The sequence below is a fragment of the Oncorhynchus nerka genome, linkage group LG24 (genome assembly GCF_034236695.1).
Source record: "Oncorhynchus nerka isolate Pitt River linkage group LG24, Oner_Uvic_2.0, whole genome shotgun sequence".
NCBI lineage: Eukaryota > Metazoa > Chordata > Actinopteri > Salmoniformes > Salmonidae > Oncorhynchus > Oncorhynchus nerka.
The window spans coordinates 19,244,575-19,316,663 of record NC_088419.1 but is presented as its reverse complement, the minus strand read 5'-3'; the positions used below and the strand labels follow the sequence as shown (position 1 = coordinate 19,316,663).

Genomic DNA, 72,089 nt, shown 5'->3' with positions numbered 1-72,089 from the left:
TTATCTGGTAACAAAAAAAACTATAGATGAGAGTAGGTAATGGAGAACATTTATGTGGGGGAAAACTATCCTGTCGGATCAATGAGTCAGATTATTGATTGATTAGCCAAAAGTTACTGTAAATGAATAGGCTGCAAAACAGCTTGTACTGTATACAATCATTTAATATAACCATTTAAAGTGTATCAATAATAACAACAATATAACAACAGTATTATTATTATCATCATCACTTGTTGTGCCTTTGCATAATGAATTTAAACTTGCCTAACACATCTGAAATCAAGACACATCTGGAAATGTGCTCTCATTTGATTTGGAGAGGTAAAACATGTTCATGTAATTGCTTGTAATAGGATTAACTGTACATAGCCTATGCTTGATCTATTTCACTTATAAATGCCCACACAAAGCCCGTAGACGTGCTTTTTTGATAAGGTATAAAATCTTTGAAATACATTTACCTTTTCGAAAAGGACGGTTTTCACTCTCTGGAGATGAAAAATGTGTGTGTTAATTCTTATCTTCCAAGACGTTCGAACGCTTGAACTGTGACATCACGATGGTCGGGTGTGAGTGTTTAGATTTGGATCCAAACTCCCTATTTTGGCATGAGTGCAAAGCCTGAATATTTTGCCAACTATACTACTTTCCTTTCCTAACTTTCTTCATGTAGCCAGATAGCAAGCAACCAGTTCGTCAGTATCCTATTATCGCACTGTAATATGCCGCGTTCATGTACTAGTCGGAACTAGGACACTCGGAAATGTCCGACTTCCTAACTGGTTGAACGCGAACGTGTATATCGACAAGTCGTAAATGTCCGTGTTTACTACTTCCGACTTGTGTGAAACGCGGCATTAACCCTCCCGTCCCCACTGATTCGGTAACAACACAACACAGGGCTTTCTGGGACTGGAAGTTCTAGTCTTCGTTCCGCGCGCCATCAGTTGATGGTGCGGCTGGACAAAAATAACGACATTACCCACTAGGCTTTGGGTGTGTGACGCTCTTGAATTATAGGCTAATTTCTCAGCTATTTATCCCGTTATTCTCAAAACTCTATGATGGCTGTAGTATCTGCGACCTCTAACGGCCCAGATGAAAACCTCGTTGAGATAAAAGAGGACAAAAAAGGATGGTTATCCAAGCGCACTCATTTTACGCACCGGTGGAAACGCGCATGGTTTCAGTTGAAAGAAACTCTACTGTTTTATGGTGAAAATGAAGAGGTAAGAAGACAACAGTTAATTTTCAAAGGAACTTGTCACGCAAGCTAGGACTAAATTGTTATTTAGGAGACAGCATTTTCGCCCCTATGTTTATGACAAAGCAGCAAATAATGTAGCTATGCGACCAAGCGTTACATACATTGTAACTTTCAGCGGTGTCAGTGCAACATGTTCCCTTACTTCCTACAGTGTTGTCCTGTTACCATAGCAGCGGGCCGTTTACTGACGTCTACAGCTGCAAGGTGGCAAGGTCTCACTTAGCTAGGTGTTTTGAACACTGTTAAAGGAATACAAAGTCAATTAAAAGTATGCTATTGTTATTTAGTTTACATGTTTGCTTGAAATGTCGAGACAGTAGGCTATATTGCATTTACTTTGGGATTTTATTACAAGGCAGCAAACTATGCCTAGGTCATTGATATGTTCCAAATTGCACCCTATTCCCTTTGTAGTGTACTACTTTTGACCAGGACCCATAGGATGTACACTATATTTTTATTACATTTTTATTTAACCTTTATTTAGCCAGGGAATCATGCTGAGATTGTGGTCTTTTTTGCAGTTGAGCCCTGCATGAACAAATCAATTACACAATACATATCTATATGCACATCAATTATACAATACATATCTATATACACATCAATTACACAATACATATGTATATACACATCAATTACACTATACATATCTATATACACATCAATTACACAATACATATGTATATACACATCAATTACACTATACATATCTATATACACATCAATTACACAATACATATGTATATACACATCAATTACACTATGCATATTTATATACACATCAATTACACTATGCATATCTATATACACATCAATTACACTATACATATCTATATACACATCAATTACACAATACATATGTATATACACATCAATTACACTATGCATATTTATATACACATCAATTACACTATGCATATTTATATACACATCAATTACACTATACATATCTATATACACATCAATTACACAATACATATGTATATACACATCAATTACACTATGCATATTTATATACACATCAATTACACTATGCATATTTATATACACATCAATTACACTATACATATCTATATACACATCAATTACACTATACATATGTATACACACATCAATTACACTATACATATCTACACTACCAGTCAACAGTTTTAGAACACCTACTCATTCAAGGGTTTTTCTTTATTTTTACTATTTTTTACATTTTCTACACAATAATAGTGAAGACATCAAACCTATGAAATAACACACATGGAATCATGTGGTAACCAAAAAAGTGTTAAATAAATCAAAATATATTTATTATTTGAGATTCTTCAAATAGCCACCTTTTGCCTTGATGACAGCTTTGCACACTCTTGGCCAGTTTCTCAACCAGTTTCATTCTCCTGGAACGCATTTAAATTAACAGGTGTGATTTTCTCTCCTTCTTAATGCGTTTGAGCCAAACATTTGTGTTGTGACAAGATAGGGGGGTATACATAAGTTAGCCCTATTTGATAAAAGACCAAGTCCATATTTTGCGAAGAACAGCACAAATAAGGAAAGAGAAATGGCAGTCCATTATTACTTTAAGACATGAAAGCCAGTCAATACGGAAAATTTCAAGAACTTTGAACTCTGAATACAACAGGGGTAGACCTTACAGTGAAATGCTTACTTACGGGCCCCTAACCAACAGTGCAGTTTCAAAAAATCTGGATAATAATAAGAGATAAAAGTAACAAATAATTAAAGAGCAGCAGTAAAAAATAACAATATATACAGGGGGGTGCCGGTACAGAGTCAATGTGCAGGGGCACCGGTTAGTTGAGGTAGTATGTACATGGAGGTAGAGTTGATTAAAGTGACTATGCATAGATGACAACAGAGTTGCAGTGGTGTGGAGAGGGAAGGGGGGGGGGGTGCAATGCAAATAGTCTGGGTAGCCATTTGACTAGATGTTCAGGAGTCTTATGTCTTGGGGGTAGAAGCTGTTTAGAAGCTTCTTGGACCTAGACCTGGCGCTCCGGTACCGCTTGCCGTGTGGTAGCAGAGAGAACAGTCTATGACTAGGGTGGCTGGAGTCTTTGACAATTTTTAGGGCCTTCCTCTGACACCGCCTGGTATAGAGCTCCTGAATGGCAGGAAGCTTGGCCCCAGTGATGCACTGGGCTGTTCACACTACCCACTGTAGTGCCTTGCGGTCGGAGGCCGAGCAGTTGTTATACCAGGCAGTGATGCAACCAATGCCCTCGATGGTGCAGCTGTAGAACCTTTTGAGGATCTGGGGATCCATGCCAAATCTTTTCAGTCTCCTGATTATGTTTTGTTGTGCCCTCTTCACGACTGTCGGTGTGCTTGGACAATGTTAGTTTGTTGGTGATGTGGACACCAAGGAACTTTAAGCTCTCAACCTGCTCCACTGCAGCCCCATCGATGAGAATGGGGGCGTGCTCGGCCCTCTTTTTCCTCTAGTCCACAATCACCTCAGGCCTTCATGGTCGAATTGCTGCAAAGAATTGCTGCAAAGAAGAAACCACTACTAAAGGACACCAATAATAAGAAGAGACTTTCTTCGGCGAAGAAATACGAGCAATGGACATTAGACTTGTGGAAATTTGTCCTTTGGTCTGGAGTCCAAATTTGAGATTTTTGGTTACAATCTCTGTGTCATTGTGAGACGCGTTGTGGGTGAACAGATTATCTCTGCATGTGTATTTCCCAGTGTAAAGCATGGAGGAGAAGGTGTTATGGGGTGGGGGTGCTTTGCTGTGATGTATTTATGACACTGTGATTTATTTAGAATTCAAGACACACTTAACCAGCATGGCTACCACAGCATTCTGCAACGATACGCCATCCCATCTGGTTTGGGTTTAGTGGGACTATCATTTGTTTTTCAACAGGACAATGACCCAACACACCTCCAGACTGTGTAAGGGCTATTTTACAAAGAAGGATAGTGATGGAGTGCTGCAACAGATGACCTGGCCTCCACAATCCCCTGACCACAATCCACCGTTTGGGATGAGTCAGACTGCAGAGTGGGAACTCCTTCAAGACACCTGGAAAAGCATTTCAGGTGAATCTGGTTGAGAGAATGCCAAGAGTGTGCAAAGCTGTCATCAAGGCAAAGGATGGCTACTTGAAGAATCTCAAATCGCAAATATATTTTGATTTGTTAAACACTTTTTTGGTTACTACATGATTCCATATATGTTATTTCATAATTCATTATTCTACAAAGTAGAAAAGAGTAAAAAAAAAACTTTTGACTGGTAGTGTATATTCACATCAATTACACTACATATGTATATACACATCAATTACACTATACATATGTATATACACATCAATTACACTATACATATCTATATACACATCAATTACACTATACATATGTATATACACATCAATTACACTATACATATCTAAATACACATCAATTACACGATACATATGTATATACACATCAATTACACAATACATGAAAAGCAAACAAAACATGAAAATCAAGACACAATCATACACATTCTTCAGTAAAAAGGCCCTCTAACATCCGCCTGAATTACCCGAGAGGCACCAACTCCATCAACTTTAAGAACTTTTGGAGATCATTCAACATGAGAGGCCAAAAAAACAAAAAGCAGATGTACCTACTCAGTGGTGATTGAAGGGATCTCCAGGGTTAGTCATCCCTGAGTCCAGGTCTGGTCATTTATATGTCTGAAGGTTAACAATTTATTAATTTTATTTCACCTTTATTTAACAATGACAACACCTTTTATTTAACAATGAGGTAAGGTATGGCAGAAGTTTATGCACGAGGGCTTTGTAGACAAAAAGAGTACAATGCATCGATCTATGAGACTTCAAGGAGGGCCAGCCTACTTTCTGATACAAAATGCAAGGATGTGTACAGAACTTATCCCCCGTAATAAAGCGCAATGCGCTATGATAAACTGCATCCAATGGCTTCAATACAGTGGCGGCTGCATTCATATAAACAATATTGCCATCGTCAATAACCAGAATGAATGTTGACTGAATTAGTTGTTTTCTGCTATTTAACTAAAGACAGGACCTGTTCCTATAGAAGAAGACTATTTTCATTCTTAATTTGTTACCTAACTCATTAACATGCTTTTGGAAAGATAGCTTTTCGACAATCCAGATGCCCAGATATTTATAAGCGGGGACACGGTCAATGAGGGGACCATCCAAAGTATGCATGCATAAATCTTCAGATACATTTTTACGTGATTTGGAAAATAACATACACTTAGTTTTACTTCCATGAAGTACCAATTTCAGTTCAACAAAGGCTTTCTGCAGCCAATATAGGGAACAGGGTGCCAATAGGAACGCACAATATATAGGGAATAGGGTGCCAATTGGGAAGCACAGCATATCTGCCATCTAAAACAACATCACTTCTCCTTCATCCAGAAGCTTCTGAAGCCCATCAACCTGGTTGGGGCAGTGGTAGAGGTTGTTGAAGGAGGCGATGGATCATTCGAATGGACTATTACTCCTAAGGACAGGAAGCGGACGTTCTTCCTAAAGGCTGGCACCATAGCAGAACAGCAGGGATGGATGGAGGCTATATGTGAAGCACAGCTGAGCTCCAGGGACCATGCTACTAATGCATGTGTGGTGCAATAGATGATCACTTATTGGATTTTACATACCGTTAAGAACACACAAGAATATAAAAGCAACATGTAAAGTGTTTCATGAGCTGAAATAAAAGATCCCAGAAATGTTCCATACGCACAAAAAGCTTATTTCTCTAAAATGTTGTGCATACATTTGTTTACATCCCTGTTAGTGAGCATTTCTCCTTTGCCAAGATAATCCATCCACCTGACAGGTGTGGCATATCAAGAAGCTGATGAAACAGCATGATCATTGCACAGGTGCACCTTGTGCTGGGGAATAAAAGGCCACTCTAAAATGTGCAGTTTTGTCACACAACACAATGCCACAGATGTTTCATGTATTGAGGGAGCGTGCAATTGGCATGCTGGCTGCAGGAATGTCCACCAGAGTTGTTGCCAGAGAATTTTATGTTAATTTCTCAACCGTAAGCTGCCACCAACGTAGTTTTAGAGTATTTGACAGTACGTCCAACAGGCCTCACAACTGAAGATCACTTGTAACCATGTCAGCCCAGGACCTCCATATCCAGCTTCTTCACCTGCGGGATCTTCTGAGACCAGCCACCCGGACAGCTGATGAAACTGTGGGTTTGGACAACCAAAGAATTTCTGCACAAACTGTCAGAAACCGTCTCAGGGAAGCTCATCTGCATGGTCATCGTACTCACTAGAGTCTTGACCTGACTGCAGTTTGGCATCATAACCGACTTCAGTGGGCAAATGCTCACCTTCAATGGCTACTGGCCTGCTGGAGAAGTGTGTTCTTAACGGATGAATACCGGTTTCAACTGTACCGGGCAGATGTCAGACAACGTGTATGGAGTCGTGTGGGCGAAGGGTTTGCTGAGGTCAGCGTTGTGAACAGAGTGCCCCATGGTGGCGGTGGGGTTATGATATGGGCAGACATAAGCTGCTGACAATTAACACAATTGTATATTATCGATGGCAATTTGAATGCACAGAGATACCATGGCGAAAGCCTGAGGCCCATTGTCGTGCCATTCATCCACCGCCATCACCTCATGTTTCAGCATGATAATGCTCTGCCCCATGTCACAAGGATCTGTACACAGTTCCCGAATGCTGAAAATGTCCCACTTCTTCCATGGCCTGCATATCCACCAGACATGTCACTCATTGAGCATGTTTGGGATGCTCTGCATCGACATGTTTGACAGTGTGTTCCAGTTGCCGCTAATAACCAGAAACTGCCATTGAAGAGGAGTGGGACAACATTCCACAGGCCAGAATCAACAGCCTGATCAACTCAATGCGACGGAGATGTGTCGCACTGCATGAGGCAAATGGTGTTTTTCCGATCCACTCCTCTACCTTTTCTTAAACTATCTGTCACCAACAAATGCATATCTATATTCCCACTCATGTGAAATCCATAGATTAGGGCTTAATTCAGTTATTTAAATTGACTGATTTCCTTATAAGAACTGTTATTCAGTAAAATCTTTGAAATTGTTGCATGTTGTGTTTATACACTACATGACCAAATTCATGTGTATACCTGCTCGTCGAACATCTCATTCCAAAATCATGGGCATTAATATGGAGTTGCTACCCCCTTTGCTGCTATAACACCCTCTACTGTTCTGGGAAGACTTTCCACTAGATGTTGGAACATTGCTGCAGGGACTTGCTTCCATTCAGCCACAAGAGCATTAGTGAGGTCGGCACTGATGTTGGGCGATTAGGCCTGACTCGCAGTCGGCATTCCAATTCATCCCAAAGGTGTTCGATGGGGTTAAGGTCAGGGCTCTGTGCAGGCCAGTCAAGTTCATCCACACCGATCTTGACAAACCGTTTCTTTATAGACCTCGCTTGGTGCACGAGGGCATTGTCATGCTGAAACAGGAAAGGGCCTTCCTCAAACTGTTGCCACAAAGTTTGAAGCACAGAATCGTCTAGAATGTAATTGTATGCTGTAGCATTAAGATTTCCCTTCACTGGAATTAAGGGGCCTAGCCCGAACCATGAAAAACAGCCTCAGACCATTATTCCTCCTCCACCACACTTTACAGTTGGCACTATGCATTGGGGCAGGTAGCGTTTTCCTTGCATCCACCAAACCCTGATTCTTTCGTTGGACGAAGTGAAGTGTGATTGCTCGGCCGTGGAAACCCATTTCATGAAGCTCCCGACCAACAGTTTTTGTGCTGACGTTGCTTCCAGAGGCAGTTTGGAACTTGGTAGTGAGCACTGTAACTGAAGACAGATGATTTTTAAGCGCTACACGCTTCAGCACTTGCCAGTCCCGTTCTGTGAGCTTGTGTGGCCTATCACTTCGCAGCTGAGCCGTTGTTGCTCCTAGATGGCAGCTCTAGCAGGGCAGAAATTTGACAAACTAACTTTTGGAAAGTTGGCATCCTATGATGGTGCCACGTTGAAAGTAACTGAGCTCTTCAGTAAGGCCAGTCTACTGCCAATGTTTGTCTATGGAGATTGCATGGCTTTTTGCTCGATTTTATACACCGGTCAGTAACGGGTGTGGCTGAAATAGCCGAATCCACTCATTTGAAGGGGTGTCCACATACTTTTGTATATATAGTGTATTTTTGTTCAGTATAGATTGTTTTATACTTTTATACTCATGTAGGCCTACTGGACTGTGGCAATGTCGGATTTTTATGTGTTAATGTGGCAATAGGAGGCATGGCATTAATGTGTTGTTGTTTTTTTAACTTTACATGACCTTAGTCTTGCATATAATCAGTGCTGCTAAAATAACCTGAATAGTTTTTTTTCACTATTTCACTATTTCACTTTTTGTATTTTCTTTCAGTTTAATGCTATTCTTTAGAGAGCAATACTCTTCTACTAGACATTGGTAGGAAATCGACTTTTGCAGGACCTATGCTTTTCATGCTACAAGAAAAAAAACATTGGCCTAGGTAAATATTTGTGGTTCGACTCCAGTAGAACCGTTTCCTGTGCTACGTGTATAATACATCATTGTTCTGACCTCCACCTCCTCTATCTTCATCTACATACAGCAGAGCCACTGGACCTGGCCACAATGTATTGTAAATATTGGCAGTTAGTTGCCATGGTATAATTCCCTTTTACAGTAATCCTGATCCTAAAAGATTGGCCTAATAGGTGAGTGTGAGTGTGCGTGTTCGCGTGCATGAGTTTTATGGAGTAGAAATGGAAAGACCTTTTAACAGGAAACACAGTAGTTAGAGGTTAAAGATTAAATGAAGGAAAGAGACGACTGACAAGTAGGTGGTACAACATAATGAAACTGGATCTGACAGCATGTAGAAAGAAAAATACAGATTGGCGCCAAACCTCAGGTTCACTTGGAAAATGAAGGAAGGTCATATCTACATGGATGTTCCTCTTATAGTCCAGTTGTCCTACACCTTGGTGCCAGACCCAGACCACCCTCTGAGAGGCATTTTTTGCATCCCCACATGGAACCCTATTTCCTGTTAGTGGTCAAAAGTAGTGCACTATATAGAGAATAGGGTGCCATTTGGGATGTAACATTGATTACCCAGGTTATGCACACTCATCCAAACATGCTGACAAAGAGGGAGAGGGAGAAATAGTGTTTTAGACCTAAGTTACATCGTCAGCAGAAAAATAAGTTGACTGTCAAGACTAATTAATGTTATGTTTAACAGCAAGTCTTGATATGCCAGCGTTTTCTAGTATGAGTCATTCACACATTTCTAAAGCAAAACACAGAGCTCTGTATCAGACATCCAGTTCAACAAAGTATGTTGAAACTTCGGCTCCAGACTCAGTGTGAGAGGCTGCTTACCAAATGGCACCCTATTCCCTATATAGTGCATTACTTTTGACCAGGGCCAATAAGGATCTGGTCAAAAGTAGTGCACTTTGCCGGGGAATAGAGTGCCATTTGGGATGCACACAGTGTCTCAGCCAGGTTATGTACAGTAACAAGCCTTAAAGCCAGACTCCCAAATAAAATACAACTTTTTTTCTGGTTTTACGTATCTCAAAATGTATATATGAAAGAGGATGTTGCCATTTGGATCACTTCAAAATGATTCAAATTAAGGTTTTACAAGTTATAAGTACAGTCTTTATGTAGTGTTGTGGTATCTCGTCGTGATGTGTGTTTTGACCTATATTTTTATTTGTAATCCCAGGCCTCGTCCCCACAGGAGGCAATTTTGCATTTTGTTAGTGTCACGTTCTGACCTTAATTTTTTTTTAATGTCTTTGTTTTAGTATGGTCAGGGCGTGAGTTGGGTGGGTTGTCTATGTTCTTTTTTCTATAATTTGGGATTTTCTGTGTTTGGCCTGGTATGGTTCCCAATCAGAGGCAGCTGTCAATCGTTGTCCCTGATTGAGAATCATACTTAGGTAGCCTGGTTTCACTTTTGAGTTGTGGGTGTTTATTTTCCGTGTTAGTGCCACACGGGACTGTTTCGGTTTGATTACTTCACGTTTATTGTTTTTTACTTCAGTGTTCAGTTTTGTTTCATTAAAATTAAAAAAACATGAACACTTACCATGCTGCGCTTTGGTCCTCACCTCATTCCAACGACGATCGTGACAGGTAGGCCGTCATTGTAAATAAGAATTTGTTCTTAACTGACTTGTCTAGTTAAATAAAGGTTAAATTAAACAAAAATAAAAGCAGCTTTGTTTAGAAATTGCAGGTGGGATTTCTCCAGGTAATTACGCTTATTGATCATTTATCTCACACACGTTCTATCTGTCCCTCTGATCATTCCAAGAGTACAGCAACACATCAACAGTACTTATACTACATGATGAAAAGTATGTGGACACCTGCTTGTCGAACATCTCATTCCAAAATTATGGGCATTAATATGGATTTGCTCCACCCTTTGCTGCAATAACAGCCTCCACTCCTCTGGGAGGTAAAGCTCCACCTTATCTCAGCTCACTGGTCACCATAGCAAGACCCATCCGTAGCATGCACTCCAGCAGGTATATTCACTGGTCATCCCCAAAGCCAATACCTCCTTTGGCTGCCTTTCCTTCTAGTTCTCTGCTGCCAATGACTGGAACAAATTGCAAAAATCACTGAAGTTGGAGACATATCTCCCTCACTAACTGTAAGCATCAGCTGTCGGAGCAGCTTACTGATTGCTGCAGCTGTACACAGCCCATCTGTAAACAGCCCATCCAACTAAATACCTACCCCATCCCTATATTTGTGTTTTGTTTTTCTGCTCTTTTGCACACTCGTATTTCTACCTGCACATCCTCATCTGCACATATATCACTCGTGTAAATTGCTAAATTGTAATTACTTTGCCATTATTGGCCTATTTATTGCCTTACCTTCTTACTTCCTTTGCACACACTGTATGCAGATTGTTCTATTGTGTTATTGACTGTACGATTGTTTATTCCATGTGTAAGTCTGTGTTGTTTTTGTAGCACTGCTTTGCTTTATCTTGGCCAGGTCGCAGTTGTAAATAAAAACTTGTTCTCAACTGGCCTACCTGGTTAAATAAAGGTCAAATAAAAAGGCTTTCCACTAGATGTTGGAACATTGCTGCGGGGACTTGCTTCCATTCAGCCACAAGAGCATTAGTGAGGTCGGACACTGATGTTGGGCGATTAGGCCTGGCTTGCAGTCGACGTTCCAATTCATCCCAAAGGTGTTCAATTGGGTTGAGCTCAGGGCTCTGTGCAAGCCAGTCAAGTTTTTCCACACCGATCTTGACAAACCATTTCTGTATGGACCTCATTTTATGCACAGGGGCATTGGAATGATAAAACAGGAAAGAGCCTTCCCCAAACTGTTGCCACAAAGTTGGAAGCACAGAATTGTCTAGAATGTCATTATATACTGGAGTGGTAAAATTTCCCTTCATTGGAACTAAGGGGCCTAACCACGAACCACGAAAAACAGCCCCAGACCATTATTCATCCTCCACCAAACTTTACAGTTGGCACTATGCATTGGGGCAGGTAGCGTTCTCCTGGCATCCGCCAAACCCTGATTTGTCTGTCTGACTGCCAGATGGTGAAGCATGATTCATCACTCCAGAGAACGCATTTCCATTGCTCCAGAGTTCATTGGTGGCAAGCTTTACACCACTCCAGCCGATGCCTGGCATTGTGCATGGTGATCTTAGGTTTGTGTGCTTGGCATTTCACATTGTGATCTTAGGCTTGTGTGTGGCTACTCAGCCATAGAAACACATTTCATGAAGCTCCCGACCAACAGTTTTTGTGCTGATGATGTTTCCAGACGCAGTTTGGAACTTGGTAGTAGAGTGTTACAACTGCGGACAGACGTGTTACGTGCTTCAGCACTCGGCAGTCCCATTCTGTGAGCTTGTGTGGCTGAGCCGTTGTTGCTCTTAGACATTTCCAATTCACAATAACATCACTTATAGTTGACCAGGTAAGCTCTAGCAGGGCAGAAATTTGACAAAGTGACTTGTTGGAAAGGTGGCTTCCTATGATGGTGCCATGTTGAAAGGATGATGGTGCCATGCTGTGTGCTCGATTTTATACACCTATCAGCAATGGGTGTGGCTGAAATAGCCAAATCCACTCATTTGAATGGGTGTCCACATACCTTTGGACATGTAGTGTATCTAGCTATATCCCTCTCAATACAAACGAGACACATAAATGAGAGTTGAGTGATACAGAATAAATGTGTAATTTAGCTGACAAATGCATGTCGTATTGGCTCCTGGCTGTCAGTCCGTCTGATTTGAAAACACTGCTGGGTCTGTCATTACAAAGTTGCTTTGATGTTGCTAGCGGGAGCTATGAATGAAAATTGGAATTGTGGGCGATTTTCATTCAGCAAACGATTGAGAATATTTTCCAAATGCAGTACTTGCTAGTTTGACCATATTTCTTAATTCTCAGCACCACCAGTGCCAGCAACATGCTGAAAACTATGGATGAAAACTATGGATAATAATCACAAAAGCCAGCTCTGTCTACTGGTGAGTGAAGCAAGCTAGCGAGCAAACTTTGCTGGAGTTTCTAGCTGGCTAATTGTTTTCCTCTTGGATGTGGAGTTTACTATGGCAACCTTTTGATGGCGAATTTATTCAACCCTATAGTTGCTAAGGGTCTACTTTTCCTGGCATGTTTGCACTGTAAGAGATCAAGCGGATAACAGCTCTACCGTTGCACCGCATTAGACTGCCTATATTGTTGAACATTTTTATACAGTAAAGTAACCTACAGTACAAGATAGTTGTAGGCTACAATCAAATGAGAACACCAGCTGTCAGATACTGACTGATGCTGGCTGCCTGGTCTTAGAGCATTTCATATTATTCTGAATGTAGCTCCGAGACACTTAGTTTAGTATAATATGTTACGTTTTGTATGGTATGTATTAATTTGTGGATGTCCATCATCCATTTCTTATAATATGTTACAAATTACAATTTGTATGATATGTTACGAATTAGCAAAATGTATGATATGTTCCCGAATTGTAATTTGTTGTGGCCAACGTTAGCTAGCTGGTTAACATTAGCTAGGCTAGATGTTAAGGTTAGGTTTACGAGTTAGGTTAAAGGGTTAATGTTAGGGGAAGGATGAGATAAAAGGGTTAAGGTTAGGGGTAGGCTTAGCTAACATGGTAAGTAGTTGCAAAGTAGCTAAAAAGTAGTATGTAGTTTAAAAGTTGCTAATTAGCTCAAGTTGTCCCTGATGAGATTTGAACACACAACCTTTGGGTTGCTATACATTTGCATTATTCACCCACCCATCCACACCAACCAACTGCTCTCCTTTCATTTTTGCCCTAAGTAATCTTCTGTATTATGTAAACGTAACATAGCATACTAATTTGAGTGTGTCGGATTTACATTTACTATGTTACGTCTAGTCTATGAGACCAGGCTGGATCGAAGGGTGGCTGGCCCAGCAGCCACTAGATAACTCTCAGATAGAGCATGTTGTGATGTCTTGCCTGTTGTTTTTTTGAAACATTATGTCTTGCCTGGGTTTGTTTTGCTCAATGCTCAAGGCAGAACAAGAATGCATCAGTCACACAGGAAGTCTCATCTGAACACAGGACGTCTAGAGATACACTGCAAGCGAAAAGCAAAAAGAAAGTAACAGGTGTTACAAAGGCAGTGATGGAGGTTGTACTGTATATTGTGGAGGCATGCTAAGTCAAGGACCAAAAAGAAAACCTTTTGTGACATTGCCGGTTCATTATCACACATACAGTACAAAATATCATATTATTGTTTATGCAATAAATTGTACACGCACGTGTGCATGCAAGCACACACACACATTCTTGTTACAGAGAATGTATATTTTTCCTCTCTGTGTAGCTCTCATAAAGGACATGGCTATCCACTCCTAACAACAAAACCAACTGAAGGACAAACTGCTGCATTGATCAACCTGAGCTCCATGCCCTTGTTATGCCGATACATTTTCCTGGCCCACAGTGAATTTCCTCCAAACAAATCATTATTTTTTTCTATTAGTCTTGGCCTGTGGAAAACTACAGAATAGCAAAACCTTGGAACACAAGCGTGTTAAGCATAGAAAGGGAAATATTGTTCAGAACAAGTTTATATTTTGGCAGACGAGGGCTTACTTGTCAATGTCTGAACAAGTTCTACATTGCAGTCATTCATGAATACCCAAGTAATCCTGCATATACAGTACAAGTCTGTATTGCGAGCCTAATGTTATAGTCTCATTTAGTCTGCATAGCGATCCTATTATATTGTATTCTGTATGTAATTATATTACTCTGAGCCTCAATGAACAGTCTCACCGACAGATTCACGTAAAGATAGTGCTTGTTCCAAATAGCCAATCTGAGCAAGTTAGCTATGGAGATAATGTAAATACCAACTAATTTTTCTAGTTGGTACATGTATATTGGGGGAGTTGGCATTGACTTCCCTGTCAAGTGTTCTCCAACTGCTAAAGTCAAGTACAGATGTGTAACGAGTGCGCTGAGAGTCGGGAAGCAAGTTCAGGGAGTGAGTGTTTTAATAAATAAAAGAAACAATAAACACGAAACTTGAAACACAAACAACGCACCGAAATGAAAACAGAGTCAATAACACCTGAGGAAAGAACCAAGGCCAGTGACAGATGTAGAGAAGATAATCAAGGAGGTGATGGAGTCCAGGTGAGTGTCATGAGGCACAGGTGCGCGAGACGATGGTAACAGGTGTGCGGGATAATCAGCAGCCTGATGACCTAGAGGCCGGAGAGGGTGTACAAGTGAAAACCTTTGGGTTGCTAGATGTTCGTATTGTACACCTGATGCAGGAGAACCTTCCTGCAATGCAGTACATTTAAAACGTGTAGTGTATTTGAGGTTTAAAAAGGCTTCAGAAGCTTGTTTATGTAATAAATTGTACACGCGTGCACACTATTGTTACAGAGAATGTCTATTTTCCCTCTCTATGTAGCTCTCATAAAGGACATGGTTTTCCACTCCTAACAACAAAACCAACCGAAGGACAAACTGCTGCATTGATCAACCTGAGCGCCGTGCCCTTGTGACGCCGGCTCAAATTAAAATCCTACAGCTGTTATTACCCAATGGGCACAGACATCAATTCCGACACGCTATGACAGTTTATTGTGAAATAAGACACACATTTTTGACAGTCCTCCGAAAAAGTCCACTTTTTCATGTATATTACACGATTTTCATCATTACGCATTTTGTGTGTATTACATTATTTTATTTCTTCATAACCCATTTGGTACATTACACAAATTCCAATTTGTTGTGGCTAATGTTAGCAAGGCTAGCTAGGTTACCAACGTTAGCTAGGCTAGGGGTTAAGGTTAGGGGTTAAGTTTAGCGTTAGGTTTAGGGCTTAAGGTTAGGGCGAGTTAACATGCTAGCTAAGAAGTTAAATGGTTAGGTTTAGGAGTTATGTTATAGGCGAAGGGTTAGCTTACATGCTAAGTAGTTGCAAAGTAGCTAAAAAGTAGTAAGTAGTTGCAGAGTAGCGAAAATACTAGTTATGCGTTATGAGATTCAAACACTGCATTGCTAGACGTTCGCATTGTACACCCACCCATACCCCCCTACAAACCTCCCTTGTTTCTGTCTTATTACAGTTTTTTACAATCACTTTGGCACTAATTTCGGGATCTTGATGTCATTTTCAAAACTCTAGACTCACAACCAATGATCAAAATGCAAATTTTTCAAAACTCTACCATTTTTTCCCCAATTGCTTGGATACAATACACATAAAGAGAAGATCATTTGTTCATTGAACTAAAATCACCTGTTCAAAATTACACAACTAAACATCAAAGTATTACCATTTCAAAATACAATTCACACATTACATCTGAGATGACAGTCTATTCATTTCATTACAATGATCTAACTATCAATTGATACAACTGATCAAAGTAACTGTTGCATTACTCTTAATGCATAGTTTTATGGAAACTGACGAACAATATTCCATGTTTAGATCATGAAAGTTTCAGGATAACGAGATCCATTGACACCAATTACCGTGGAACGTGAACCAATTGGACTACATTATCTATGGATCTAATATTTCATCATCATTCTTTATCAGACACTGTTTCTATCGTCCCATGTACCACTTTTCCAGACCATGTTTTCAGACTTGACATTACTGTACACTCTTCATTAGGTACACCTATCTAGTACTGGGTAGGACCCCCCTGCCTTCACAACGGCCTGAATTATTCAAGGTGTTGTACGTTAAGAGATCTTCTTCTCACGACTGTTTTAAACAGCTGTTATTTGAACATTTGTGGCCTTTCTGTTAGCTTGAATGAGTCTGGACATTCTCCTCTGACCTCTCTCATTAACAAGGTGTTTTGCCCACAGAACTGCTGCTCACTGAATGTGTTTTGTTTATCGCACCATTCTCTGTAAACTCTAGAGACTGTAGTGCGTAAAACTCCCAGGAAGGCAGCTGTTTCTGAGATACTGGAATCACCATGTGTGGCATCAACAATCAAGTTGCTTAGATTACGAATCTTGCCCGTTCTAATGTTAGGTCGAACAACATCTACAGCTCTCTACTCTATATACTCTATATATTGAGTTGCAGGCAGCCACATGATTCGCTGTTTGAATGTAACCTTCCTTGATGAGCTAAATCAGGTCTGTAGAGCTGATGGCATGACCTATGTCATTGTGTGGGATAATGTCAGGTTCCACCAAGCTCAAGCATGGTTTCAGGACCATCCACAATTTACCACCCTGTACTTACCCCCATTCTCTCCTTTCCTTAACACGATTGAGGAATTTTTCTCCACATGGAGGTGGAAGGTATATGATAGGCGCCCTCACGAACAAGCCACCCTTCTCCAGGCCATGGATGACGCATGCAATGACATCACGGCAGACCAGTGTTGGGCCTGGATTCGCCCGAAGATTCTTCCCAAGATGTTTGGCTAATGAAAACATCCATTGTGGATGAGAACCTGTGGCCAAATCCACAAGACAGGGTTGATGGAAGTATAGAAGTACAGTAATCAATCCTTTGTTTTGCTTTTTACAGTAAGCCAGGTGAGGAACACTGCAGTTGACCTTTAACTGCTTTTTCTTTTTTGTAGCTAATTATTTTTGCTTTGAGTCAAAGAAACCTATGGTGTGATTTTATTGTATTTCATCAATACATTTCATATTTTGTTCAATGATTCCACTGTGTCTGTAGTATTCTCTCTACTAGTTATTTTACAGTGATGTATTTACGTGTAGTAGCATAATGAAACATGTATCACATATTTTGTACTACAATATTTAATGATTGAACAAACAACTACACAGTGAACCTATCGGTATCTTGTGTGTGGGTGATCTAAATGAATGTTCCTATGGTATTTCATGATAAATAAGTTATTTGAACCAATGATTCTGCAAGTGCAAGGTTTCTTTAAAGATATGAATGCACAATGCAATGTTTTGAACATTGGACAGCCTGTGTTACAAGTGATGACCGTTTTGAGTTTTGTGTCTAGAGTTTTGAAAAATGACCACAAGGTTCTGAAATTAGTGCCAAAGTGATTGTTAAAAACTGTAAGTAACTTACTGTCTTTATCTGTGATTGAAATGCACTGTATAGAAATGTGTGTACTGCACATGAAAAAAATGGACTTTGTGTCTATTTCACAATCATCTGTGAAACTGGGTTGATCAATTCAATGTCTATTCCAGGTTGGTTCAAGGTAACTCCATTGAAATGACATGGAAACAACATTGATTCAACCCAAGTGTGCCCAGTGGGTAGTAGGCTAACCAACCTTCTGTTGTCAGAAGAGGGCAGTCTTTCCTTCAATAAAACTTTTACTTCTCAAGATGTTTTACAGGTTGTGGATTGTATTGCTAGACAAATGAATGCTACAATGTTTCTAGATATAGTGGCAAAGCCTGTCATTTATTAAGTCCCCCCCCCAAAATAATTATGAACTTATTGATTAAATTAAACATGACACCCACCAACAATAAATTGTGTTGTTGTTCTTTTACACCCTTGTCATCTAAAAATTATTCTCATAACCCATGTTACCCAAAATCCCCATAAAAACCCTTTAAAGTTCTGTCCCCTCATGTCTTGTGTGATATCACTGCCCCCACATCAATGTTGCCTGCACTCTTCCCATGGGAAACTTTTGGGACCTAAAAAAGTCACATCAGACAACACCCAACACATGAATAGATGGTTTAAGACTTAGAAAATATGAGGAGTCTAATTAGAGACCACTCGATCAAACTGTTGTGTGAGAATCTGTCCTGAGAAAGTTTGAGATACATTTCTAACACGTCACATGTTGTTCATAATAGTAGGTTAGGATAGGTTAGGATAGGATAGGATAGGTTAGGTTAGTGTACTGTATTATTGTCATAGAAACCTGTTGATTAGTACATTCATGAAGTTTCACAATAAACTTCGCTATTTGCCTGCAATAGACTCTAGTAGAATTGATATATGTAACGGTTTTAGTAGAATAGGTTTGATGACCTGATCTGTAATCGGATACTCCCGCCCCTTCTCAGGTTTGCGCCGCTCCACTGTTAACTTGTTGTTTCCCCACATGCGATCGGTCTGTCATCCGGGCTGTAGCGGGAGAGGCGTGCGTGATAGGACTATGTTCATGTCATTTCGTCGTAGTTACGTGTCTATTATGCCTACTATGTGGAATTACTGATTTTTCATCTAAGCTAACCTAAAAGACAAAGAAAAAAAAGCCGGTTCAATTTTAGAGAGCACCATTTCAAAGATGGATCCCATAACAAAGTGGACTTCTAAACAAGTTGTAGAGTGGATAAGAGGTGAGTTGATAAGCCTTCCTAATGGTAACATACACTGTTACCATGATATTAGCCTAATGTGTAATACATTTTTTGAATAGCCTATGTTTGTTTCACTTTAGCTATATAATTCGTTGTTCGGCTTTTGCATAGTTAATTGCCTGTTAATTAATTAATTGTCAAACTTTCTGCTTTAATTATGTGTGTTTTTTTCTCTCGGGATTGTTGGGAAGGGCCGTAAGTAAGCGTATCAATGTTAGTCTACACTAGTCTACACTAGTCTATTTTACAAATAGCAACAAAAGTTGCAAATTTGACAATCGGTATCTATTAGAAGCAGCCTAGGTGTCGTATTAATACTTGGTAACATTGTGTTTTATTGCTTGTTTGGGCAGCTATTAAGTCTCATCTTTAAAGCCATTTTAAAATTACATTTGATGATGAAAGGAAATTGTGTGCCAACGGGGAGAAGGATTTATGTTTACTTTGACGTACATGTGCTCACTATGTGTTTTTGACAACCAAAGCTCAACGGTCACCTTTTATGAACTCACTGGTAGGCTACCTTAAAAGGGTCAATCTGCAGTTTCTACATCAATTTTTTTTAAACTTAGAAATGAATGATATATATCCATTGATTCTTGAAGAATATAACTCATGAATGCATAATGAGCTTAGTTCAACCCCATCAGAACCCAACATATAAGCTTGTTTTACTCCAATGGTTGTAAACATTGTAAATCTAAACAAACACTGTATAGCCGCAAAACATGCCTAAAACTATCATTTTGATATCATGGATGGCCAGTAGACATAATTGCAAATGATTAAATCCTTCCAATAGAAATGTAAAAAACTATTTAGTTAAGATTTGAACTTGAATTAAATGAGTTGACTCTTCACATGGGATGATTTCACTGAACAACAAAAGAAAGGGAATATTGAAGGACTGCCAAGAACTTTGCCCTCATCCAGGGCAAGGTGGAGAGATACGGTAGTGATGACACCATACAGTAGGCCTTGTTGAGCTCTGCACCAAACAGGATGCTCATCCCAACATACTTGGGGTCCAACATGTACGCTGCAGCGTGTATGGGTTTCAGGCAGAAGTCTTCAGCTTTTTGATGTATTTCAGAACTGCAGTTTCCTCTGCTTGGAGCAACAGTGAAGTGGGCAGGGCAGTATGGATTTCTTCTCTTACATCTGCAAGCAGAGTCTGAACATCAGACAGGATGGCATTGTCTCCCTCAATCCGTACTGGTTGAGGGGTGGAGATGATGTAGTTAATTATTCCTTGCCCACGAACATTCGACCACCCATCAGAGATGATTGTAATACAGTCTGCTTTCTCTATGATTTGCTTGACATTCACTTGAACTCTGTTGAACTCTGCATCCAGGAAATTAGTAGATAAAGCATGTTTGGTTGGAGGGGTGTATGCTGGGTGAAGAACATTCAGAAATCTCTTCCAATACACATTGGGCATCAGAGGTGAACCAGTTGCATACACAGCAAGACACAGCAAGACATTCATCAGCATTTATCTTACTACGTTCCTCCATTAGGTCAAAATAACTTCTGATTCCAGGAGGACCATGAGCTGTTGCTATCGATAAGGTGTCTGATTCATCATTTTCACCTCGAATAGAAGTAGAGAGACTTTTGCCAGAGGTTGCTTGTTGTGAGTGCTGAGGGAACTTTATGCACTTGGCCAGATGATTCTGCATCTTTGTTGCATTCTTCACATATGCTTTGGCACAGTATTTGCACATGTACATAGCTTTTCCTTCTACATTAGCTGCAGTGAAATGTCTCCACACATCAGATAGTGCCCGTGGCATTTTCCTGTAAAGATTCGAAAACAATGAATACAATTTTAAAAAATACAATTCCATGTACAGATAAATAGTTAAGCAGTTGGATTAAACAACTGCTATGTAAGATAAATGTTTTCAAATGTAACATGTATCTAAACAGGTGAATTAACACTCCTCAGTTATGAGGCTCAAGCAAGCTAAAACCCACATGGTAGCAAAAACTAACTAGCAGAAATTCTTAACAAGTTAAAAATGATTTAAACACACTTTGCTGTAGGCTACTATTTACTAGTTAACAAAAGGTCATTGTATGTCTGATAAAATATATTCACCCCACCCAGTATTATAATCAAAACTTACCAGAAAGCATGTAGTCCTTGGCCCAGACAGTGTAGTAGTGTGGGCTCAATAGCATCTCATTAGTGTGCAAGATCTTGAGAATCAGCTGTACATGAGATGGAAGAGTGCATGTGATGGAAGAATGCATTGTGCATGCAGAGGGTTGCAATTCCATTGAATTGGGGATAGTTTAACTAAAATATGCCATAAGACCTAGAATTGCTTTATGTGTATCCCACAAAAAAGTTTCACTGTTACAAGCTATCTTTTTTGATTAATTTAAGTGAATTTCCCTAAATTCCCAGGCTTAACTTCCCATGGACAATTTCTGGGAAAATTCCGGAAATTTACCGAAAAGTTTCCGACCCTTTGCAACCCTAGATGAGACAGCGTCTGTAGAGGATCTGACAGTACATTCCACACAACCCCTGCATGGCCATTGTGTCAGCATTTACGGCATGCGTTCATATTGATGTGTCGTTAAGCTGTGATTGATGACATTATGATACACTTGACCTGTTAGCAGCTCACCCCATTAAGAAGAGTGGAGCATCAGAGCCCCTTGAATTAGCATCTAGTAGATGGCAATGAAGGAAGCTGTCTTTATTCAGATGGTACTGCTGTCTTCCTTTAATTGTCCTAGGAGGGTTGTCCCAGTTAAAGAACCCAAGCCGTCTATCGAGGGCTGATGTGTTGTATGTTATGAATGCCATATGCCGCTTGTTTTTGGGCTGTCAATATTTCAATTAGCTACATCTCAGATCTTTCTTGGCATACCTTCAAATGCGTGTAAATATAGTGACATAATTTATTGAAGCTGTCTGTCAGGTATTTAGGAAGCATCCTTACTGCTTGCTTCACTGCCTGGCAGAGCAACTTCTCAGGCTCTGACCACAAGGCACGACAGAGGGTAGTGCGTATGGCCCAGTACATCACTGGGAACAAGCTTCCTGCCATCCAGGACCTCTATACCAGGCGGTATCAGAGGAAGGCCCTAAAAATTGTCAAAGACTCCAGCCACCCTATTCATAGACTGTTCTCTCTGCTACCGCACGGCAAGTGGTACTGGAGCGCCAAGTCTAGGTCCAAAAGGCTATTTAACAGCTTCTACCCCCAAGCTATAAGACTTCTGAACAGCTAATCAAAGGGTTAACCAGACCCCTCTTTTACGCTGCTGCCACTCTCTGTTTATTATCTATACATAGTCACTTTAACTCTACCTACATGTACATATTACCTCAATTACCTCAACTGGTGCCCCCCCACATTGACTCTGTACCGGTACACCCTGTATATAGCCTCCACATTGACTCTGTACTGGTAAACCCTGTATATAGTCTCCACATTGACTCTGTACCGATACACCCTGTATATAGTCTCCACATTGACTCTGTACTCTTGCTATTGTTATTTTACTGCTGCTGTTTAATTATTTGTTACTTTTATATTTTTTACTTAACAATTATTTTTCTTAACTTCTTAAAGCATTGTTGGTTAAGGGCTTGTAAGTAAGCATTTCACTTTAAGGTCTACACCTGTTGTATTCTGCGCATGTGACAATTTATTTTGATTTGATTCGATTTTTATAAACATATAAATAACCAGAGTGTAATAATGGTAATATCAGGGAAATAATTGACAATGAACAGTAAAAAATAGTATGTTTTATATATCCTGCCCCTTATATATGAGATTAACTTTGAAAATGTATAACTCAGATACAGTAGAAGTAAACATTAGTGAGAAACACGCTCAGGCAAGTCTGCATTTTCCCATGCTCTTCTGGCAGGTGTGATTATAGAGGATGATTGTGATTGATTGAAAATCAAGATTCAAGACTATAGATTTAGGTCATGCAACTGCCAGTTCTGTTGAGTTATTTACTGAAGAAAAGAAAGGCATACATTAATAACTTTGAAATAAGGGTTGTTATCAAGCAATTATCCTTATTCTATTAGATAAATATAGATTTGCCCTTTTGATATTTTTCATTTGGGCGTGACGAACACACTCACTGTTATCTTTTGGATAAGGAAGACTGTATGCACGACACTTCTTCCCACAGGACAGGAGCATCCAGTTTATGTGCTTGTTTAGAGGGAGGAGGAGGACTCCAAGTGTGTGTCCCAAAGGGCACTCTATTCCCTATATAGTGCACTACTTTTGACCTTAGCCGCATGGGTCAAAAGTAGCGCACTATAGGGAATAGGGTTCCATTTAGGATGCATCCCAAGTTTCATCTTGGAGACACCTGAGTCTGCGTTATAAGACTCTTCCACCTACTTCCACAGTCCACAAATCTGTCGTTCTGCCCCTGAACAGGCAGTTAACCCACTGTTCCTAGGCTGTCGTTCTGCCCCTGAACAGGCAGTTAACCCACTGTTCCTAGGCTGTCGTTCTGCCCATGAACAGGCAGTTAACCCACTGTTCCTAGGCTGTCGTTCTGCCCCTGAACAAGGCAGTTAACCCACTGTTCCTAGGCTGTCGTTCTGCCCCTGAACAGGCAGTTAACCCACTGTTCCTAGGCTGTCGTTCTGCCCCTGAACAGGCAGTTAACCCACTGTTCCTAGGCTGTCGTTCTGCCCCTGAACAGGCAGTTAACCCACTGTTCCTAGGCCGTCATTGAAAACAAGAATTTGTTCTTAACTGACTTGCCTAGTTAAATAAAGGTAAAATAAATAGGGTGACACGTCACATACACTTACCTACCGGTTGCAGTTATGTGTGACCACTGGTCACTAACGACTACAAGGTCATGTTGTTTAAATTGATTACAGCTTAATGACACCACCAGAACGTCTTCAAAGTAATTGTATTGAATAAAGGAAGATAGTCGGGATAGTCAGCTGCTTTTACACGTAACAGATGTACTAAACAACTTATTGGCATGATGCTATACTAATGGTTGACCACATTATCACTACGCAGTACACACTAATGGTTGACCACATTATCACTACGCAGTACACACTAATGGTGAATCGCATACCGCATCAACAGATCCACAGATGATGCAATCTCAATCTCTATTGCACTCCACACTGCCCTATCCTACTTGGACAAAAGGAAAACCTATGTGAGAATGCTGTTCATTGACTACAGCTCAGTGTTCATCACCATAGTACCCTCAAAGTTCATCACTAAGCTAAGGACTCTGGGACTAAACACCTCCCTCTGCAACTGGATCCTGGACTTCCTGACGGGCCTCCCCCATGTGGCAACAACACGTCTGCCACGGTGATCCTCAACACTGGGACCCCTCAGGGGTGTGTACTTAGTCCCCTCCTGTACTCCTTGTTTACCCATGACTGTGTGGCCAAACACGACTCCAACACCATTAAGTTTGCTGACGGCGGTAGATCAGGTAGGCCTGATCACTGACAACGATGAGACAGCCTATAGGGAGGAGGTCAGAGAACTGGCAGTGTGGTGCCAGGACAACAACCTCTCCCTCAATATGATCAAGACAAAGGAGCTAATCATGGACTACAGGAAAAGGCAGGCCGAACAGGCCCACATTCACATCGACAGGGCTGAGCGGGTTGAGAGTTTCAAGATCCTTGGTGTCCACATCACCAAATAATGGTCCAAACACACCAAGACAGTCGTGACGAGGGCACTACAAAGCCTTTTTCCCCTCAGGAGACTGAAAAGATTTGGCATGGGTCCCCAGATCCTCAAAACTTCTACAGCTGCACCATTGAGAGCATCCTGACCAGTTGCATCACCGCCTGGTATGGCAACTGCTCGGCATCTGACTGTAAGGCGCTACAGATGGTAGTGCGAACTACCCAGTACATCACTGGGGCCAAGCTTCCTGCCATCCAGGACCTATATAATAGGCAAGCGGTACCGTAGCGCCAAGTCTAGGTCCTAAGGGTCCCTTAACAGCTTCTACCCCCAATCCATAAGACTGTTGAACAATTAATCAAATAGCCACTGGACTATTTACATTATCACCACGCAGGACACACTAATGGTTGACCACATTATCACCACGCAGGACACACTAATGGTTGACCACATTATCACCACGCAGGACACACTAATGGTTGACCACATTATCACCACGCAGGACACACTAATGGTTGACCACATTATCACTACGCATTATCACTATGCAGTATACACTAATGGTTGACCACATTATCACTACGCAGGACACACTAATGGTTGACCACATTATCACCACGCACTGATGGTTGGCCTGAACTGACTCACTCAGAACCATACATCCTGGTTACGTGTTACCATTAGTTTCTCTGACGTACATAGGAACATAGATAGGAGAGGCTGTTATTCAGTTAGTATTATTATTATGACTCAGTTTGATGTCTAATCATTCCTCAAAATAGCAGGGCATGGAAGCTTTCTCTTCAGTGACTGAGTCTCAAATGGCACGCTAAAGTGCAATAGGGCTCTGTTCAAAAGTAGTTCAATATATAGGGAATAGGATGCCACTAGGGACACAGTGTCCCTGTCCAGTTTATATCAGTCAGAAGAAGGGTTTCCATGGGAACAAACATGCCATTAATTAACCCTGTTACAGTACATAAGGCAACCCTGTAACCTCTTTGCTAGTCCCCAAATGTTGGAGAGATCTGTGAAGAGTAGGCACTGTCTGTCACTGGTTGTTTTGATAGGATAGGCTACTATTACGCTAATTCTGGATTTTTCCCAGAACACACACACACACACACACAAACAATTGTTGTGTGGTCAAGGAAATCCTTTTTCCTCTGTTTTCCTGAGATAAGGTATTTCATCTCCTTTCTGAATGGGTTGGTGGAGTCTATAAATAGTCTGAATGCTTTAGAACCACTCTCAATTCCTTTCGAATGACGACAACAACCACCTCTGTTCTGTTGTGAAGGATGAAGAAAATAAAAAGTAAATATTCCAGCTCTGCAGGTCCAAACTCCACTCATTTATTGCCTGTCTACCCCAGACGGCACACAACACGTGCCTTTGTGTGATGTGATGAACAAGCCAGAGGCAGCGTTCACTTCAGTTCAATGTCCAATCTATCAAACCTATTGAATATAGACAGGATGCATGCTGCTAGCTTGTTAACACACATATCACAGTTGGTTGGTTAAATGTTACCACTCACAACACAGTCTAGCGAAACACATCGAAGATGGTTTACTAGGCAAGGAAAGTGAAACACTTGAGGAGGAAAGCAACCAAATTCTGGACGCGTCTGGGTTTTGTTTGTTTTTATGTTTCCGATAAATGATTAACTGGATTTTTCTGTGGAATGTGATTGCAGCCTGAGTCATGCACAAGAGTTTACTGACCTCAACCATTTTCTCAGTAACCCACTTCTTCTTTGCATCAATCTCCATAATCAGATGAGGTCAATATTCATACACTCTTAGAAATAAATGTTCTATCTAGAACCAATAAGGGTTCTTCATAGGATAACTATTTGACAAGCCCTTTCTGGTTACAGGTCGATCCCTTTTGGTTCCTATGGGGATAGCAGAAGATCCCTTTTGGTTCCTATGGGGATAGCCGAAGATCCCTTTTGGTTCCTATGGGGATAGCAGAAGATCCCTTTAGGTTCCTATGGGGATAGCCGAAGATCCCTTTTGGTTCCTATGGGGATAGCCGAAGATCCCTTTTGGTTCCTATGGGGATAGCCGAAGATCCCTTTTGGTTCCTATGGGGATAGCCGAAGATCCCTTTTGGTTCCTATGGCGATAGCCGAAGATCCCTTTTGGTTCCTATGGCGATAGCCAAAGATCCCTTTTGGTTCCTATGGGGATTGCAGAAGATCCCTTTTGGTTCCTATGGGGATAGCCGAAGATCCCTTTTGGTTCCTATGGCGATAGCCGAAGATCCCTTTTGGTTCCTATGGGGATTGCAGAAGATCCCTTTTGGTTCCTATGGGGATAGCCGAAGATCCCTTTTGGTTCCTATGGGGATAGCCGAAGATCCCTTTTGGTTCCTATGGCGATAGCCGAAGATCCCTTTTGGTTCCCAGGGGGATAGCCGAAGATCCCTTTTGGTTCCTATGGGGATAGCCGAAGATCCCTTTTGGTTCCTATGGGGATAGCAGAAGATCCCTTTTGGTTCCTATGGGGATAGCCGAAGATCCCTTTTGGTTCCTATGGGGATAGCCGAAGATCCCTTTTGTTGTAAGAGTTTAGGAACTACATGGTTCATCCTGTAATGGGGTTATTTCCGTCATCATAAACCGTTCAAGACTACTTTATAACACTGTTTTTGTTATCATGCGTAGAGAAGAGATAAAACATGATCATTGATTTAACTGGTCAACGGGGGAATTCAGAGTTCTAATTTATCAAGTTCTCATAGTTACCTAAAGGGCTGTCTCAAGTTGGAGCCATTTGTATAATCTTGGGCTATTGTCAACTGTCAATAGAGCAGTGAAAACAATTAAGATGCTTCTGTCTGTTAAAGAAGTTGGTCAGTGTAAAAGCAATATAGTCGTTCAGTGCTACTGCCTTTTGTACACAAACGGCTAGTCCACTGTCAGTTCATTGGTTGTGAGGCCAGAGGGCCAGAGCTGTGAATACTTCATGGGAAGAAGTGTAGTAAAGAGAGAGAGGGTTGCACCCCCCCCCCATACTCTGCTATATGCCTGTTAGCCACAGAATTTGGGAGTAGGTTGGGCATGATCTGTGTCCAGACTAGAAGACTTTTCATTTGGCTGACTATTTTGTGGCGTGTTTTCACATGTGAAATGTACAGTGTGTTAAGGGGCTTTCACACTGAGCAGATGTGTTGAGGGGCTTTCACACTGAGCAGATGTGTTGAGGGGCTTTCACACTGAGCAGATGTGTTGAGGGGCTTTCACACTGAGCAGATGTGTTGAGGGGCTTTCACACTGAGCGGATGTGTTGAGGGGCTTTCACACTGAGCGGATGTGTTGAGGGGCTTTCACACTGAGCAGATGTGTTGAGGGGCTTTCACACTGAGCAGATGTGTTGAGGGGCTTTCACACTGAGCAGATGTGTTGAGGGGCTTTCACACTGAGCAGATGTGTTGAGGGCTTTCACACTGAGCAGATGTGTTGAGGGGCTTTCACACTGAGCAGATGTGTTGAGGGGCTTTCACACTGAGCAGATGTGTTGAGGGGCTTTCACACTGAGCGGATGTGTTGAGGGGCTTTCACACTGAGCGGATGTGTTGAGGGGCTTTCACACTGAGCAGATGTGTTGAGGGGCTTTCACACTGAGCGGATGTGTTGAGGGGCTTTCACACTGAGCGGATGTGTTGAGGGGCTTTCACACTGAGCAGATGTGTTGAGGGGCTTTCACACTGAGCGGATGTGTTGAGGGGCTTTCACACTGAGCGGATGTGTTGAGGGGCTTTCACACTGAGCGGATGTGTTGAGGGGCTTTCACACTGAGCGGATGTGTTGAGGGGCTTTCACACTGAGCAGATGTGTTGATGATCTAAGAGCTGCTGCTACATGTATCCATTGAGAGAAGATGTTGGGGTGGTGGTTGTACACATTATGTGAAAGCATGATAAACAAACTATACAATTGTACACTGCAGGATTATTTTCATGCTGTAGCAAACGTACATTAGGATCTTAATTTTAGCCCGTCTGTATCGACATCCAACTGCACCAGTTGTTTTGTGTCTTTTTGAAGGTACAGTATACTGTAACTGATAGCAACATACTTTCCCTGGTCACAGATCTCTCAATGTAAATATTTAATGTGTGTGGGGACGTCTTTGCCTGTAACCATAGTGACTGTTAAGTCAATAACGCTCAGCTGGAATAGTCAACAAGTCTTTCTTTTTGAATAGCGTTCCTAAAGCAGGAAGACAGGGATGTTTTGAAATACAGTATTTCAACATTGTAATCCACACTAAGCAAGAGGTTAGTTGGGCTTTGAAGTTTGTCCCAACATTGGACTGAGCCAAACCCCAAGAAGGTTGAGGTTAAATCTAGTTGAAGAATGATACAAATGTTTTATGACTGTAAATTAATCTGAGAATCTTGCATTACTTTTGATGGGCTCTGGCCGTTTCGGATTCACCTGTTGTGTGTCATCATTAACAGGTGGTGGGCTGTGTAGCGTGACTTTGGCTGGCCCTCTCTTGCTGTTGAGAGAGATTATTGCCCTCCTCAGGTGTCTGAAACGTGATCCTGCATGCTAGTTACCTTATCCCTTCATCACATCCTTATAGACAACACATAAAGCCTTGTCCGCTGACCCATGCATTACTTTCCGCCCACCTACATCTCCACCCAATGGCACAGGGCTCATTTCTTTCCCCAACAATTTAGAATGAGCATTTCATCTAATATTTAGCACTTCTATCCTTGTGAAAGGTCAAAACACTTATAAACATGACTTTGGTTGTGTAAAGATTAACCAGAGTGCTTTAGTGTTAGCACAAGCTAACACAAAGGTGGCAGAAGGCAACACATTACAGGCTAGTTAAGAGGCGTCTGCTCCAAATGGCACCCTATTCCCTATGCCCCCTGGTCAAAAGTAGTGCACTATGGCACCCTATTCCCTATGTCCCCTGGTCAAAAGTAGTGCACTATGGCACCATATTCCTTATGTCCCCTTAAGAAATATGGTGCCATTTGGGACGCAGTTTCAAAGTGAGTCATCTGTGGCATAGCGCGGCATTCCAGGCCAAACGGATCAATGGTTGTCTGGGATTTTAATGGTCCCATGTGGTGGCAGTTGCTTTTTAATTCACTATTTACAAACATGTCCATTTTGGGGACCAGTTGTTAATGTCGTTTGGGTCAGAATGTCTGAACATCAGATGAGATGCTGTATGTGATGGTCATAACCGCTGCTGCTATGTGTACAGTGTGGAATTCTGGGTGGTTAGATGTGTGGTCACTAGTGGTCATAGATCAGTTTGATTCTGGGTGGTTAGATGTGTGGTCACTAGTGGTCAGAGATCAGTTTGATTCTGGGTGGTTAGATGGTCACTAGTGGTCTAGTTTGTCTGGGTGGCCCTAGTGGTCAAAAGTCAGTGATCAGTTTGATTCTGGGTGGTTAGATGTGTGGTCACTAGTGGTCATAGATCAGTTTGATTCTGGGTGGTTAGATGTGTGGTCACTAGTGGTCATAGATTAGTTTGATTCTGGGTGGCTAGATGTGTGGTCACTAGTGGTCATAGATCAGTTTGATTCCTTGGTCATAGATCAGTTTGATTCTGGGTGGTTAGATGAAGGGGTAGTGGTCATAGATTAGTTTGATTCTGGGTGGCTAGATGTGTGGTCACTAGTGGTCATAGATCAGTTTGATTCTGGGTGGCTAGATGTGTGTGGTCATAGATCAGTTTGATTCTGGGTGGTTAGATGTGTGGTCAGTGGTCATAGTGGTCATAGATCAGTTTGATTCTGGGTGGTTAGATGTGTGGTCACTAGTGGTCATAGATCAGTGGTTGATTCACTAGTGGTCATAGAGCAGTTTGATTCTGGGTGGTTAGATGTGTGGTCACTAGTGGTCATAGATCAGTTTGATTCTGGGTGGTTAGATGTGTGGTCACTAGTGGTCATAGATCAGTTTGATTCTGGGTGGTTAGATGTGTGGTCACTAGTGGTCATAGATCAGTTTGATTCTGGGTGGCTAGATGTGTGGTCACTAGTGGTCATAGATCAGTTTGATTCTGGGTGGCTAGATGTGTGGTCACTAGTGGTCATAGATCAGTTTTTGTCACTAGTGGTCATTCAGTTTGATTCTGGGTGGTTAGATGTGTGGTCACTAGTGGTCATAGATCAGTTTGATTCTGGGTGGTTAGATGTGTGGTCACTAGTGGTCATAGATCAGTTTGATTCTGGGTGGTTAGATGTGTGGTCACTAGTGGTCATAGATCAGTTTGATTCTGGGTGGTTAGATGTGTGGTCACTGTGGGTCAGTTTGATTCTGGGTGGTTAGATGTGTGGTCACTAGTGGTCATAGATCAGTTTGATTCTGGGTGGCTAGATGTCAGTTTGATTCTGGGTGGTTAGATGTGTGGTCACTAGTGGTCATAGATCAGTTTGATTCTGGGTGGTTAGATGTGTGGTCACTAGTGGTCATAGATCAGTTTGATTCTGGGTGGTTAGATGTGTGGTCACTAGTGGTCATAGATCAGTTTGATTCTGGGTGGTTAGATGTGTGGTCACTAGTGGTCATAGATCAGTTTGATTCATGTGTGGTCAAGTGGTCATAGATCAGTTTGATTCTGGGTGGCTAGATGGTCACTAGTGGTCAAGATCAGTTTGATTCTGGGTGGTTATGTGACTAGTGGTCATAGATCAGTTTGATTCCTAGAGTGGTCACTTGGTCATAGATCAGTTTGATTCACTTGTGTGGTATCATAACAGTTTGATTCTTGGAGTGGTCTCTGATTCTGGGTGGTTAATGTGTGGTCACTAGTGGTCTCAGTTTGATTCTTGTCTTACATCTGTCAGTTTGATTCTCTGTCTCAGTTTGATTCTGGGTGGTTAGATGTGTGGATCCCTAGATCAGTTTGATTCAGTGGTCAGAGATCAGTTTGATTCTGGGTGGCTATGTGTGGTCTCTGTGGTCAGAGATCTCTGCTTCATCCGCAGAAATGCCTGAGTGATGGACTGGTAAACAGCTTGTATTGACTCACTACCAGTGTTTTCTTCAACACTTGTGTGGTATCATAACAGGTCTTACTCTCTCTTTGTCTTACACCTCTCTCTTTATCCCTCTCTACCTCTCTCTTTATCCCTCTCTACCTCTCTCTACCTCTCTCTTTATCTCTCTCTCTCTCTCTCTCTTTCTCTCTCTCTCTCTCTCGCTCTCTCGCTCTCTCACTCTCTCATATTATCTATCTTTCCAAGGCCTGGACGACAGCCTACAGCAGTATATCCCGTACTTTGAGCGTGAGAAGATTGACGGGGAGCAGCTGTTGAAGATCTCCCACCAGGACCTGCTAGAACTGGGTGTGACCAGGATTGGACACCAGGAACTGGTGCTGGAGGCAGTCGACCTGCTCTGTGCTCTGGTTAGTAGTCTAGTAATCACCACACACCTTCCTTCATATCCTATCAGAGCATAAGGTTTGGTCACACTTTATTTGAATAGTCCCTTAGTCTGACATCTGTAGATCATATATACACCTATCAACCAACGTCATGTCCAATCATCCATTCAAATATTGTATAACTATAGTTTGATCATGGTTTGATCGCATGTCAACTTCCCGTTCCCATGTCCCAAATGGCAATGTCATTTTAGGTCACCCTGGAAGTGGGAATTAGACCAAAGGGCCACATTCCAGTATGATAACATTCATCCTGGTGAAGTGATAGTGTGTGGGGCTAGATATGTAGTAGGCCTACCGAGGCTGGGTGGTGCTTCTGGTACTAGCTTTCCTTCTGATAACTTTAGTTAAGCTGTTAACAGTCAGTGCATTATGCCAGTGCCTTGGTATCAAGTGGCTTTGACATTTTTATCTTAGGGGGTATCTTGAACTACCATCTTGTTTTTGGAGGGTCCTCTTGAATAAACAGTAAAAAATAGTAAACATCAAGAGCTTGTTGTGCCTTCGGGGGAGCGATTGTTATTTAGCCCAGAGCGAGCCCAGTTTGAGCGTGTCCAAACGGCCCATGGATGGGAGAGGCTGGCATTGGTCAGGACACCGGGATTAGGGAAGAATGTCCGGTCAGCTGCCTCTCTCTCTCTTTCTCCATCTATCTTTCCCTCAGCTCCCTCAGCTTAAGCGTGTCCAAGCGACCCATTAATGGGTTAGGGTTAGGGATGAGTGTGCCGAAGCGGCCCATGAACGTGTTAGGGTCAGGGTTAGAGATGAGTGTGTCCAATCGGGTTCTTGGTCACATCCCTGACCAACGCCCTTCTCCCCCGATTGCTCAGTTTAGATGGGTGACCAGCTCTTGGTGTCTTGGTGGTTCCAAACTTCTTCCATTGAAGAATGATGGAGGCCAGTGTGTTCTTGGGGACCGTCAATGCTGCAGAAATGTTTTGGTACCCTTCCCCAAATCTGTGCCTCGACACAATCCTGTCTCGGAGCTCTACGGACAATTCCTTCAACCTCATGGCTTGGTTTTTGCTCTGACAAGCACCGTCAACTGTGGGACCTTGTATAGACAGGTGTGTGCCTTTCCAAATCATGTCCAATCAATTGAATTTACTACAGGTGGTCTCCAATCAAGTTGTAGAAACATCTCAAGGATGATCAATGGAAACAGGATGCACCTGAGCTCAATTTACATTTACATTTACATTTAAGTCATTTAGCAGACGCTCTTATCCAGAGCGACTTACAAATTGGTGCATTCACCTTATGACATCAATTTGGCGTTTCATAGCAAAGGGTCTGAATATGTATGTAAATAAGGTATCTGTTTTTATGAATTACTGTTCTATAACCTGTCTGTCATTATGGTGTATTATGTGCAGATTGATGAGGAATTTGTTTTATTTAATACATTTTAGAATAAGGATGTAACATAAGAAAATGTGGAAAAAGGGAAGGAATACTTTCTGAATGCACTTTATATACTCTCTCTCTCTCTGGCCGTGCCCTGCCTATGACATGGCCTCACACCAGGAAGCCTCTGTACTCCATTACATACACAGTCCTGACATGACTTGTGTCTGGATTGCAGGTAGGCCCACTGTGGACATCGTTGGGTTCTGTGGGGAAGAGAATCTTCTTTCTCTATGGATATCACATGGTCTAACAGGAGTGCCCTTCTGTCATGAATTAAATGCTAAACATTTTGCTGATGTAAGAATAATGTTTGTGTTTGTGCCATTTTGCCAACTCCCATCATTGTCATTGTCAAGAATGACCATAGGAATTAGCTATACAGCACAATGTCACGAATCGGCTCGAAGTTCGTAACAAAAAGGGAGACAACGTGGAGATAAGGAATAACAAAATATATTTATTAATTTAAGTAACCTAAATACAATTAACAATGGTGTGTGTAGTCAGTAATCAGTAGTGTAAGTGAGTGGTTGAGTGCATAAATGTGATGAGGGGTTTTGAAAGGTGCCAACACAAACAAACATAATAGCCACATAAATGCCACAACCAAAATCTATCAGGGGCAACAGATTGGTACGGGGCAACAGATTGGCACGGGGCACCAGATTGGCACGGGTTAACAGACTGGGTGCCAGAACAGGTGGTGGTAGTACACCGGACCCTGTTATCTTTTAAGAGAGCTTTAGTGGTTGTATCCCGGACCTTATCTTTTAAGAGAGCTTTAGTGGTACTATCCCGGACCTTATCTTTTAAGAGAGCTTTAGTGGTTGTATCCCGGACCTTATCTTTTAAGAGAGCTTTAGTGGTTGTATCCCGGACCTTATCTTTTAAGAGAGCTTTAGTGGTACTATCCCGGACCTTATCTTTTAAGAGAGCTTTAGTGGTTGTATCCCGGACCTTATCTTTTAAGAGAGCTTTAGTGGTTGTATCCCGGATCTTATCTTTTAAGAGAGCTTTAGTGGTACTATCCCGGACCTTATCTTTTAAGAGAGCTTTAGTGGTTGTATCCCGGACCTTATCTTTTAAGAGAGCTTTAGTGGTTGTATCCCGGACCTTATCTTTTAAGAGAGCTTTAGTGGTACTATCCCGGACCTTATCTTTTAAGAGAGCTTTAGTGGTTGTATCCCTGACCTTATCTTTTAAGAGAGCTTTAGTGGTTGTATCCCTGACCTTATCTTTTAAGAGAGCTTTAGTGGTTGTATCCCGGACCTTATCTTTTAAGAGAGCTTTAGTGGTTGTATCCCGGACCTTATCTTTTAAGAGAGACCTTATCTTTAGCTTTGGTTGTATCCCGGACCTTATCTTTTAAGAGAGCTTTAGTGGTTGTATCCCGGACCTTATCTTTTAAGAGAGCTTTAGTGGTACTATCCCGGACCTTATCTTTTAAGAGAGCTTTAGTGGTTGTAGGAAATGAACTGGGATCTTGACCATGTCCAACGTGAGAGGGAATATACATTATCTGGCCAATGTAAAGTAGTGAGGGTTGAGTGTTGGCTGTAAGTGACTAGTAGGTCTGCATCCCAAATGGCATCCTATACCCTACATAGTGCACTACTCCCTATAGGCCCTGGTCAAACATAGTGCACTGTTTAGAGAATTGGGTGCCATTTGGGATGCAATCTGGGCAGCGCTTTATGTTCTTGGGGATATCTCCTGGTGCTCAGGAAACAGATGTGACCCCACCCCCCACCTGTAATACACACATCCCGCTCGGGAAAAGCCGTTACACCATTGTTCCTGTGGTTTCCGTCTGGTGATTGGTTCTTCCCCTGCCTCTCCTCTCTCCGACTGTGCCCCATACATCATAACTGCTGTAGATCTCAGAGTCAACACTTCCCCCTTTCCTCCCTCTGTCACATGCTCTCTTCCTCTCTTTCTTCACTTTCCCTTTCCCCTCTTCAGCGTCTGAACAGGAATAGGCATCCCATTGGCTTCAGAAGTTTCCATTGCTTCTATGCTTCAGGATAGGAACGATCGCGCTGAACAGCTGTGGTGTGTGTCTGTGTGCGTATCTGTGTGCATGTCTGTGTGCGTGTCTGTGTGTTCGTAGTGATGAAGGTAATAATTAAAGAGATTTTTTTTAAAGATCTCAATCAGACCTTGTTGGACTTTCCCATCCCACTATCCTCTGCACTTAATTAAGGCCTTTTTACCTCCGTCTACCATAGCTGTGTTACAGGGCCAGTGATCCACAGGTGTTACAGGGCCAGTGATCCACAGGTGTTACAGGGCCAGTGATCCACAGGTGTTACAGGGCCAGTGATCCACAGGTGTTATAGGACCAGTGATCCACAGGTGTTACAGGGCCAGGGTAGCCTAGTGGTTAGAGCGTTGGACTAGTAACCGAAAGGTTGCAAGTTCGAATCCCCGAGCTGACAAGGTACAAATCTGTCGTTCTGCCCCTGAACAGGCAGTTAACCCACTGTTCCTAGGCCGTCATTGAAAATAAGAATTTGTTCTTAACTGACTTGCCTAGTAAAATAAAGGTAAAAAAAAAATAAAAAAATAAAAATTACAGGGCCAGTGATCCACAGGTGTTACAGGGCCAGTGATCCACAGGTGTTACAGGGCCAGTGATCCACATGTATTACAGGGCCAGTGATCCACAGGTGTTACAGGACCAGTGATCCACAGGTGTTACAGAGCCAGGGATCCACAGGTGTTACAGGGCCAGTGATCCACAGGTATTACAGAGCCAGGGATCCACAGGTGTTACAGAGCACAGGCCTGCTATTAAACCCCTAGAGCTGTGTAGATATGAAAGGGTTGATTGTTCTCCTTTGCCATCTTCCTCCCTCCCTTGTTCACACATTTACACTCAGCACAAACAAAAACACACACACACACACACTTAGAATTTGATGTAATTCAGGTAGACATGGAGGGGAATTTGTTTTAATCAGAGGATGGGCCATGCAGGTTGCCATTGTGACTGGTCCTGGGTGTAGGGGGACTTGAGAACTTGGTCATGAACTTGGTCAGAGGGACTTGGTCATGAGAAAGACCCTGTAGTCCTTAATCCTCTGTCACTCTACATTACAACAGAAAGGTAATGGCTGTGTCTGAAATGGCACCCTTTTCACTCTGTAGTGTACTACTTTTGGCCAGAGCCAATGAGGGCCCATGAGACTGGCCAAAGGTAGTGCACTATAGATGGAATAGGGTGCCATTTGGGACGTAGGCAATGTTTGCTGATCCCAATCCAGTTGGTTTTGAATGGAATTGATTACTTTATTTTAATTGTATTTATTTAACCTTTATTTAACTAGGCAAGTCAGTTAAAAACAAATTCTTATTTACAATGATGGCCTACCCCGGCCAAACCCGGACGACGCTGGGCCAATTGTGCGGTGCCCTATGGGACGATTACGGCTGGATGTGATGCAGCCTGGAATACAGCACACATGCTAATCACACTAATCAAAGCTCTGATAGCTGCATGTATGATATGTGACTATGATAACCTTATTAGTGAGTCAGATAACCTGGGTGTATTTCTTTCTTATTTTTGAATCTTGTGTTATGAGAATATGCCCTTACATTTAAGCAATAAGTCTTGAGGGTGTATGGTATATGGCCAATATACCGCGGCTAAGGGCTGTTCTTAACGCAACACGGAGTGCCTGGATACAGCCAGTAGCCATGGTATATTGGCCATATACCACAAACCCCCAAGGTGCTTTATTGCTATTATAAACTGGTTACCAACGTAATTAGAGCAGTAAAAATAAATGTTTTGTCATACCCGTGGTATACGGTCCGATATACCACGGCTGTCAGCCAATCAGCATTCAGGGCTCGAACCACCCAGTTTATAATTTACATTTTGGGTATTTTAGTGAACTTACAAGTCAGTGCATTCAACTAGGGTGGTTAAAACAGCCACAAATAAAGTAAAACCTTTTATTTTGTTCTCTAGAACTATGGGGTGGAGACAGACAACCTGAAGACTCTGGTAGGTCGTATGAGAGCGGCGTCCAACAACCTCCACAACTCAGCGTCGGAGCGCAGAAAGAACCCGTCGTACGAGGCCAAGAAGTCCCACAAACCCCCCAATGACTTCCTCACTGCTGTCGTGGAGCTCATTGGAGCAGCCAAGAGTCTACTGGCCTGGTTGGACAGGTAGGCTATACAAAACACACTTACACACATGCACATAGGCAGTGACACACACACATACACACACACACACACACACACACACTTAACATTTCACCTGGAAGGAATGCATTCTATTAGGGTCTTAAGTGATGCCCATGTTAACATACATGTTATCCTGTTAAAGTCTTGACTTGAGGAAATGTTTTAGTGTCTGGTAGTCAAAACAGCCACAGTGAAGTCTTTCCAAGTGAAGTAATGCAGCCGGTTGTATTTCTGTGCTTGTGTCGGCTTGAGACGCATTCCAGAAGGTCTCCGCTGCAAAATGAAACATCTGTATTGACAGACAACAGCAGATGCTGTTAGTAACCCCTCAAAACATGTTAGGGTGTGTACTGTAACCTACATAGATGACGAGTCAAAGCCCTTCTCATCAAGTCAACAATAATTACTATTACATTTCTCACATACCTGGGATGTTTTTATTTAGATGCTGTCTTCATGCATCTGTCACACAACAACACTCATAATTGCTATATTCTACAGAACTGTCATCACATTCAGCTCCATAATTGCACCTGATGTTATGATTGTACACACAGCGATAGATAGGTTACTGCTGTGTTATTGGGGTTGTTGTAATTGGAATGACTCCTGTCCTTCCTCTGGTCTCTATATAACAGGACTTCTCTGACGGGGATCAGTGACTTCACCTGCACTAAGAACAGAATCATTCAGCTGTGTCTGGAACTCACCTCCACCGTTCAGAAGGTTTGTTCTCTAATCATCACTATTCACTCTCATGAGGTTTCATAGGACTTTGGGATGACTTTGCCTACAAGGAAACTACTTGTGTGTGTTTGTTAAATTAGCATGATGCATGAATATTTCTTTCATGCTCGTAGTCAACACACAAATTAAAATAGAGCCCCTCTCATGAACGTTCTGGGAACCAAAAATGACAGTTTTTTAAGGCATGTAAAAAGCAAAACATCTCTGAAAAAATTCTCTGTGGTTTCAAAGCCCGTCTGTCACGTTCTGACCTTTATTTCCTTTGTTTTGTCTTTATTTAGTATGGTCAGGGCGTGAGTTGGGGTGGGCAGTCTATGTTTGTTTTTCTATGTTTGGTTTCTGTTTCGGCCTAGTATGGTTCTCAATCAGAGGCAGGTGTCGTTAGTTGTCTCTGATTGAGAATCATACTTAGGTAGCCTGGGTTTCACTGTTGGTTTGTGGGTGTTTGTTTCCGTGTCAGTGTTTGTCGCCACACGGGACTGTTTTGGTTTAGTTTCTTCTCTTCACAATTCTTTTGTTATTTTTATATTTAGTGTTCAGTGCTTTCTTTGATTAAAGTTATGGACACTTACCACGCTGCACCTTGGTTCGATCCTTACTCCTCTTCAGACGAAGAGGAGATCTGCCGTAACACCGTCTTACATGAACTTCTAGGGTCACAATGTCTGTCACACGAGACCTTAAAAACCCTGCATGAGAGGCTACTTCTTCTGATCTATTACTCATTGAGGTGGAGTTCAAATAGGGAGTGTAAGCTGAATTTGTGCCCCACTGTCACGCCCTGACCTTAGATTCTCTGTTTTTCTATATATTTTCATTTGGTCAGGGTGTGACTAGGGTGGGTACTCTAGTTGTTGTATGTCTAGGGTTTTTGTCATCTAGGGTTTTTGTATGTCTATGTTGGCCTGTATTGGTTCCCAATCAGAGACACCTGTTTATCGTTGTCTCTGATTGGGGATCATATTTAGGTAGCCATTTTCCCCATTGTTAGTTGTGGGATCTTGTCTATGTTGAGTTATAGCTTCACGTTTCGTTTGGTTGTTTGTTGTTTTTGGTCATTCATTAAAAAGAGAATGTACACATACCACGCTGCGCCTTGGTCCGATCCTTATGACGAACGTGACACCCACACAGACACTCACCACAGGATGCAATAAGAACAGGACCACTGGATGGTTAAAGCACATGTTTGTTTTTTTAGAAGGTGGATCAGCTTTAATATTGCGGATAGATTGTTGCTTTCATCAATGTAATTGCCTGCATAATTTCCAATCCCCCATATATTTTGGGGGTAAATATATATACATACTGTACATACACATGCACACATATATATATATAAACATTCATACATATATATACATATACAGTTGAAGTCAGAAGTTTACATACACTTAGGTTTGAGTCATTAAAACTCGTTTTTCAACCACAAATTTCTTGTTGACATCATTTTCTGGTATTTTCCAAGCTGTTTAAATGCACAGTCAACTTAGTGTATGTAAACTTCTGACCCACTGGAATTGTGATACAGTGAATTATAAGTGAAATAATCTGTCTGTAAAAAATTGTTGGGAAAATGACTTGTGTCATGCACAAAGTAGATGTCCTAACAGACTTGCCAAAACTACAGTTTGTTAACAAGAAATTTGTGGAGTGGTTGAAAAACAAATTTTAATGACTCCAACCTAAGTGTATGTAAACTTACGACTTCAACTGTATACACATACACACTTTTTTAAATATACCTTCCTTTATTGTTCCCCAAACCCTACCACCCCTCCCCAATTGGAGTAAACTAGTGAACAACAACGCTTAGGCTTCTACTTCCAGCTTATATATACTATATACATTTTACAGACACAATCTATTTTACAATAGTTATATTTTGTTTGTTTTTAGTCCTGGCCTTCCTCAATTTCTGATGTCCATCCAGTTGGATTTATATCTGCCATATATTTTTAACTGTGTTATTTCACAAAAGTTCTGAACCTATATACATTTTACAGACCCTGTATGTTTTACATTTGTTATGTAGTTGGTATCAGTCCCACCCAACAGCTCCATTCAGCCCCTCCCATCTATCTCTTAACACCATCCATTTTGGATTTCTATTTGACATATATTTTTCAACTGTGCTGTGGTGCTTCACAAAAGTACTGATATTCCCACTGAAGACCTCCACCAGCAGCACGTGGGAGGAGGAAATATCAGCCTAATTCTGCTCTCTCCCTCAAAACGTGAAGTATACAGAGTCTGTTGTATCCCAAATGGCACCCTGTTCCCTATATAGTGCACTAGCCAATAGGGTCCTGGTCAAAAGTAGTGGACTAAAAAGGGAATAGGTTGCTATTTAGGACACAGTCATAGTGACGGATACAGAGTGGGAGCAGTGTCCTCTCCACCTCACTGCTCCCTATAGTTAAGTGACGCCACAGATCTGTCGTGCAATCATCTTGTCACACTGTTTACAGGGAGTTGTTATTTAAGTGCCCACAAGACACATCGTCCTGTATATTTGGGATGCTTTTTGCATTCCTGTTTGGTTTCACTCCCAATTTTTTATTTCCACAAATATTTGTCCTCCGCTCACTGCTAATTTGTGTTTTCGCTCACTATTTCCTGCTACGCCTCAGAGGGACACAGCTTAAGTGTTTTACTGTAGTATCTTGTGAAATATACTTCTGTCTCTGATTGCAGGACTGCACAGTTTATGACATGGAGGAGAAGATTCTGGAAGTGGTAAGTGGTGCATCCTCTTTTTACCTCTGGTCTGGTCTGTTCACCAAGTCAGCCCTGGAGCTTCCAAATAAACACACTGCATACAGATATACACACAGGAAACACACACACACACACACACATACACACAGGCAAAGCATGTACACACACACACACACACACGTACACACACTTCACTTTCCTGTAGAGACTGCCATGGTTCTTGTGATGTCTGATATGTTCCCGTATGGGTGCAGGGATTTGTTTATACAGTGCAGAGCTGTTTTCCAAATGACACCCTATTCCCTATATAATGTACTATTATTGACGAGACCCCTATGGACATGGTGAAAAGTCGTGCACTACATGGGGAATATGGTGCCATTTGGGATGAATCCCAGTGCTGTGATGGTCTACAGAAACCCTGCTTCCACATCCTGGGTGAGATAGCCCTGCCTAGGGGGCCTTTGGGCTACACAGTCAGCTGAAAACTTAATTAACTAAGTGATAATATTAGTTTGAATCAGCAGTTTCCCTCAGAAGCTGACCTACTGTATAACCTCAGCCTCCCATGCTGTGCTGTTTACAGCCAAGTTGTACAATGCTTATGTAAGTGTGTCAGGCTGTTGCAGCTTTAAAGCTAATATCCTACAATACTACCCATTTTGCCATGAGGCAGAGAGAAAACTTTGCAGTTTTAAAGTTTAAATGAAAGTGCATTTGTGTAAAAAATAAATAAATACAGAATGTATTGAGCTGTGTATACCAATATCCCTGTAAGCCTCCTAGGCCCACGTTTCCCAGGGATAAGAAATTGTAGATTAATAAAAGTCTTTCCACCAATTCAGTGCCTTTTGAGAAGTGTAAAAAAAAAGATGTTCATTTCACTGAATTTCAACATTCTGTCATAGAGAGCACACAACTTCATAAAAAACACACTTTCCTATCTCAAGAGGTTGATGATTTGTTCTTAAATCAGCCATGAATCCCCTTGTGACAGGGGGAATGGAAGCTTGTTGTGTGCAATTGAATGCAAGCTTCACACCTTTAAAATGTTTTTAATATATATATTTCTACCCTGTCTATCTATGGGTAACAGGTTTGACTTGTTATGCTCGACCTGCTCAGTTTTCCACCACAAAACATAGGAAAATGTCCAAAAAGAGTAGAACTAGCTCTAGGAACACACTAACACCTCCCTTTATTTTTGAAGACCCCTAACTACAGCCCCAAGCACCATGTAATGACAAAGCTATGACAACATGGATTGTAAAGGGGCCCTACCTATCTGCCCTATGTTATGACTTAGAATGAGTGGCACCTTGTGGTGCAACTGAAGTTCCTATGGTAACTTGTTTGTCAGAAGACAAATCCAAAACAGAAGGGTATAGAAAACAACGGAATTGAATTCAATGAGTGGCAGTGTACAGAGCTACAAGCACAAGGCAAAGTAACACCCACGCTAAAATGTCCCTTGAAAGAACCATTATACAACGGGGTGGGTCTAATCCTGAATGCTGATTGGCTAAAAGTGCATTCCAGCTGGTGTCTATTCCACAAGTAACCACCGACTAAATCAATTTACTGTGTTCCATCTGACTGCACAATCCACTGTCTCATCAGCCTAGGCAGGGAAGTTATAAACTTGATCTCCACTATTTAAAGCATCTGGACATTATCTCCATTTCTTTTAGACACACATTTCGTTTTCAAGCTGACAGCTGAGATTTGTATAAACCTTGTTGTTTATCTCCCCGACATCTGCAACATTGTTTCAATATTCAATTTCGATCTCCAACTGTCTCATAGTAATGAACGTGTAGGTGTTGGGAGTCGGTAGGAGAGAGAGAGACAGGCAGCGTTTCTCAGCCAGTCGAAATCATGAATCAGCTGGCATCATTTTTATGGATATATACAATTGAAAAATGTTGAAACGAAGTGGAGCTAGTTTGCAGTCTTTCCAGCTTCAGATTGAAGTGATTGTGTTAGCTGTGATGTTGGCTAGCTCCTCTGAACAACAGTGTTCTAACGAGAGAGCACGTTTCCTACGCCAGGTGAAATTGTGCCTCGTTAGCTCATTGTTATGAATGTATCCAAATGAATGTCACCAGAAAACAGCTTAAACAAATGCAGCTATTGTTTTTATGCTGTCTGCACTGTTTGACATGACTGTAAGTTAGCCGTAATTGGCTAGCTAGCAAGCTAGGGATAAGAACGTTGCCAGCCTGTATGGCAATGGACCCTTTAGAACAAACGACTATACAGAACAAAAAGACTGAACGACTGGGTCGCGTCTCTGGCAATAGAACGAACGACGCATCCCAGTTTGCCGGCCCTCAACTTCGTCTCGGACCTAACAACACCCTTGCTAATATATCCTCCAAACACTTCTTCTTCGATAGGGTTTAACGACGGTTGGCATCCAATGGTGCATTACCACCACCAACTGGACAGGTATTGAATAAGAAACAACATTTACATTTACATTTAAGTCATTTAGCAGACGCTCTTATCCAGAGCGACTTACAAATTGGTGCATTCACCTTATGACATCCAGTGGAACAGTAGTGCATCTAAATCTTTTAAGGGGGGAGGGGGGTGAGAGGGATTACTTTATCCTATCTTAGGTATTCCTTAAAGAGGTGGGGTTTCAGGTGTCTCCGGAAGGTGGTGATTGACTCCGCTGTCCTGGCGTCGTGAGGGAGTTTGTTCCACCATTGGGGGGCCACAACAACAAACATTCCAGGAAAGGGGGAAAAGACATCATACAAAATAAAACACACAAAAACATCATACTCCTTCAATCACAGTCCACTCCAAAATACATCCCTAGATAGGGCTACATTCACCGCCGTGCTGTGAAATCACGAAGACCCAAAAAACGTTCAGCGGCATTCACAATGATTCACATTTTCTTAAACTGTACAGCACAAGCAGAGAAGAAGTCTATGACCATTGCAATAAATAATACAAAGTCCACCTTTTTAACACATAGCATTTCACTATCCCTCGGTTGATGAGAAACCTTCCCTGGTCCGGGTGGCTCTACTACCATTTCTTCTTCTCCGCCACTCGTTCCTTTCAGTTTTCTCACCGTCCCTACAGATAGGAGACACTCTGGACTCTACTTACCCTTGCCACCTCATTTTCCTTCACCCTAACAGGGCACCCCAAGAATTCAGGCGCATGTTCACCTCTACAGTTGCAGCATTTCCCTTCATCTGGCATACAATATTCTTTCCTTCTGTACACACTTGACACATGACCAAATATTTTTAATTCATGACACTTAACGGGCTTGTGCACAAAAGCTCTTACAGGGTATCTCACGAATCCTATCTTTATACAGTGGTTTGTTCTTTAAAAGTTGCAGCATACTGCAGCAAAGCTTGAACGGTACCGCAGAATTATATGGCACATTATTTAAGTGTCATTGTAACCATTAAAGCTAATTAGTGCTAGTTTGACCACTAGAGGGCATCTTTGAGAAGCATTTGATAGCCTTCCATAGTGGCTGTACTAGAGAATTTAAAACCTTTTTTTGAGAGAACATAGTACATGGGACTGATTTTAGGAAATTTTGCATAATTTACTTAATATTATGGTGTTTCTATTCCAAGAAATACGAAAAACCCTCTGGGTTTCCGTTAGGATGGAACGGAAAATATGGCACTGTACAATATGGCGGTCGGGAGTAGGCTACAGTACTGGGCAATTTAGCTAAAGAATCCCCGTGTCGTGCGGGCACGCGGGAGACCAGGGTTCAATTCCCTGAATGGGAGGCAGGAGTAGGCTGTCCCTGTAAATAAGAATTTGTTCTTGACTGACTTGCCTAGTTAAATAAATGTTACACTAAGGGGATAACATTTCTACACCCTAATTGTATAATTGTAGTCTAACCAATACCCAAATGGAGATTCAGTGAAAATAAAAATCTTATTGATTTATCAAGACCAGTCCCCATGCTAATCTCGGAGCAGCGTGAAACGGTGCTAAAATAGTTGTAGGCTATTGCTTCTAACTTCAATATGCTCTTTTAACAGCACATTACTCAACACTAGTGAGACTCATGTCGCCTACGGTAGGCCTGCAGTATATTGAAAAATATTGACCTCCAATAATTACATATGGGTCTCCCGGTGGCGGCCGGCACAGGTATCAAACCTGCATCTTTGGCAACGCATTTTGCACTGCGATGCAGTGTCTTAGGCCACTGCGCCAATCGGGAGGGCTATTATAATACTGTACATAGTGTCCAGGTCAGGATAACCAAAACATTTCTTTATTAAAGACTTTCAGGTACTTATTTATTGTGAATCAACGCCATGAATGAGTGAGTCACTCAGCTTTATGTAGGTGCCGGACTATTTGACTGTGCCATCAATTTGATAATATATAATGATATTTTGGAGGTTATTTCGTTTTCAAAAAACAAAAGTGAGCGATTGTAATCTGAGTAAAGGCCAAAATAATATTTGTAAAGGCCAAAACATGTATTTTTGCTTTTAGAGGGAGAGAAAAGCTGGGCCAATTGGGCGCCACCCTATGGGACTCCCAATCATGGTCGGATGTGATACATAATAGTAATAAAAATAATTATTTCTGGTGTATTAAATTGAAATTACAAGGACTGCAAGGCAGTCCCATTGTGCGCCTCTCGGGAAGTCATGACAAATATGACCAATATATATTGTCCTGCTAATATCAGGGTTAATAATATATCTGTGAGAATATCCAAGGGGCTTTTATATAATTCTAAATGAAAAATAATATGAATCACTTTGTTTAAAAAATAACAATATTTTGGAGATGATTTCGTTTTCAAATAATGTAAAATGAGCGAGAAAAGGGACATTCTTGAACAAGGGGTGAGACATTGTTACTAATTTGTAAATAAAGCTAGTTGTTATTTAGAATTATTTATTGTTTTTAGAGGGAGAGAAACCAAAAACCTACAGTCATCTCATGGGCCTCCCAATCGAGGCCAGCATGGGTATTGAACCAGCATCAGTAGCACTGCGATTCAGTGTCTTAGACCGCTACGCCACTCAGGCAATGTACAATGTCACCGGTCGGGAGTAGACTACAGTACTACAGAAACACAGTAGCTCCTTGGGACCTCCCCCTTGTGCTGGTCTGGTGCAATGAAGTAGTGATGCAGGGTACAATACTAAACCACAAATTACCTCTAAGTCCCGCAGCATAATCACAAAACTTTTAGTGGAGCAACCACTGTATGAGAAGGGAGAGATCCTTCATCAAAGAACAGTAGCATGGATGAAGTGAACTTCTTTCCTCCATCCACCATACAGGTCAGTCGACGTGCACTCCCACTCCATCGATGTCTTCAGTTATATTCTCTGCCTTTATTTCTTGCACCACCCCAGAAATAACCTTGATAGGTGCCCTGCTACGGAAATCCATGCAGGAAACATTCCACTAAGACATTTTTTTGAGTCTTAACACACGCTTCTTCTGCTCCGCAGACAAAAATCTAAATAAGGCCACTTCTTTTGTGACTCTCACTGACTCCATACTTTCTTCCAACACATTCCAGATTTTCCTGGAGACAATAAATGGATTTCCCAAGTAGCATTGATCCAAAACCCTGACTCCGACCAAAAATCGATTCTTGTGGTTTCCTATTTTCCAACATACTTTACTTCTCTTGTTTCCCTTTTTGTTTGCCACTGTAACCCACTCATTCTCACTTTCTGGTCTATTAGCTTCACTCGGCTCACTAGCCGTTTCAAACTAAATCTCAGTTTCCGCCATCTTCCGTCCCCCATATCCATTCCTTCCAACCTCCAAGGCTTCTCTGGCATTATCACTTAATTATAAATGGGGTGATTCGAGCCCTGAGTGCTGATTGGCTGACAGTTGTGGTATATCAGACCATAAACCACGGGAATGACAAAATATTTATTTTTACTTCTCTAATTACGTTGGTAACCAGTTTATAATAGTAATAAGGCACCCTGGGTGGTATATGGCCAATATACCATGGCTGTTCTTATGCACGATGCAATGCAGAGTGCCTGGATATAGCCCTTAGCCACACCCCTTTCGGGCCTTATTGCTTAATTAACCAATCCAGTCATTAGCACTAACGTGTGACTACAGTCTTTCCCTCCCCTCACCTGAAGTTTAGCTCCATCATGCATGATCACACACCAGAGATCCAACACACCAGAATAGCTCTTTATAATAACCATAACCTTGTCCCCAGGCTAATTGTGCATACATTGCGAGGCAGTGTCTTGTTAACGAGATTACAATGACAATGGTTATTTCCCCAAAGTTCAGTATACTGAACAAAAATATCAAATGCAACATGCAACAATTTCTAAGATTTCACTGAGTTACATACATATATGAGGAAAAAAGTCAATTGAAATAAATTAATTAGGCCCTAATCTATGGATTTCACATGACTGGGAATACAGATATGCATCTTAGGGTTACAGATACCTCACAATGGGCCTCATGATCTCTTTGGGGTATTTTTGTATATTCAAATTGTCAATCGATAAAATGCAATTGCGTTTGTTGTCTGTAGCTTATGCCTGCCTATGCCATAACCCCACCGCCACAGTGGGGCACTCTGAGCAAACTGCTCACCCACACAACGCCATACACATGGTCTGCGGTTGTGAGGCCAGTTGGATGTACTGCCAAATTCTCTGAAACGATGTTGGAGGTGGCTTATGATACAGAAATGAATAATCAATTCTCTGCCAACAGCTCTGGTGGACATTCCTGCAGTCAGCATACCAATTGCATGCTCCCTCAACTTGAGACATTTGTGGCATTGTGTTGTGTGAAAAAACTTCACATTTTAGAGTAGCCATTTATTGTCCCCAGCACAAGGTGCACCTATATGCCACACCTGTCAGGTGGATGGATTATATTGGTAAAGGAGAAATGCTCACTAACAGGGATGTAAATACATTTGTGTACAATATTTCCGAGAAATAAGCATATGTAACATTTCTGGGATATTTTATTTCAACTTAGAAAAAATGTGACCAACACTTTACATGTTGCGTTGATATTTTTGTTCAGTGTAAATTTGTGTTCTGAGACAACGTAGCTGAGTGTATTCAGTTATATGTTCCATTCCAGTCTGTGGCTCTGAACGTGATCAGTGAGCAGACGATGAGGACGACCTCTGACCCCCAGAAGAGTCAGATGGCCTGTCTGGAGGAGGTCCATATCACGAACATCAGACCTAGGGATGGACTGGTGAGAAGAGTTAGCCTGCATCCCAAATGGCACCCTATGCCATATACAGTGGTGTAAATACTTTAAAGTACTACTTAATTTGATTTTTGGGGTATCTGTATTTTACTTTACTATTTATATTTTTGCATACTTTTACTTCACTACATTCCTAAAGAAAATAATATTATTTTTACTCCATAAATTTTCCCTGACACCCAAAAGTACTTGTTACATTTTGACAGGAAAATGGTCCAATTCACACACTTATCAAGAGAACATCCCTGGTCATCCCTACTGCCTATGATCTGGCGGAATCACTAAACACAAACGCTTCGTTTGTAAATTATGTCTGAGTGTTGGAATTTTAAAGGGTTTATACTTTTACTTTTGATACTTAAGTACATTTTAGCAATTATATTTACTTTTGATACTTAAGTATACTTAAAACCAAATACTTTTAGACTTTAACTCAAGTAATATTTTACTGGTTGACTTTGACTTTTACTAGTCATTTTCTATTAAGGTATCTTTACTTTTACTCAAGTATGACAATTTAGTACTTTTCCCGCCACTGACCGTATACTGTATAATGCACAACGTTTGACCAGGGCCCATAGGTGTCAGGTCAAAAAGTAGTGACTAGTGAAGAGTCTTACATGATCAGCCCGAGCTAGATGTACTGCTTGATTTCTCAGTCTCTGAGATTGATTGCTTCTTCCTTACATTATGCTGTCCTGTGTCATCTTAGGGGTTGTATATCAAATCCACCTACGACGGGCTTCACATCATCACAGGAACCACAGAACATGTGAGTATCCCGTCTATCCCGATAGTAGTAGTCTGGAGTAGTTTGGAGTAGTCTAGTAGTCTGGAGTGTAGATAGTAGATGGTCTGGAGTGATCCAGTCAGATGTACAGTACTGTGATCTGTCTTTCTGTTGTCCTCTGCCCTCCAGTCTCCAGCAGACAGAACACACAGGATCCACGCAGGAGACGAGGTCGTCCAGGTCAACAAGCAGACAGTGGTAGCTACCTCATAGAGCTTCTCTCATCTGTCCATTATCTCTCAGCCTAACCCAGGGCTGAGAGAGACCAAATATCTTTGATAAATCAACAACAAGCTCTTACTCAATAATGGTAGGAGCACAGGGATAGACAGAAAGTGTTGATGATGAAGGTTCTGCTGATGGCACTGATGATGATGGATGTGATGATGGGATTGATGATGATGGGAGTGATGATGATGGATGAGATGATGTGATGATGATGATCGGAGTGAGGATGATGGATGTGATGATGATGGATGTGATGATGGGAGTGATGACGATAGATGTGATGATGATAGATCTGATGATGGATGTGATGATGGGAGTGAGGATGATGGATGTGATGACGATAGATGTGATGATGATGGATATAATGATGGGATGATGATGATGATGGTAGTGATGATGGGAGTGATAATGGGAGTGAGGATGATGGATGTGATGATGACGGATGTGATGATGGGAGTGATGACGATAGATGTGATGACGATAGATGTGATGATGATGGATATAATGATGGGATGATGATGATGGGAGTGATGATGAGAGTGATAATGGGAGTGAGGATGATGGATGTGATGATGATGATGGATGTGATGATGGATGTAATGATGGGAGTGATGACGATAGATGTGATGATGGGAGTAAGGATGATGGGAGTGATGATGGATGTGATGAAGGGTCTGCTGATGGGAGTGATGATGATGGGGGTGATGATGGATGTGATGAAAGGTCTGCTGATGGGAGTAGTGATGATGGATGAGATGATGAGGGTTGTGATGCTGGATGGGTCTGACGAGGTGTCCTATCTGTCTGTCTGTGGTGCCTCCAGGTGGGCTGGCAGCTGGACAACCTGGTGGGTAAGCTGAAGGCGGACCCAGCAGGCGTTACTCTGGTGGTGAAGAAGAGGCCCTCGGGTACCTTTAGCTTCACCCCGGCCCCCCTGAAAAACATGCGCTGGAGGCCCCTTCTGGTGCAGGTAGAGCCGTAATACACACACACACACACACACACACACACACACACACACACACACACACAGCTTGTTTGATTGAAGAACAACCATAGAACAGGTGGTCCCAGCTCCCCTTATCCCTGTTGATATCATAGTGTTGAATCAATTCTGGATATATTTTCATCTGTCATCATAGGTGTGACATTTTTGTGTTTGGTATCCCAGAGCTGTTTGTTTTTGGTGCGGTTTGACAAGATAGGACAAGTTCCTCAGTTATTCAGCCACCCGGGCTGCGTCTTTCAGTGGATGGGTTGTAACTAATAATTAATCCCTTCTTCCTATTTCTTCCTCAAAAAAAGAACAGCACAAAGTCCAACCATGTATTGATGTCAGACGTCTTTTGAAGGTGACTCATGTTCACAGATCATGGGTCTAGTGTGACTGAATAGGCTTTGTGTTTCAGAACCCGTTTAGGAAGTGTGTTTTAAATAGATTGCATAGTCCTTCAAATGTCAGTAGTGGGCTGAGTCAGTGTGTCCCGACTACACTGTAATCTCGCCAGGTCTGGATTTTACCAAAGGGAAATTTGCTTAATTCGAAATAACGCCATGTAACGCATTAGTATTTTGGTGATTATTTTGCTGATCGTTATGGTGAAGTTGTCTAATTTTATCAGCTAAGCTACCTCAAGCCAATCATTTAACACAGATTTCTGTTGTTTTAGTGTTTTTATTTGACAACATTTGGAAATATCTGGGAATCTATTCCGTTACACCTGCAATAACATCAATAACATCTGCTAAACACGTATATGTGACCACTAAAAATGTATTTGATTTGATTATTATAACAAGTATTTTGTTGTTCTGTGTGTTAGAGCGCCCTGAGTATGCCTAAGATCCAGTCTCCAAAACATGCCAGTGAAGCCCGCATGAAAAAAGAAAAGCCAGCCATTCTGGACCTATTTATTCCTCCTCCCCCCACTGTACCCTATACCCCACGGTGAGTATCTGTCTGTCTGTCTGTTTGACTGTCTGTCGGTCGGTTTGACTGTCTGTATCTCTGCCCTCCTCAGGATTTAGGAATGGGAAAACCCCAACTCTTGTTTAGTCCATTAAGTCCCATGTACTTAGAACTTCTGTTGAAATTACTGTTTGGGAAGAAAAAAGTATTTGTACCCCTACAATGCTGGATACTCCTCAGTTAGCTGGATACTGCTCTGTTAGCTGGATACTGATCTGTTAGCTGGATACTGCTCTGTTAGCTGGTTTCTGCTCTGTTAGCTGGATACTGCTCTGTTAGCTGGATACTACTCTGTTAGCTGGATACTACTCTGTTAGCTGGATACTGCTCTGTTAGCTGGATACTGCTCTGTTAGCTGGATACTCCTCTGTTAGCTGGTTTCTGCTCTGTTAGCTGGATACTGCTCTGTTAGCTGGATACTACTCTGTTAGCTGGATACTGATCTGTTAGCTGGATACTACTCTGTTAGCTGGTTTCTGCTCTGTTAGCTGGATACTACTCTGTTAGCTGGATACTGATCTGTTAGCTGGATACTACTCTGTTAGCTGGATACTGATCTGTTAGCTGGATACTACTCTGTTAGCTGGATACTGATCTGTTAGCTGGATACTACTCTGTTAGCTGGATACTGATCTGTTAGCTGGATACTACTCTGTTAGCTGGATACTGATCTGTTAGCTGGATACTACTCTGTTAGCTGGATACTGCTCTGTTAGCTGGATACTGATCTGTTAGCTGGATACTACTCTGTTAGCTGGATACTGATTTGTTAGCTGGACACTACTCTGTTAGCTGGATACTGATCTGTTAGCTGGATACTACTCTGTTAGCTGGATACTGATCTGTTAGCTGGATACTGATCTGTTAGCTGGATACTACTCTGTTAGCTGGATACTGATCTGTTAGCTGGATACTACTCTGTTAGCTGGATACTGATCTGTTAGCTGGATACTACTCTGTTAGCTGGATACTGATCTGTTAGCTGGATACTACTCTGTTAGCTGGATACTGATCTGTTAGCTGGATACTGATCTGTTAGCTGGATGCTCATCTGTTAGCTGGATGCTGATCTGTTAGCTGGATACTACTCTGTTAGCTGGATACTACTCTGTTAGCTGGATACTACTCTGTTAGCTGGATACTGCTCTGTTAGCTGGATACTGATCTGTTAGCTGGATACTACTCTGTTAGCTGACATTGATGTTGTTTCTTCTTTTCCTCTCATCACAGAGATGAGAAGCCTACAGCCAGTGTCAAACTGAGACCGAAGGGTTCACAGTCTCCAAACTCCTTCCTGGATGAGGGCAGACGGCGCTTCACCATTGCAGACTATGACAACAAGATCAGAGTCTGCCCCCCTCCTGAGCCCAACCTCCAACCAGCCCAACCAGCCCCAGTAACCCGCCTGAGACAACGGACATCCAGACGGGGTCAGTACCCTAACATACACACACGCACAAACAAACACACACACACACACAAGGTCAGTGCACACACACACAATCACACTTTTACCCAGATTAATCACAGTAAAGATTGATAATAATTGAAAAGATTGATATTTGAACTCTTTACAGGTAAACCACGGCCCCTGTCCATGCCTGTAGACTCGTGTTTGGGCATGTCTGATTCATCCTACAGACCCTGGCCCCAAGGGAGAAAAGGTACACCTGCTACATCTATAGCACTGGGTGCCATCTGCATCCCAAATGGCACCCTATATAGTGCACTACTTTTGATTAGGGTCCCGGTCAAAAGTAGTGGACAATATAAGGAATAGGGTGCCATTTGGGACGGAACCTAACTGAGGCAAATCCACTGTTATCAGAAGGACCATTTCACAAGCTCATTTACACTGCAGAACAAACTGAGGCAGACTCGGATTGCATGCCTTAAATTCTTAAGTCATTGTTCATTAACTTTGGGGTAAGCCCCAGCATAACCAATGTTGACTTTTGCCGCAACTTCTTCTTAGACTCAATTATTCTTAAACAGCGATGGTTCTGCGGATGTTGTGAGACAAGTGTGTTCGTTTGTGTATGTCTATGAGTATATCATGTGTGTTCGATGAGTATATATACATGTACCAGTGTAAGTAGGCACAAAGGTTTTACTGGTCAGAGTACAGTCAGGAAAAACTCTAGTTTCTAGCTCTAGTTATGCATCTACAGTCTATGCCAGCCCCATGCTGAGATTCCTGTCTTATATATGGTTCTTGCATGGTGATGATGTTCTTGGATGGACAATGAAGTCCTATTCTACTCTTGCAGGAGAGGACATCCTGCACAGATACCTGAGTAACGAGCGCATCGCCACCATCTCTGAGGAGGCCTCGTTCTTCCCCCTACCCTACAGACCCCTGGAGGGTCGATCTGGCCAGCTGGTCCGTGGCGTCGACCACATCCGGGGCTCCCAGTGCTTCATAAATGCTGACCTGCACAACAGCGCCACCATCCCCTACCAGGAGGCATCATCGAAAAAGGTCCCGGCTACAATTATGACCCCTAGTGCTGCTGCTACTCCCAAACGCCCTCCGTCTGAACCCTCTTCGATCCTGGGGGGCTGGCTAGCCCGCCTCAGGCTGTTGAGTCATTGACGAGTGCCTCGACCTTGTGGACAGTGGAACGTGTGTCGCCCCCACTGCCTTTACCTTGCTATAATCTAACAGTGGTATGGATTCTCCACTCAGTATTCTGACTAACACCTACCATACCTGGAACGTTCTGTTGGAACTTGGAACACTAAAACAGCTTTTGGAAGCTTCGCTTCATTTCAACGCCACATAGCCTAGGGGTAGACCATTTGGTTGGATCTCTCGCTACATTTCAACTCTTTGGCGTGACAGACCTGGTTTTAGATTCAATATGCTGACAGATTCAGAATGTTTCGTGGAGGAGTTGGAGAAAATTACAAGAAAGTTTCTGTTTGTGCTCATTTTCCTAATCAAGAGAAGGACTATCATTCAGGTTTAGGGAACATTCGCCTTGCTTCTGTAGGTGAACTGTCCTATGTGTAAATTGTTAAGTTATTTAGTTTGTGTCTGTACAGATTTCTTGTACATACGTTTAAAATCATTTTAAGAAGTTGATTTGATTTTTGTGCCGTTTTATTTTGTATTTCATTTCATGAGTTGATATATAGATGTAATTAAAGCCTATCATTTTATTTGAGATCATGTGCTTCTCTTCATAGTGTTTCATGTTACTATGCGATGGACATAACTGCCAGAGTTGGCCTTTCTTGAAGCTACCTTATGAAAACCCTTGATCCGGTGCTGTTACAAATAGTGTGTTTTGTGAGTGAGTGAGTGAGTGAGTGAGTGAGTGAGTATTTTTGTGAAGTTCAGGTAACATTTCAAAAAAGTGTAACTACTTTATCTCACTAACTGGTCTTCAATAAAACCGGTATGATTCAATGTGAAACTATAACATGATGTCATGACCAGGAAGACACTGAGACACAGATAGTGCCTTAGCAACACTAACCATACATACTAAACATATGCAAGAGCTGTGAAGCTTGTATTAAAGGAGGAAATCAGTGTCTTCATTCCAATAATAGAATAGAAAAAAGCAGCAGTAAAAAATAACAATATATACAGGGGGCTGCTTGTACAGAGTCAATGTGCGGGGGCACCGGTTAGTTGAGGTAGTATGTACATGTAGGTAGAGTTCATTAAAGTGACTATGCATAGATGACAACAGAGAGTTGCAGTGGTGTGGAGAGGGAAGGGGGGGGCAATGCAAATAGTCTGGGTAGCCATTTAACTAGATGTTCAGGAGTCTTATGGCTTCGGGGTAGAAGCTGTTTAGAAGCCTCTTGGATCTAGACTTGTCGCTCCGGTACCACTTGACGTGTGGTAGCAGACTGAACAGTCTATGAATAGGGTGGCTGGAGTCTTTGACAATTTGTAAGGCCTTCCTCTGACACAGCCTGGTATAGAGCTCCTGGATGGCAGGAAGCTTGGCTCCAGTGATGTACTGGGCCGTTCGCACTACCCTCTGTAGTGCCTCGCGGTCGGAGGCCGAGCAGTTGCCATACCAGCCAGTGATGCAACCATTCTGGATTTTCTCGATGGTGCAGCTGTAGAACCTTTTGAGGATCTGAGGACCCATGCCAAATCTTTTCAGTCTCCTGAGGGGGAATAGGTTTTGTCGTGCCCGCTTCACGACTGTCATGGTGTGCTTGGACCATGTTAGACCTTGTTGTCGATGTAGACCCCAAGGAACTTGAAGCTCTCAACCTGCTCCACTGCAGCCCTGTCGATGAGAATGGGGGCATGCTCGGTTCTCTTTGACCTGTTGTCCACAATAATTTCCTTTGTCTTGATCACGTTGAGGGAGAGGTTGTTGTCCTGGCAGCACACGGCCAGGTCTCTGACCTCCTCGCTATAGGCTGTCTCGTTGTTGTCGCAACTCACAATACTTTTCAAGTGCTTTGCAATATGAATACCTCTGTGATAGTTTCAACATTTTCTAAACTATAATTAAAAGGTGCAATTTCACTTTTGGTTGCTTCTTTCTTGTTTGTTCTTTCTTATCTCAACAATAATTACTTAAAAATAATGATCTGATTGCCATTTGAAAAAATAATTATAACATATTGCAGAACTTCGAAAAGTTTTTTAATGCAGACCGATCATGAGGCAGACTTTGACATAGCTTCCCATTAGGTACAGATGTCAATTCGACGTCTATTCCATGCTGGTTCAACGTAATTTCAATGAAATTACGTGGAAACAACGTTGATTCAACCAGTGTGTGCCCAGTTGGTTAAAGTTCTGTTACTGTTTGATCACAGAAAGGACTATAGCCTGCCCTACATGGCATTTCACAATCAGATTGGAATCTAGGATTTAGGCGTACTAACTCACTGGTACACACTACGCAGGTCAGACAGGCAGCCCATGTCTGGAAAGAGGTTTAGTTGTGAATTGGAGAACAAATCCCAGATAAAGTATTTTATGAGAGTAATGCATGTGATGTAATATGATCATATGCCTAAAGATTAAGGCCCAGGTCCTCCATACTCAACTGGCAGAAAAATAAGAATAATAAAAAATAAGAAGAATAATTGTTTTATTTTATTATTGTTGGTACCATATAAACACACATTAGACATGGAAGAATGCATAGAATTGTAGGAAATTTGCTTTAAAAACAGCAAAAACAACAAAAATATCTGCCCCATGCAAAATGTGTAGAATTGCAGGAAATTTGCTTTAAAACGGCAAAATATTCTCTCCACCAACAAGAGGGGCATGGCTTGCGAAGTGGGGGTTTGTTACTACGCTGAAAAATTATATTATACATCCGGACTTTTGCCACCTAAGAAAATGTGTGCGACCGGACTTTCTCAAATAGTACTTAAGCACCCCTGGCCTAGGTGTTCTGAAGGAACTATCAAGTTGTTTTCAGCCTGCATTAATTTGTTGCCTAAAGTATGCAGACTTTAAGAACGACGGCGACTTTCAGTGGCGGATGACAGAACAGCATATATCAAGCATGTCACGGAGGAAACGGTTGTCACTAGTTACCACAGTCACAAAGTAAAACTCCGCCCATTTGTACAGTTTTTCGTTTAAAAATGTATTTTAAACCTTAACCTTAAACCAACCACACTGCTAACCTTATGCATAACCTTAACCTTAAATTAAGACCAAAAAGCACATTTTTGTTTTCAAAACTTTTTTTTGCTAAAGCCAATTTCGACTTTGTGGCTGTGGTCACTAGTGGAAACTGAGAAATGTTGAACCAAATAGAAAATTAAGAATAATGACCGGAAATCGTTCATCATCAGTAGCAAGGGCAGCAGCAGAAAACGCTTCTTGATGCTAAAATTGTGTATTTTCATGCAATTGCTGTCTCTTCACGAAGAACACAATGCTTTCAAAGCATCTGTAGAGTAGCTTTCTTCATCTGATGGGTTGGATAATGCACTTTTTCAAAAGTTTAAAAGTTTGTTACAGGTTGAGGAGGCGTTGTGTAAAAGTTGTTTCTCGTCTGATCTAATTCATTCAGCCAATCATTAATCAGAAGTACCGACGTTAAAGTATCCGTGTTTAATTGAACCTTTTTTATGCGTGGAATTGTTATCCTCGTCAGACACTTTCTAAATGATATCTAACACACTGCCTTCATATTATTATTTTTTTTACCTGTTCAGGGGCAGAACGACAGATTTGTACTTTGTCAGCTCAGGGGTTTGAACTTGCAACCTTCCGGTTACTAGTCCAACTCTCTAACCACTAGGCTACCCTGCCTAGTGCTACCTGGAAATCTAGACTGCAAAATGAAGGTTCATGATTGTGATTTTCTTATATGAGTAAAGGTATTTTCAATCTGTAGCCGAATACAAGTAGATAGTACACAGGGCGGTGTCTAAAATTTAGGAATAGTGTTTGTCCAACCTGCCGCGATGAATTTGAAAGGTGAAACGTGCCCTCATGCAGTACTAACCCCAAATAACATTTGCAGTCAGCTCCTCTCACTTCCATTTGTGCCTACTAGTGGGCTAATGTCTTCATTTGATCTCTTGCATGTAGTTTGATCAAACCACTAAAACATATTTGGGTTGATAAATGCTTAACATGTATATCATTTTGTAAACCCATGTCACTACATTTTGGAGAGCAAGACCAACATGCTATTGCCATGTGAAACAGGATGCTGTTGTATCTGTGACTCTAGTGGTTGGTGGTGACAGCAGCAGGAGGGGTGTTTGTAACTGTTGGACTGTACAAAGCCCTACATGTAGGCTATACTTGGTTGGGCAACGTTAAGGGGGAAGGGTATGCTCTTCACGTACATCCTCTTGTCATTATGAGAGTCTGTATGAGCTGTTGTGCCTGATGGCTCCAGCATGCTGGTGACATGCTGCTGTAATAGGATATCTCTTCTCTCTGGATCAAACTCACCTGGTGCCGTACAGTACCTTCAGGACAGTGTTTGGAGGTAAGATAGCTAGACGTTCTAGAAAGGGTAGGATCAACACCTCTCAACCTATTAGATTACATTACAATGTACAGATTCCATTATTTAACATGGGCTTTTCCTAGTTTGCCAAATGTGGAATACAAAGGGCTACTTAATGGTAAAGTGTTGAAGAAAACAATACTTGCCTGCCTCAACCAAAGGTCTAGATGACCTGCTCACAAGGTTACAAATAACAAAGAGTAATATACTCTAAGGACGTAGTTGTCCTGTCTACCTGCCTGTACTGTAGCTAATGTTGCAGTGCCTGACTCTGTCTGTCTGTAGGTCCCATAGGTAGGCTTACCATAGGTGATTCTGTGATGAGCCGTCGCAAGGTGTCTTTGAAGGAGCTGGGTCAGGTGGACTACCAGGGCTGGCTCTACAAGAAGAAGGAGAGCAAGGTCTTCCTGGGAACAAAATGGAAGAAGTACTGGTTTGTTCTGAAAAAGATCTCCATGTACTGGTACACTGGTCAAACGGTAAGTCGTAGTGTTGTGTTATCCCGTTGTGCTAATCTAATCTTTGTTGTTTTTAGGATGTTGAGTTGTGCTAATCTAAACTGTCGATCTGTGTTGTGTTAGATTAGATTAGCACAACTGTCCGGGAGTTGTGCTAATCTAATCCAACATGTCGTTTTGCTAATCTGTTGTTGGGTTGTTGTGTTCTAATATGTGTTATTGTTATGTTGCATTGGGACTGGAAACATTTTATTAGCTAAATCTCAAAATGCTTTAGTTTAGGGCAGGAATGGGGAACTGGCGGCGGCCCCAATTCTGTAGGCCTACGGACCAATTTAAAAATAAAGACAAAAGAATTTACTGTTCAGTTAGAATAATAGAATACACAAGGTGCTATTTAGACATTTAGTTGTGCATCAGCAGTCACTCAATTACCCCAGGTCAGCTAAATATTTTTAGATTGTTAAATAAGTCTAGTGTCCAGCTATCTAAACTTGTAGTAAGCATGGTCGAATTACCGACCGGGGTGGGGCCCATTGATCATCAGTTATCATATTAAAAACTGCAACATTTTGCCTCCACCGTATGGCAAAATATGTAGAATTGCAGCAAATTTGTTTTAAAACAGCAACATTTTCTCTACACCCAATGGCAACGTGAGGAATTGCAGATAATGAACTCTAGAACTTTGCTGTAATGAGAGGGGCTGCTTTGCTCGCAAGGTACGGAGGCCCCTCATGATGAGTTCCATTTTTTGTCCCAGCTCCATCAAAGTTGCCCATCTCTGGTTTAGGGTATACAAAAATGTATGCTCATATTCAATCAAATGTATTTATAAAGCCCTTTTTACATCGCCCGATGTCACAAAGTGCTATACAGAAACCCAGCCTAAAACCCCAAACCGCAAGCAATGCAAATGTAGAAGCACGGTGGCTAGGAAAAACTCCCTAAAATGGCAGGAACCTAGGAACAAACCTAGAGAGGAACCAGGCTCTGATAGGTGGCCAGTCCTCTTCTGGCTGTGCCGGGTGGAGATTATAACAGTACATGGCCAAGATGTTCATAGATGACCAGCAGGGTCAAATAATAATAATCACAGTGGTTGTCGAGGGTGCAACATAGAGTGCAACAGGTCAGCACCTCAGGAGTAAATGTCAGCTGGCTTTTCATAGCCGAGTATTCAGAGGTCGAGAAAACAGGTGCGGTGGAGAGAGAGAGTCGATCATATGACCTACTGAAGAGATGAGTCTTCAATAAAGATTTAAAATTCAAGACCGAGCCTGCGTCTCTCACAGACAGACAGACCATTCCAAAACAAATGGAGCCCTATAGGAGAAAGCCCTGCCTCCAGCTGTTTGCTTAAAAATTCTAGGGACCATAAGGAGTCCTGCGTATTGTGACCGTAGCGTACATGTTGGTACAGTTGAAGTCGTAAGTTTACATACACCTGAGCAAAGTTAATTTAAACTCAGTTTTTCACAATTCCTGACATTTAATCCTTGTAAAAATGCCTTGTTTTAGGTCAATTAGGATTACCATTTCATTTTAATGTGAAATGTCAGAATAATAGTAGAGAATATGATTTATTTCAGCTTTTATTTCTTTCATCTCATTCCCAGTGGGTCAGAAGTTTACATACACAATTAGTATTTGGTAGCATTGCCTTTAAATTGTTTAACCTGAGTCAAATGTTTCAGGTAGCCTTCCACAAGCTTCCCACAATAAGTTGAGTGAATTTTGGCCCATTCCTTCTGACAGAGCTAGCGTAACTGAGTCAGGTTTGTAGGCCTCCTTGCTCACACATGCTTTTTCAGTTCTGTCCACACATTTTCTATAGGTTTGAGGTCAGGGCTTTGCGATGGCCACTCCAATACCTTGACTTTGTTGTCCTTAAGCCATTTTGCCACAACTTTGGAAGTATGCTTGGGGTCATTGTCCATTTGGAAGGCCATTTGCGACCAAGCTTTAACTTCCTGACTGATGTCTTGAGATGTTGCTTCAATATATCCACATAATTTTCCTACCTCATGATGCCATCTATTTTGTGAAGTGCACCAGTCCCTCCTGCAGCAAAGCACCCCCACAACATGATGCTGCCACCCCCCACAGTTGGGATGGTGTTCTTCGGCTTGCAAGCATCCCCCTTTTTCCTCCAAACAGAACGATGGTCATTATGCCCAAACAGTTCTATTTTTGTTTAATCAGACCAGAGGACATTTCTCCAAAAAGTACGAACTTTGTCCCAATGTGCAGTTGCAAACCGTAGTCTGGCTTTTTTATGGCAGTTTTGGAGCAGTGGCTTCTTCCTTGCTGAACGGCCTTTCAGGTTTTGTCGATATAGGACTCGTTTTACTGTGGATATAGATACTTTTGTACCTGATTGATTTGCACTTTTCGCACCAAAGTACGTTCATCTCTAGGAGACAGAACGCATCTCCTTCCTGAGCGGTATGACGGCTGCTTGGTCCCATGATGTTTATACTTGTGTACTATTGTTTGTACAGATGAACGTGGTACCTTCAGGTGTATGGAAATTGCTCCCAAGGATGAACCATTTTTTCTGGGGTCTTGGCTGATTTCTTTTGATTTTCCCATGATGTCAAGCAAAGAGGCACTGAGTTTGAAGGTAGGCCTTGAAATGCATCCACAGGTTCACCTCCAATTGACTCAAATGATGTAAATTAGCCTCTAAGCTTCTAAAGCCATGACATCATTTTCAGGAATCTGTTTAAAGGCACAGCCAATTTAGTGTATGTAAACTTCTGACCCACTGGAATTGGGATACAGTGAATTATAAGTGAAATCATGCACAAAGTAGATGTCCTAAACCAACTTGCCAAAACTATAGTTTGTTAACAAGAAATTTGTGGAGTGGTTGAAAAACTAGTTTTAATGACTCCAACCTAAACATATGCAAACTTCTGACTTCAACTATAAATATTAAAACAGTAATGTGTACTACTCTCCCGGACAATGTTCCTCTAACCAACCATATTTATTAACTATTGTCTTGTCACATGATCGTAATCAATTATGCATGTTATTGTTGTTTTTCTCTCTGTCACCTCTTGGTGTGTAGGCTGAGAAAGCAGAAGGATATATCCACCTTACAAACTTCACTGTCGACCAAGCAACAGAGTGCAAGAAAAAGCAGTAAGGTTTTTCTAATTAAAAGTTTCCATTTGGCCTGTTGGAAACCCGAGTAGTGTGGGCTACACACCACACGGTCACAGGAAATTGCTGAGCTTTTGCAAGTCGAGCTCAAATGTAGTCTTTGTACAGTAACTCTTCCTTGCTGTCCATTGACGGTATATTTCACACTGTGTTCTGTATTATCACATGTAGCCTTCTTTCATCTGTGTAAGTCATCAACCCTAAACCATGTTTCTTTTGTTCTTTACGGTATGAACGCAGGCATAAGATAACTGCCCGTCTGCTGTTGACCCCATTTTGTGGTTTCACTTTAGCTTCCTTCCAAAAATAACTTTCTCTCTTAACACACAGAGCAGTGTTCCGCGCTCTCCTTTAGTGTCCTATCCTGTCGTAGTAATAATAAGAATTGTATTTCTAGATCATTTTTCACGTTTACACTCAAAACACTTAATGTAGTATTTGTTGATCTGACGGCTATGTTGTTTTGCCTGATCTCATCCAGTGCTATGAAGGCCAGCCATCCACAGGTTGTGACACTCTACTTTGCCGCCGAGAGTCTGAGAGAGATGAACAAGTGAGTATGTAAAAGAGGAGGGCAATGGAGGCAGGCCAGGAGATTGTAGCCTATTTGTGCCAAAAAAAATTATAACTAAACCAAGACAGACCACAGCCTGTCGTTTCCAATGGGAACAGATGAGTTATAGTGGGCAGAACAAGCAAGGAGGTCTGCAGAGCCAAGCACGAGCTAGCGAGATCCTATTGGCCGGTTCTAGCATATATCTGCATATTTCCGTTAGGGAACGCCTACTCTGTGAAATGCGATGTGCAATAACTCAATTTGACTTTGCACTCCTTCTAAACAATGTGTTTAAAAAAAAAACTTTGGCAAAGGCTAAGGTCTACAAAACTTAGTCCACTCTGTTCATAACATATGTTAATTTGGGGACATAAAACTGTATTGAGATCAAATGTTTAATGATGACAACATTCGCAAAATGTAGGCCAAAATATCTCATTTTATATTCTCCCACTGCCCACCAGTGGGCTTCCTCTCACTACCATATTTGGTAGTGAGTGGAAACGCCAAGCAGATGCTTCATATTTATACATCCAGTGAAATATCTGGCTCGTTGTTCTATCTGTGTTTGTGTAATGTTGATGTCAAAAGGAACACTTACTGGTAGCGGATGTGGGCTGACACTTTGAAAATATAGCCTATTTATGTGGAACAACTTTTTGTGTACTGTTTAAATGGTGTTAAAGTTTAATCTTATTGTATATTATCTCAGCTTCATTTGGTCTCATGGGGCCATATTAAAATGCCATTACAGTTACCCATCCTGAAGCTATTTCAGGAAGCTACAAGCTATTTGAGGAAGCATGTGCAAAGAGGACATTTGCCTCCTAAGTACATAAAACATTGGCCTTACTGGTCAGGTATTAGTGTTTTTCAGTCATGGCTTCTCAATGTTACAGGTGGCTGTCTAAACTGTCAGCAGCAGCAGCGGCTGCTACACTGGACGAGTCGTCAGAAAGGAACACTGGGGGTAATGGACTCAAGACATTACATGAATATTTTTTTATTCAATTGTTTTGTTTGTTTTCTTGATGGGGAAAGCCAGAAATAAGCTAGGCGAACGATAGAGGGGAACACCATTGGTGTAGTGGAGGGTATACCCACTTATTTTTCAGTGGGCATTGCGTGTACACATTTCTTAATCTCCACTGATGCGCATCAAAGTAGTGTAGTGGAAGTATAAACCATGTCAATTAATAGGGTTGATGGAACAGATCAGAATGTTTAGCTTAAAATGTTGATAAACTATTCCTTCACATTTTAGGCGCAGCAATGTACACACGGCGCTAGGTCTACGCGTGAAAGTTCCCGAAATACATGCACAAAGCGAGCGGTTTAATGGACAGAAATCGAAATATTTAAAGATGCAACACCTTTCATGAGTTGCTACTGTGACTAGGATAATGCCTTTGGCTGATAGACAATAAAAGAAAGTTGGAAGAACCAATACAACAGGAGAATGAATATGAGTAAGTCTTTAGAAAAAATGATTGCCTCCACGTTTCTGTGGTCGGATTTTGGTTACAGGCTACTTTGAAGCAAAGGAAGAAGACATAATATGAAGTAAAACGTCCAGGTGTCAAACAATTAAGGAACAGGAACAATATCGTGATGGTAATGATAGACCAAACTGTCTTCTGGTAGAAGGAAAGGCTTTCCCAAAAAGCTCTATTAAATGGCAACTAGCTACAAAGTAGCCCATGTCTACCTGTCAGAGGGATATCATGATTATTTGCATCAATCCATTGGCGTGCGTGCGTTTGTCTAGAGTGCTACAGTGAGGAGAGTGACCAAGAGGAGGTTGAGTCACTGGAGACATCTGACGCTTTCGACTCTGAGCAGCTGACCATAGACTCTGTTAATGTGAGTGCTCTGTCCCATTATACTGCTTTTTATGTATGAAGATTGTTCAGCATTGATGCTACTTTGTGCTAGTGTTTAGACTCTGTGTCTGTTGCTGTAGATAAGACAATAAGCCTCATGTTAACCCAGTGTGAATGTTGTTCTGTTCTCTCTCTACCCAGGGAGATGTCCCCCCATCTTGCTCCACCTCGTCCCCATGTCACTCCACTGACCCCATGTCTGCCCCTGACAGCATTGTGACTTCAGAGAGCATGGAGTCCTGGCTGGATGTCCCTTCTCCAGAGATGGCAGTGGGACAGGGCGCTTCCTTCCACCCCTTCAGACTGGAAGAGGAGGATGGACCGGGGGCTGAGGCCCAGGGAGGAACGGAGGGTAAACTGTTAGCTTCTCTGTATCGACACCACATCATCTCATTATCCTGGCTTGACACCACATCATCTCACTATCCTGGCTTGACACCACATCACCTCACTATCCTGGCTTGACACCACATCATCTCACTATCCTGGCTTGACACCACATCATCTCACTATCCTGGCTTGACACCACATCATCTCATTATCCTGGCTTGACACCACATCATCTCATTATCCTGGATTGACACCACATCATCTCATTATCCTGGATTGACACCACATCATCTCATTATCCTGGATTGACACCACATCATCTCATTATCCTGGATTGACACCACATCATCCCATTATCCTGGATTGACACCACATCATTTCATTATCCTGGATTGACACCACATCATCTCATTATCCTGGATTGACACCACATCATCTCATTATCCTGGATTGACACCACATCATTTCATTATCCTGGATTGACACCACATCATTTCATTATCCTGGATTGACACCACATCATCTCATTATCCTGGATTGACACCACATCATCTCATTATCCTGGATTGACACCACATCATCTCATTATCCTGGATTGACACCACATCATCCCATTATCCTGGATTGACACCACATCATCTCATTATCCTGGATTGACACAAAAGATGGCATAGTAGCCTAGTTAACACCCACACCTCTATACTGCCTGTTTGTTCTTATGAAATTATTTGGAAAGATAACATGTAAATGATGGCATATTTGTATGCCAAATCTTGATGTATTATTATGATGATTTTTAGAGGGCACATCTGATGAAATGGAGGCACTGTACATCCATCTGAAGCATGCCAGACTATCTCCCTCTGGAGAACTGAAGAGGGACTTCAGAGCGTCATTCATTCAACGCTGCAAAAATGACAGAGTCAATGAGAAGCTGCATCTGGTTAGGACCCTCAACAGCACTTTAAAGGTGAGTCGCTTCATTCTGGGTCGATTACTAGAACAGGGTCATGTTCAGTAGGGCACAACATTATTTATTTTTCAAACAAAGTGTAAATGAGCATTTCTGCTGGACTAGTTTCAGGTAGTAGCTCCCCATAACCCCGATCTCTCATAGTTTGTCAATCAAACCCATGAACATGGAAGTTTTTAGTTTGCTGATATTCCCTGACTACAATACCCTTAGATGCACCTACATTATTTCTTGTTGAAATGTGAACAGCTCTACATGTCTTTTCAACACCTTAGTCTGATTTATATATTCAATAGGCAAAAGAAGCCGACCTGTTGGCTATAGATCACGTGCTGGCAGATCCCCTTCTTACTGCACAGAGGTATCGTCAATGGAGGGTTGGGAACGTGGCGCTACTGCAGGAGATCACTCATCTCAAAATGGGCCCACCAGGTGGCAGCAGAGAGCAGTCTTTCCCCCTCGAAGCACCACGGACCCACTGCATCGCTGAAACCAGTGTGTGACCAACACAGAACAATGACAGGCATAGAGGCATCGGATACGATTCTCCCCGGCCCCTATTTATAAAGCGGCTCAGTTTAGGAGTGTTGATCTAAGATCAGCCCCCACCCCTTAAGGCGAAACTGATTTTAGATCAGTACTACTCTGAGATACTTTATGAGTAGGAGCCCAGGCATGCCCTTATTTTATCGAGAATATTCCTGAAAAAGTGCCGTGGATATTCCTATGCTTTCTTGTATGAATGGTTATCCATGTTTCTTACAGTCTTTTAAACACATTTTCTTTTATGACATGTGCAGTATAGTGCCACTTAGGGATTTTGGGAATAAGATGCTCCCTCTTGTAAAGGGAAATGTAATTATAATGGCACATTTTGCATTCCTTTAGAGATGTGTTTGCTGAATCACAGGGTCATGTATCCTATCACTGGGTACGGATTGGGTGTTAATACTATTCATGTATCCTATCACTGGGTACGGATTGGGTGTTAATACTATTCATGTATCCTATCACTGGGTACGGATTGGGTGTTAATACTATTCATGTATCCTATCACTGGGTACGGATTGGGTGTTAATACTATTCATGTATCCTATCACTGGGTACGGATTGGGTGTTAATACTATTTTTCTAGTCACCATTGTTTGTAACACTGATATTAGGGAAGTTTGTTCTAGGTACACACCTTGTTCAATTAGTTTCACATCACTGAGTCTGGCCTAAGTAGAGTTTGTCTAAATAACTTCTATCATAAGTAAATCAGCATTGACTAAATTATGTTTTTATTTGTTTTTAATATTTTATCATTCAAACTTTGTAAATATTTTGTACATTGTGTATGGTTTTGTGGAACGAACTTGTACTGTTTACATGTTGTATGAATTTAACAAGCATATGCTAAACAAATAAAGTCAAAGCCTAATGTCGTATTGACTTATTATCGGTAGGCCACATGGCTCCAAATGGGATACTGATGGCATGCATTGAACCTGCTGGTATTGAACATATGTGTTAGGTATCGCATTGAACCTGCTGGTATTGAACATATGTGTTAGGTATCGCATTGAACCTGCTGGTATTGAACATATGTGTTAGGTATCGCATTGAACCTGCTGGTATTTCTGTACAGCAGCATTCACACGCTGAAATGAGTAGTAAAGCACAACATCTGCAGTGGCAATGAAAAGGTCAAAGTATTGTAAAGAAACTGTGTATGATTGCAGAAATACTCAGCAAAAAGTTATGTGAATGAAGTTGATGGAAAGTAGCCTGGAAGATACAGATGATATCTTGGCCATCTGTTGCAGGACCTTTTGTGTAAAGCACAAAGACGGATTCTTGGCTGGCTGCCCTCCTGTCAACCTCACTGCTGACACCAATTCAATTGAATGGGGGGGGGGTATTCACTGTCTCTCCACTAGATGTCACTGTTATGCCGGATGGATGGAGAGCCTGTCTTTGACTGCTTCTTTCTCAGATGGTGCATTATTCCCAACAAAGTGCACTACTTTTGCCCAGAGCCCTATAGGGCCCTAAATAGGTTACCATTGCAGACAGCATTGCCTTGCTGTAGGCCTCAGGGTAGGTAGGGGGAACTCGTCTTGCAGCGTAACTAAGGTTACCCAAACTTTAAATGTGTTTCCCAGTCAAACACCTATGTTTTCCATGGATGCTATCCTATATGAGCCCCCTGGGGGCTAACACAGTATATATTTAACTAGGGTCATACTGAAGGAGAGAGAAGACTGCAGTAGAGGCTATAGGAGGACCACCTAGTATACACCGCACTGTGTTATTAGGATGTTTAATGAAAAGGCTCTTTTCAAACTGACTATGTACTCTAAATTGGAGTGGTTGCATGTGTGTGGTCTTGGGAATGTCAGTGTGTCTGAGCTAGAGCTGTTAAATAAGCAGTCACATTCCTAACACCTGATGACACAACTTATCTAAACGTCGAAGACTGAGTATGAGACGTCAAGAGGCAAAATGTCAAATAAACAATTAGAATTTCAGAGTGCAGGTGTTTTACAACAAGCGGGTCAGAAAATAAAACAGACTCTTTGTGTAGACACAAAGCAAGCTATGGTTGGGGCAAAAGGTGTGGAATTAAGGTTTATCTAGACCTACTCATATCCAGCTATGGCTCTGCTGCTTACAAACAGTAAAATGGTCTCAAAATGATTTAATCATGAGAGGATCTGGATGCAGGGCTGCCTGCTTCCCCGAAAAATCAGCATGAACAGGAGATCCCTGGGTTATATGCATATATATTAGTCTCTGAAGTTCTCCACTCAAGTGTACAGAGAGCAATGTTAACAGCAACTTTGTTGTCCCATTCATTAAAAATTACCTGAACTGCTCACACACACACACACACACACACTGGTGATGGGGTACACATCATACACAGACTCATTAGTGTAATATGAATTAATGACTTGTGGTTTACCAATCCACACAGAAATTATGTTATATGATGCTGACTAAATCAGGGGCTAATATTGCCTTTCCAAGAGTTCTATCATGTCAATATTGTTGTTCTCTTTCGAAAGAGTATCAAAACCACCTTGAACAATAAATGTTATGAAAATGAAGTTCTACATTGAGTGAGAGATATATGGCCTTGAGTAATCTGCAAAGATGATAATGTTAAGGAAACATCAGCTATTTCTACTGGCATATACTGTATGTCCATCCGTAAGAATGTCCGAGGCCAACATGAAGCTGATTCAAGAAGGGCTATTTCTACTGGCGTATACTGTATGTCCATCCGTAAGAATGTCCGAGGCCAACATGAAGCTGATTCAAGAAGGGCTATTTCTAATGGCGTATACTGTATGTCCATCTGTAAGAATGTCCGAGGCCAACATGAAGCTGGTACAAGAAGGGCTATTTCTACTGGCGTATACTGTATGTCCATCCGTAAGACTGTCCGAGGCCAACATGAAGCTGGTACAAGAAGGGCTATTTCTATTGGCGTATACTGTATGTCCATCCGTAAGAATGTCCGAGGCCAACATGAAGCTGGTACAAGAAAGGCTATTTCTATTGGCGTATACCGTATGTCCATCCGTAAGAATGTCCGAGGCCAACATGAAGCTGATTCAAGAAGGGGTATTTCTACTGGCGTATACTGTATGTCCATCTGTAAGAATGTCCGAGGCCAACATGAAGCTGATTCAAGAAGGGGTATTTCTACTGGCGTATACTGTATGTCCATCTGTAAGAATGTCCGAGGCCAACATGAAGCTGATTTAAGAAGGGCTATTTCTACTGGCGTATACTGTATGTCCATCCGTAAGAATGTCCGAGGCCAACATGAAGCTGATTTAAGAAGGGCTATTTCTACTGGCGTATACTGTATGTCCATCCGTAAGAATGTCCGAGGCCAACATGAAGCTGATTTAAGAAGGGGTATTTCTACTGGCGTATACCGTATGTCCATCCGTAAGAATGTCCGAGGCCAACATGAAGCTGGTACAAGAAGGGCTATTTCTACTGGCGTATGTACTGTATGTCCATCCGTTAGAATGTCTGGTACAAGAAGGGCTATTTCTACTGGCGTATACTGTATGTCCATCCGTAAGAAGAGGCCAAGAAGGGCTATTTCTAACATGTCCATGTCCGAGGCCCATGAAGCTGATTGAAGCTGGTATCAAGAAGGGCTATTTCTATTGGCGTATACCGTATGTCCATCCGTAAGAATGTCCGAGGCCAACATGAAGCTGATTCAAGAAGGGGTATTTCTACTGGCGTATACTGTATGTCCATCCGTAAGAATGTCCGAGGCCAACATGAAGCTGGTACAAGAAGGGCTATTTCTACTGGCGTATACTGTATGTCCATCTGTAAGAATGTCCGAGGCCAACATGAAGCTGATTCAAGAAGGACTATTTCTACTGGCGTATACTGTATGTCCATCTGTAAGAATGTCCGAGGCCAACATGAAGCTGATTCAAGGAGGGCTATTTCTACTGGCGTATACTGTATGTCCATCTGTAAGAATGTCCGAGGCCAACATGAAGCTGATTCAAGAAGGGGTATTTCTACTGGCGTATACTGTATGTCCATCCGTAAGAATGTCCGAGGCCAACATGAAGCTGGTACAAGAAGGGCTATTTCTACTGGCGTATACTGTATGTCCATCCGTAAGAATGTCCGAGGCCAACATGAAGCTGGTACAAGAAGGGCTATTTCTACTGGCGTATACTGTATGTCCATCCGTTAGAATGTCCGAGGCCAACATGAAGCTGATTCAAGAAGGGGTATTTCTACTGGCGTATACTGTATGTCCATCCGTTAGAATGTCCGAGGCCAACATGAAGCTGGTACAAGAAGGGCTATTTCTATTGGCGTATACTGTATGTCCATCCGTAAGAATGTCCGAGGCCAACATGAAGCTGATTCAAGAAGGGCTATTTCTACTGGCGTATACTGTATGTCCATCTGTAAGAATGTCCGAGGCCAACCATGAAGCTGATTCAAGAAGGGCTATTTCTATTGGCGTATACTGTATGTCCATCCGTAAGAATGTCCGAGGCCAACCATGAAGCTGATACAAGAAGGGCTATTTCTATTGGCGTATACTGTATGTCCATCCGTAAGAATGTCCGAGGCCAACCATGAAGCTGATTCAAGAAGGGCTATTTCTACTGGCGTATACTGTATGTCCATCCGTAAGAATGTCCGAGGCCAACATGAAGCTGGTACAAGAAGGGCTATTTCTATTGGCATATACTGTATGTCCATCCGTAAGAATGTACGAGGCCAACATGAAGCTGATTCAAGAAGGGCTATTTCTACTGGCGTATACTGTATGTCCATCCGTAAGAATGTCCGAGGCCAACATGAAGCTGGTACAAGAAAGGCTATTTCTACTGGCGTATACTGTATGTCCATCCGTTAGAATGTCCGAGGCCAACAGGAAGCTGGTACAAGAAGGGCTATTTCTACTGGCGTATACTGTATGTCCATCTGTAAGAATGTCCGAGGCCAACCATGAAGCTGATTCAAGAAGGGCTATTTCTATTGGCGTATACTGTATGTCCATCCGTAAGAATGTCCGAGGCCAACCATGAAGCTGATTCAAGAAGGGCTATTTCTACTGGCGTATACTGTATGTCCATCCGTAAGAATGTCCGAGGCCAACATGAAGCTGATTTAAGAAGGGCTATTTCTACTGGCGTATACCGTATGTCCATCCGTAAGAATGTCCGAGGCCAACATGAAGCTGATTTAAGAAGGGGTATTTCTACTGGCGTATACCGTATGTCCATCCGTAAGAATGTCCGAGGCCAACATGAAGCTGATTTAAGAAGGGCTATTTCTACTGGATGTCCATCCGTAAGAATGTCCGAGGCCAACATGAAGCTGGTACAAGAAGGGCTATTTCTACTGGCGTATACTGTATGTCCATCCGTAAGAATGTCCGAGGCCAACATGAAGCTGGTACAAGAAGGGCTATTTCTACTGGCGTATACTGTATGTCCATCCGTTAGAATGTCCGAGGCCAACATGAAGCTGGTACAAGAAGGGCTATTTCTATTGGCGTATACCGTATGTCCATCCGTAAGAATGTCCGAGGC

The 72,089-nt window shown here is 41.9% G+C and overlaps 3 protein-coding genes across 4 annotated transcripts in view; 2 read left to right on the top strand and 1 right to left on the bottom strand.

The window, feature by feature from the left end:
- The window catches only part of LOC115122900 (serine/threonine-protein kinase D3), a 70,500-nt gene extending 69,708 nt beyond the window's left edge, over nt 1-792 (bottom strand). For both annotated transcript variants that reach the window (XM_065008687.1, XM_065008688.1), the window contains exons 1-2: nt 465-792; nt 1-4 (exon numbers count right to left, since the gene is read on the bottom strand). The exon at nt 1-4 is cut by the window's left edge and continues 816 nt beyond it. The gene's annotated coding sequence lies outside the window, so the exon portion shown is untranslated. The remainder of the gene's footprint in view (nt 5-464) is intronic.
- A 178-nt stretch (nt 793-970) lies between these two features.
- On the top strand, nt 971-6,023 carry si:ch73-111k22.3 (pleckstrin homology-like domain-containing protein). Its single transcript, XM_065008686.1, has 2 exons — nt 971-1,232; nt 5,705-6,023. Exons 1-2 carry the CDS (start codon nt 1,065-1,067, stop codon nt 5,918-5,920), a joined length of 384 nt encoding a protein of 127 aa, XP_064864758.1. The 5' UTR covers nt 971-1,064; the 3' UTR covers nt 5,921-6,023.
- Nucleotides 6,024-18,936: 12,913 nt separating this feature from the next.
- On the top strand, nt 18,937-67,426 carry LOC115107623 (connector enhancer of kinase suppressor of ras 3-like). The gene is made up of 22 exons (XM_065008477.1): nt 18,937-19,183; nt 32,128-32,291; nt 37,720-37,922; nt 38,582-38,669; nt 41,388-41,429; nt 48,534-48,653; nt 49,381-49,440; nt 49,588-49,656; nt 50,510-50,656; nt 51,510-51,634; nt 52,886-53,085; nt 53,233-53,319; nt 53,926-54,243; nt 58,528-58,608; nt 58,915-59,108; nt 62,167-62,240; nt 62,743-62,814; nt 63,717-63,787; nt 64,586-64,680; nt 64,842-65,052; nt 65,831-66,000; nt 66,300-67,426. The coding sequence occupies exons 1-22, from the start codon at nt 19,132-19,134 to the stop codon at nt 66,504-66,506; spliced, it is 2,850 nt and encodes a 949-aa protein (XP_064864549.1). The 5' UTR covers nt 18,937-19,131; the 3' UTR covers nt 66,507-67,426.
- The last annotated feature ends 4,663 nt before the right edge of the window (nt 67,427-72,089 follow it).

Excerpts from the sequence above, each read along its gene's own strand:
- si:ch73-111k22.3 (XM_065008686.1), top strand. The coding sequence starts at position 1,065 with ATGATGGCTGTAGTATCTGCGACCTCTAACGGCCCAGATGAAAACCTC. Across the intron at positions 1,233-5,704 it reads TTTATGGTGAAAATGAAGAG|AAGCTTCTGAAGCCCATCAA; the intron begins GTAAGAAGACAA and ends TCCTTCATCCAG.
- LOC115107623 (XM_065008477.1), top strand. The coding sequence starts at position 19,132 with ATGGATCCCATAACAAAGTGGACTTCTAAACAAGTTGTAGAGTGGATA. Across the intron at positions 48,654-49,380 it reads TCAGACCTAGGGATGGACTG|GGGTTGTATATCAAATCCAC; the intron begins GTGAGAAGAGTT and ends GTGTCATCTTAG. Across the intron at positions 53,086-53,232 it reads ACAACGGACATCCAGACGGG|GTAAACCACGGCCCCTGTCC; the intron begins GTCAGTACCCTA and ends AACTCTTTACAG.